Source organism: Pezoporus occidentalis, unplaced genomic scaffold (genome assembly GCF_034315485.1).
Source record: "Pezoporus occidentalis ecotype Australia unplaced genomic scaffold, CSIRO_AGI_Poc_V1 ctg38, whole genome shotgun sequence".
Lineage (NCBI taxonomy): Eukaryota > Metazoa > Chordata > Aves > Psittaciformes > Psittacidae > Pezoporus > Pezoporus occidentalis.
In genome coordinates, this window is record NW_026915702.1 from 4876505 (window position 1) to 4948593 (window position 72089).

Below are 72089 nucleotides of genomic sequence, written 5' to 3' on the forward strand. Positions count from 1 at the left end.
AATGACTGCTGCAGTTCAAAACTGAAAAATGAGCTTCTCCTGGGCAGCAAAGGGTTTCTGAACAGGGAGAAGGATACTGAAGTTTCTGTTCTGTGACAGAAGATCTCCTAGAAAACTAGTTCAGCACATACATAACAGAAAAAAGACTTGAGTGTTCATTTCTTCATTGGCTGTGTTATTTTAAGCATTCCTCATCTGTCACCGGGTAGTTGCTCTCAACCCTTGATCTGTCCCTTCCTCTCGGTCATTACAACCAAAACCTTTTTATCCTGGGTTAGTTTCCAGCTAGATATGTTCTCTAATGCAGTGCACTCAAAGCAGTGCAAATACAGAGAACACATCGAATGGTAAGCATGTAAGAGCTGCTTAATTAGTTTAAATGCATATCTAATATTTATGCCTAATATCTAACCATGGCCTCCAACAGCTGGTTAGGCAAGTTAACCCCATTCTCATAGTTAGGTTTGTAACATAATATAAAATAATTGTAGAGCTTCTTCAGAGTCAAACAGAATCAATAAGGAACTACTAAGCATCTCCTGGAAGGATACCCATGTTCTGACAATTGGTTTCAAATATGACTTCATCATCCACTATTGATTAAACTGCAGTTTTATCACAGCTCAGATAAATAGCAACATTTTTTGTAGAGCTAAGGATCAGATCTAGAAAGAGATCCAGAGTATCACCATCTGTTTCCTATCTCTACCCAGGGAACAAAAAAAAGCCATACCTGTAAATGTAGGAGATTGTCTAAAGGATCATTTTCACACGGCCATACTGCTGCTTATGCTGATATGCTGCATCTACCAGCTCAGATTGCTCATCCCAAGTATGTTGGAATTCAGGATTGAACTGATTTAGCAATAATTTCTGTCAACTGGAATACAGCTGCATGACCCAGAGTCTGTTTCAAATAGTAAAAACTAAAGTCCCCAAAACTGTTATCTGCACAGCAAAAGTATTAATAGTTATATATAAATAAACAAATTAAATTAAATTAATTAAATATAAGTATAAATCAGAGGAATTTACAAGAGTGCTCAAAATAACAAAGGCTAGAGGATAAGATTGAGTTGCTAATAGTATATTAGCAGGTCGAGAAAGCTAATTCTCCCCCTTTATTCTACCCTCCTCCCATGAGACCCCACTAGTAGTACTGCATTTAGTTCTGGAGTCTTCAGCACAAGAATGTGGATCTGCTCAAGCACATCTAGAGAAGGGCTACAGAGATGACCAGAAGGCTGGAGCATCTCTTTCACAGGCTGCGAGAGATGGGATTGTTCAGCCTGGAGAAGGCTCAGGGGAGACCTTATAACAGTCTTCCAATACCTAAAGAAGGGACTACAAGAAATCTGGAGAGTGACTTTTTACAAGGACATGTAGATGTCCATGGAGTTGTTTTTTTCTTCTTTCACTCATCCATGACACCAATAATGGGAGGGTTTCACAGAGGCATTGAAGGGGCTGGTGTTATTTAGACTGGTTTTAAGATTCCAGGAAATACAGGTCCTTATCTTCAGCATGAAGGCTGCTCTCCTCCTTGCAATGAGCTGGAGCCCTTTAGTTATGCTGACTTAATCATAACTACACAGTATTCAGTGTAAACAATATATCTCTCAAGAAAAATAATACAATTTCATATTGTTAAGAAAGTTCATAAAATTTCAAACTAGAAAGACTAATTGGTACAATTATTAGGGAATGAGATTTTCCTGACATAGATCTGTCTGGCTTCTATAACTTTTATACACCAAAGGAATCTAAAGATTTCTTGTATTGTTTGCACAGAGCTATCTTCCTCTCCCACGGAGGGCCTCCCATGGGGACATGAGTTTGTGATGAGGACTTCTGTACTAATTTTCATGACATTTTACCCACATTTCAATTCAGACTTTGAAGCCTATGGGGACTTTCAGTTTAGGTACATCTGATTCTGTCAGGACTGTGTTAGGAATTATGCTGACAGGCTAAAAAATTGCAACCTGATGTTTCCCCAACAGAGGCTCTTGATGGCAAGCACCCAGCGTACCCAGTCAGTGCTACTGTCCATGACAAAAGTCATGAAAACAGTCAGAGGTCTGTGGAATCAGATTTCCTGTTTCTAATACTCTTCCTTTTTCTTAGGGATTCAAGAAGAGTGCCACTGTTTTACAACATATTCTCCACTCTGTGGGTAGTGCAGTACAGCACAGCTGCACATTTAGTTCATCTGAGTGGCATATAGTTGCTAGCTAAATTTGCCTCCATATGTTTTCATAATTTCATTGTCAGTCATTCCTCTCTGCTTAATGTGCATGCCTTGTATAATGTATCACCTCAGTCTTTAGCTGTAAACCAAGCCCTATCTCAAAGTCAATCCTCAGCTAAAAAACTGGCTATCCTTCACTGGTGCCCTTGCACTGGATCGCTTCAAAGTTGGCTTCTAGCCAAAAACATGTCTATTCCACATACCACTGGATTTTCACTTCTGCTCTAATCTGGCAACCCGCATTTAAAGATATATACATAGAATCACAGAATCATAGAATCGTTAGGGTTGGAAAGGACCTTAAGATCATCAAGTTTCAACCCCTCTGCCACGGGCAGGGACACCTCACACTAAACCATATCACCCAAGGCCTCGTCCAACCTGGTCTTGAACACTGCCAGGGATGGAGCATTCACAACCTCCCTGGGCAGCCTATTCCAGTGCCTCACCACCCTAACAGGAAAGAATTTCCTCCTTATATCCAACCTAAACTTCCCCTGTTTAAGTTTTAACCCATTACCCCTTGTCCTGTCACTACAGTCTCTAATGAAGAGTCCCTCTCCAGCATCCCTATAGGCCCCCTTCAGATACTGGAATTTTAGTGAAAACCAAATATGTTCTAGTGAAGCCCAAATTACTCTCCTGACTTCGAGAGTAATCACATTAAATTCTGCAGCTTGCAATGAGAAAGGGGTCCATTGGTTGGCTAATCACACCTCAGGCTCACCAGATTCAGCCAGGACCTCTTTCTTGGTCCAAAGACCAAACAGCTGCTACCAGAATTGAAAGCAAATCTGCAAACGCCTTCCCTTTGCCATGACACTGGTGCACTCCCATCTTTTTGACTGATTAAATGTACTGCTACATAAGGAAAAACAGGTAGCTTTAAATCTTACAGTGGCACAGAGAACATGACAGTTGTCCCTGTGTTTTATCTCATTTCAGAAAAAATAATCTAGCAAGGAGAGTTTCAAGTGAAACTTTTGTAATATTTAACTAAACTTATCAGAAATAGGGGAACTGACAAACAATAAGGTGCACTTTGAATATTGCTTGTTATTTTTACATGACCTTTGTTACTTAATCATATAAATGACATTTCAGTCTTGGATAAGAAAAGATATGTGAGACCTTTTATGTGGAAAATGGTTATTACATTCTATTATTAATTATTTTATGGCAGTCTTATATATATATGTGTGTGTATCTCTTATGTAACAGATGTGAATTATGGTTTATGTTCTCCAAGAACAAAAAAGAAATATAATTGGTTTATTATTGTTTGTCAACAGCTGCATATATGATACGGAATTCTGAGATTTGTTTGACAAGATACTCTAAAGAGTGTGCATGCAATACTTCTGAGCAAAATCATATATTTAGAAGTACAAACTTATAAGACATTTTCATTATTGAAGTTAACGATTAAATATATGCATAATTCAACCATATGTATAGTAAATTTCTGACAAATATACTGTGGAAGAAATTGTGCTGCAAGAAAAAGTTGGGCTGAGAACAAGGCAGCCAGCAAGCCAGGCAGTCTGAAGGCAATCCCAGATGCTCACCTACTTGATAGGTAACTGGAGAGCATTTCATTCTATAATAGCAGCATTTTCCCAGCATTCTGTTACAGGAGAAAATTATCAGATGCTATGAACAGTTCCTTTAAATTATTAATCCAGTGCACTGTTTGCTTTGCAAAGTGACATGTATAGATTACTCAAAAGTTACCTTTAGATATTGTTCGTGGTAGCAGAACATGGCCAGAAAGATCCCTTTGCATTGAAAAAGACAGAGTTGATTATGTGCTACTACATGGACTGAAGTACTCTAAATCAAAGTTTCCTAAGTGAATTATTTAATACCCAATGTGTGAGGATAAAGAACTCATTTTTTTTTTTCAGTTCCCCAAGCATGGTAATCTTCTTCTGTGACTTTCTGCAATTAGCAGAGACTGTTCACAGACCCAGTGATTTGCTCATGAATTGCCCACTGGCTGTGGTAGTTCATAGCCAGTAAGAACTATTTGCATGAGAAACTGCAGAGAATGTAACATGAACTTACTGTGATCGAGAGGTTTCAAAATGTGTAATCCAGCAGTTGCATAAGTGGCCTTTATTATATAGTAGGAACTATTTAAAAAAAACTCTGGACTGAAATTCTGTTCACAAAATGGGACTATTCTTACTACCTTTAAAGAAAACATGATAGGTGGCTGCTGTGGCCGTTAAAGCAGCTTGCTTTCTCTAATGCTTGGTAGAATCAGGTTGTCATTGTTAAGCCTCCAGCTGTGCCTCTGGGAGCAGCACGGAACTGCCAGCTGCGTTTCATGTAGTGCTGTCCAGAGCAGTGTGCCAATATCTGGGTAAACAGTTTGTCCCTGTTGTTTTGCTGGGGGAAAAAGAAGAAAAAGTCATGCGGTTTCCAACTGTATCTAAATTTAAGCCTTCCTGCATCTTGAAGGATAATCACATTTTTGAGTTAAGTAAGCAGGAAGTAGAATCTAATCACAGAGCAATCAGGGGGGAAGGAACTGTGCTCTACTAACATGCCTGAGTTTTGCTGAGCTATAGTTGTGGGAAATGCAGGGATACCAGAATAACTGCTGCCCTGAAACACTATCTGTGAGACCACGTGACAGCAAGAATTTACTACAAAAAACTATCTGCTCACCATGCTGTAGTAAAGTAATAACTACCCAAGCTTACACTCTCTTGTACCCACCTATAGGATATTAAATTTCTTGGATTCACTCTTACAGTTTCAAAGCATGAGGGAGAAAATAGAAACAACGAAGTATTCTATGACTGTGTTCATTACATACAAGTAGACATGTTAAGGTTAATTAAACAACCTATGTTGCTCTTGCAGCTTTGATACTGCAGACCCCTGGCAACCCCACTGATGTTCTTGTTCCATAACAGTTAACTACACAGAAGGATATCCTACACTGATGCAGAGCAGATTTGGAATAAATTCCCAAGAGCCAGTAGAATAACACCATTATAACAGTAATTCAGGGGTCAGGACCAGGGTCCCATTTTTCACATTTATGAAAGCGCTGCTAAGTTTTCCTTATGTATCTTTTCCGAATTTGCTTTCCTGACTTCACAGACACAGCAATGAATATTCATTCAGTTAAGCTTGGCAAATTGATGGATAAAAATCATAACCTTACACCCTCCAGTATCTGTTACTGCAGTAAGGGAGGTTTCAGAACTTCAGCCTAGGAAGCATTAAAAGATTAAATTCAGGAATTGTGACATGATACATCAAAATGAAAATGTTCCTAAACAATTTGTTCAGAAGAAGACATTATAAGGACTCTGGTTTTGCCTGACATCAAAGTTTCAAAATTGTTTTGTAGACAAGCACCCATCTACATTGTTTATTAAAAAAAGCTCCTAAAGTCAGATTGCTAAGAAATGAGATTCTTACACAAAGTATGTAAGGTCTACAAGAAGAAATTATTTCACTGTTTTTTACGGTACAAATCTATGCAAATAAATCAAAGATAAACGAACACTAATTACCCTTTACTAGTTTATATCCAGTTGCTATACAACTAGAACATTAAAGGTTACTAAAAATCATACATATATGTCATTTCAGCATAGTTAATGATAATTTTTTTTGTAATTTTTATACTCTTTATACGAAATATAAAACAGATGTAAAATAAGAAATTTATTTATATGAAAAATGAAGTAACAAAATATAGAACTTACTCAAACTAAAAGCACCAGAGAAATGGTGTTTTTCTAAGTAAAATCCGTTTGCCTTCTTTCAAAAGAGGTTAAATATGCCACCATGAAATTGCGCTACTAATAAACACAGCCACTCCTCAGGTGAAAGAGTTGAATGGTGGTTTCAGACAAGGAGCATTTCAAATTGCTGCTTTCACAAAGCATGTCAGGAAATACCTAAAGTTATTCATTATGTCAACAAGAAAATCCTAACAAGAAGGAGCAGCCAGAGAGATTCAGTCCATTATAGGGAATTCCCCATACACTTTCCTTCGAGAAAGCAATATCCAGCAGTTGTTCAGAACATGCAAGAAAATTTCAGAAGCAGCATTCACTGTTTGAGAGGATAACAAAAAAGGCAACAGAAAATCATCGCTGAGAAGTGGAAGCCCTTGACCCTGTTTACAGCCTCCAAGAACCAAGGCACAGTATGTAAAGCGTATTCAATATCAGGAAATGTACTATTAAAAGAGGTTGCTAAGCATTCTTGGATGAATGCCAGCCATGAATGGGTGCCTATGGATGCCAGCTGTGCCCATGACAATAGCCATGACTACATTACCAAGTCTTACTAAAATCCATTTAAGTTTTAAAAGAGCGGGGGAAAGGTACATTCTGGTTTTAAAAAATGTGCAGTGGTGTGTTATCTCAGTGACAGCAATGAGCTGTCAACACAGGACATAAATTTATCTACTTCTACTAGGAAAGGGAAAGAGGGACCTTCTGACCATTCCAGGGTAACAGCTACTCCCGTTAGTGGCATGTCCCTATGCTGATGAGCAAATTTCAATAAACCTTATATGTTAACTCTGTGAACCCTTAGAGCCCTTTCTTATAATACACACAAATCTCAAACTCCTGAGCTTGAACCTGAAGGCCAGAAGAAGAGAACTTGTGAATCCAAACAAGGAAGAAAGGTATCTTGGCATTTTGGGAGACAGTTGTTGAAAAGAGGTGTAGCAGGAACAGGTTCTAGACATGGACTCCACAGTACTAAATGTTCCAAATGAAGCAGCACAATGGTTTGCAGTTTTTATGGAAATACATGATGAATTTCCCAAAAGGAAACTCTCATCAGATTGGACTAATACCAATAAACATGTTACTGACTTAAAGAAAGGTAAATTGGGTCATGCTGATCTTTGCCTTGCCAGAAATAGATTGTGCTTAAGATGTATCAGTGATAGCTTGAGTAGCTGCCCACAGCCATTTCTGTCAACACTGCTCTGAGAAACTAGATTGACATATTGCTCCCTCCAACAGAAAGACTTAGCAATCACAGTTGAGGAGCAAAGCAATATTAACTCGTTCCTATAGATGGTTGATTTAGTCATAGGCAGTTACTTTGGAAAGCAGATATAGAATAGAAAACAGCTTTCCTTCTCTCCTACCCTGGTTTTATGATGCTAGAGCTTTACAAAGATGGTGTGTGGGCTGGTGTGTAGTGCTGCAGAAAGGAGGAAGAGGAGCTCCTCCCAGGCACCAGGCACCATCCTCTTTTTCCCCTGGGAGGTAGCAGAATCAGCAAGCCCAGCTCCACACATTTTCCCACCAGCTTCCTCTTCCCTCCTTGTAGTGGGAGTTTCTAAGATCCAACAAACCTCCACAATCCCCATTCTTACCCCAGTCTATTTCTTGGATTAGCAAAAGTCAGTGTTAGCTCCAAGGTTTGACCTGTCCCTGTTGCCTATATGCACAGTGGCAAACCACTGTGGTAGGTAAGACCGGGGTCCAGGAAGTCACTGTGAGAAAACCCTAAGGAAAAATATACAATAAGGAAACATGGATCTTGTGATTCAAAGTTTAATGCCAGAACTCTTCCTATGAAATGCTTTGCATAACATGTAAAAGGGAAGATACAGCATAGCATGAAGTGAAGGACAATGTAACCTGCCCTTCTCTGAAATCTCCCCTAGGTTACATTACCCTTATCTATCTAAGAGTAACTTTAGGCTTTTCATTTAATTTCATGTTTCCATTACCGGACATAGCACTTCTCTTCCTTAGAACACTAGTTCTAAAACTGACCCTAACAGAAAACTTTCTTTATAAATATATTCAATATAGATGTGCTTGTTTGGCTGGTCCAGTATTTTTCCAAACAAATGAAGCAACTAGGTTTGGGCATTTCAAAGCAGCCTTCTCAGTCTGCATACAGAAATTTCTTTCCCATCTCTTTCTTACTGTGAAGTGTGTGGTTTTATTTCAACAGTGTTTTTACTTTATAACAATGATGTATTTGTTTTTTCCTTTAAAAAAAAATATGATTTCAGGTTTAAAACAAAAAAAAAAAGTTTTTTGTTTCTAAACTCATGTCTAAGCAAAACCTTCAGATGCAAAATGAGAGAATAAAAAGGTTTTTCAGAGGAGAGGAAAAGAGACGGAACACATTTATCAGTTTGGGCCTCGGTGTATGGTGGTGGCCTGTGGCTTGAGCTATGGGCATAGATGCTCTTCATGTTATTCAAACATAAAACTGGAAGGTCTTTGGAGGACCTGCACAGTGTATCTTGCTAAGAGTTTTGTCATATATAACCTTTGTCTTCTTCACTGTCCCTGACTGGGAGGGCCCCATACTGAGTTCACTTGAACAAGCCACTAAGGAGCATGTGGAGAGCTCATAACCAAGGTGACAGTAGCATCCCAAATTCTGCTGCTGCATTGGAGCTCTCTAGTGGAATACTTGATGCAGGGCAGCTTAGTCCTATTTTGGCTGCCTGAAAAACTACACCAAAATATTGGGCTTGATTGTTATTCTGAGCCCCTGTGAACATATGTGATGTACAAAGAAAGCTGGCATGTTCTACAGAACTCTTTTTTCAAAACCTATTATTAGTTTAACCTAACTGTCCCGAAACACTCAACGGCATAATCTGGCAGAAGAGCAAGGGGAAAGTTTTCTGTTGGGATTGAAGGTAGGGCTTCTAGAAGAGCAGCACATCATGTAATGTGACTTACACTTTTAGAATTTGGTCCAGCTGGGCACAGACAACCCATAGGATCAGTCTGAACTTGAAGAAGATTCAGAATTTTCTGTTTATCACATATTTTTGCTGGTTACTTCAGTGTTAAAATCACTTAAATGGGCACCACTAACGGTCCAGACAGAAATGAGATGGCGCTGCTGTGTTTTGGAGATAAACTGTAGGTGGTTAATACTCTGTCAGACATGGAAGGGTACTGTAGGCCGAAACTCCTCTACCTTTCCTGCTGTACCTTCTTCATAATAAGAGAAACACATTTTAAAGGGATTAGAGGCAGAAGGATTCAAAGGGTGGACTGTCGCATTTTCCATCTTACTCCCTTTTTCTACTTTCTACTTTTTTTTCATCCAGTGTTACCTGGATGCTCATAAGCACCAAGTCCCCATTTCAGACACAGCACCAGTACAGGGCTCCAGGAAGCCCCCTGTCCAGTGGGGGTGGTTTAGCTTTGGACCCCTCCACTTCCTGGGTAATGCCATGAAATGAAGGAAGAGAAGCTGAGGAAAAGATACAGGAAAAGAAGGAAAACATTAAAAATTAGAACAAAATGGTATGTGCATTTCTACTGCATGTATATGCTTGAGAAGAAACAAGACGGCAAAAGTTCTGTTCAAAAAGTTCAAAATTTCAAAAAAATTCTGATTCATGAGATCATGCAAGGCTGGATACATGAGATGTACAGCAATATGCTTCATGAGCACTCTCAACAGCACTTCTGAAAGCTTTTTTGGTAGCAAAGTATGTATTTAATGCTTAGTTTTTCCTGGTTAGTTAGTTGCCATCCATATAAGAAACCAGCTTCTACTTTCCATGAGCTGCTAGGAATCTTGACATACATCACTAACGCTGCTTTTGAACCTGCTGCTACCATACGTAGCTCTTAAATGCACCAAGTGGGCATCAGGTCATTTTCTGTTTAGAGCTGAGCAGAAATGCAATAAAACCAGCCCAAAACTGACAAAGTTAGTGCTATTCTGCGATTATGTTTTCTGACTCTCTGCATAACATGAGACATAAAACTTCCCTGAAATCTGACTTGAACAGCTCCACTCATGCAAAACTCTCTCCAAGCTCTTAGAAATTGTCATCAGTTAATGAAACAATTGGAGATGGGATGGAAGGAAGAACAGGAACAATAGAGTGGATACAATGCCATAAATACAAGGAGGTTTAAGCCCAATCAACCTTCAATTTTTTATTAAAGGCTCAACAAAAGAAGGAAGCAGGCAGAAAGCAGCTAAACAATTTCCTTACCTTAATAACTGTTTTGCAGCTTGGAGACATAATTAAAAAGCAAAACAGCCTGGGAATTTCTGAAGTAAAGCTGCATTCATAGGTAATAAGGCTCACCCAAATTTATTTGCTCTTTTTGTGAAAAACACACAGAATAAGATTCAGATTCACCTACTTTGGTGAACCTGAACAGCAATTAAGAAGCTTGAGGTGAGTAAAGAGAATTTTAACATTCACTCCCCAGCATGATACAAACCTGAATGCAGTCAGGTTTAAATGATATTTGTATTTTATGCCATAAGGTCTTTTAATTATCTTGACCAGAGCAGCCATGGAAGTTCCCATGTAACTCTCATCCCAATTCAGACCTGAAAAGGCAAGCATAACTTTCAAAAAGGAAGGGGAAAAATCCTTCTTCTGCTGTTTTTACTAAGTGGTAAGTACTAGATATAAAGAAAAATATATATATATTCTTGAGTGCCTATTCACTACTGAGTACTGAACCTTACAGTGCTTACAGAGCCATCTTACTTTATGATCTCCTTGTTACCATCTTCTGGTGGAAAATTCTAAGCTAAATTTCACACTGAGCACCTCTTTGGAAAGTTCAGCATCCCTCACGGAGGTGATGGCCTCCTACCATTGATTGTACCATGAAAATTGAAGCCCAGCTTCAGAGCTCTGACTCACCTCACAGGTCCAGGCAAGCCCTTCTACACACTAAGGTGGCTAATTCAGATGGCTGGAGTCTGCATTTTGAATCTGGATCAAATCGACAACTGCATACTGAGGTAACTGGGCAGTCCTCTGCTGTTCTGAATTAATTTCATACACAGCTTTCTATTTCTTTGATACTGTTCTGTTCACCCTGAACTCTCCTTTGAGCCCTGGAGTCCTGTTTAAAGCAATGCATGACCACATGATTGGAGGCTGTAGGAAAAACCCTCAACCTAAAATAAGTTTCTGAAATCCTTGTAATTTTCTTTAAAGGCAGTAAAGAGCTATGTTTTTAATTTGGCATACATCATTATGGCATGTGGTATATTTCAGTGTAACATTCAGAAAGAAAAGGGAAACTATTGTTAGCATGCTTGCAAGTAGCCAAAAAGACTTTGAGGAAAGAGGTCACTGAGCAAGCTAAATATGCGTAAAGGCACACTAGGAGTCACTTGAATAAGGAGCGAAATCATGATGTTGAAACAAAATCTTCAGATTTCCCCTTATTCTTCTAAAGACACTAAAAGTTATGAAATGTAGGAGTACAGGGGTCATCAAAATCAGTTCCACTCTTTCTCCCTGGGTTAAATATGGCTGTATTTAGCGTGCCATAACAGTCCCAATGGAAGATAATCCCATTTGTTACTATAAAACAAAGGGATTTCCATAATCTTGCCCCAGTGTTTAACTGCCAGTACACTTAAAAGGCTTTCATAAGATCTGATAGAAAAATTCTTTGTTATAAATTATGGTGATCATTTTTTTACTGACTTGAGCATCTGATCTCCATTCTTCTCAAAATGCATATTTGTTATTCTTAGGTTACCATGACCGCTTCCATACTTCATTTGCTTAGTGGTCTATTTTCCAAATTTAAAAAGAAATCTGACTTTTTTTCCCCTGTGACCACTTATTTCCATAACCTCATTGTTTTCTCTAACGCTTAATACAACTTATCCTTGCTTTGTTAGTTAAACACCATAAGTCCCTTATATATTACCTATTAATTAATAGTGGAAAAATGCATGCAAGCTGTCAGAACTATTATAAAGAAAATAATTTTCACATTTGATATTAGATAAATACATCAAAACAATTTTGCTGTGTATTTCTTGTAAAATTTGGAGCATAGTAAAGTTTTGTTGCCCATTACGTATACATGGTATTTACTTGCAAAGTGGAAAGGGGAATGCATACAACATTTTTCTCTAGAATGCCCCTGACATTTTCAATGAGAAAATGTGCAACAAGGAGAAAGAAAGCTATTTCTAGAATTTTGGTTTCCCAATGAGCTTCTGTACTTGGCTCTAAGAGGCTTCTCTAAGGAGACAATGGAACTGAGCAGTCTCATGTAAAACTCCTCTTGTATTTCAACAGTGTAAAGTTATCTTCAGGAAGAACTCTCCTTGATTATGTTGACTTGGATATTATCAGCTACAATTCGTTTTGGGTAGGCCTGTTATGACAAATCTGCAACTCTAAGACAGGCATCATATTCATAAGACTGTCTGCATATACCCACTTTCTTCTTTCCCTTACTATTTATTCAGAACTGAGGCTTTCAGAACTTTCCTGCCCCTAGAACTATGCTTTTATTTTTTTTTTCCCATACAATTTCCATCTAAACTCACACAGACTAAAAACAATTCAAAACTTGGCCTGTAGAAAAATGTTTTTCTATAGTAGACTATAAGTCACTGTAGAAATCAGACACACAGTAGCCTATTTTGTTTGCCTGTAAAGTTCATTTCTGTTTCTTCCTCTGCTCGAGAATACGGTTCTGTATTATTTATGGTGGCTTTGTTTGAGTTTTTTCCATTTTGAACGTTGTGAGTTCTGAAAAAATATTTTAATATTCAGACTACAGCCAGTGAAGCATGCAGAAATTACTCCAGAGATGGATTTCATTCTTAGCTATTAATTAGATTTAACCTCTGACATTAAAATGTTCTTTCAAAAGTGAGACTTAGATGGATATTTCGACTATACAATTAACCTGGTAAAGTAAAATTAAATGTGGTATATTGCATGCAGAACAGGAGAAAAACCCAACCATCCTTCCCCCCTCCCTCCCCCCCCTCCCCCCCAAGAGCTCTTATCAACACAAAGATGCATGTTGATCTCATCACAAAGACACTGCCTCCCATTGTTCTTGATCACTATTTCTTCATTTTGTGTTCATAAACCACTGGACTATACCAATGAAATAAGTGTTTCTACCAGCAGAATTGTTTCATCTTGTCACTCCTATTCCGGTGTGTTGGAAATTATCACTAGTTTTGGACATTTTCCAAATTTCTGTCAGTTTTCCAAATGTTTTTGGAGCCATTCAGGAGATCTACATGGACTTTTCGCTCAGCAGGTCTTGGAGTCTCTCAGGATTTCTCCAAAGTTATTGCCACTAGCCTCTGCAAGTAAACTCCAGTAACAAGTCAAACATGTTCATGCACTGAAGTCTAGAAGGGGTCTTTACACAGTGTTTTCCTAAAATGAGAAACTGAACTTTGGCTCTTGGAGACTCTCTGGATAGTGATGACATTGTGATTAGTCCAATGACTGAGAAAAACAGTTCATCCTTAGATTCTGTAGTTAAGAAAGAAATCTGTCACCAGATACATGCATGGAAGAAGAACATGATTCAAATTCTCCCTGGAGAATTGCTGAATTTGGAGCAATGAAAAAATGCATGACAGTTATGAGTAAAGTTATGTACTTCTAACGAGAACCATGCTTGGAAGAACCTTTGTGAGAATAAAAGTGAGAGCACTGCAGATGGAGATGAAAAAGATTTTAGCATTCTTGCTGAACATTTTTAACAGCAAAAGATAAGACCTATATACTATATGCTGCAAGTGTGAGAGGAAACTGAAGTCTGGAAATGCTTATTATTTTTCATTGTCAATAAAAAAGACAGAAGGTGACTAGTCCAGATATACACCTATACCTTGTAGGCATCAGCAGGCAGTTGCAACTAATGCCAACAAATACATATCAACGTTGTAACAGCAGTAACAGATTGTAGTTTGACTAAACTTTAATGATTCTAATCAATTATCAATGAAGAATACACAACATAAAAGTGAACAATAAATTATTACTTGTATATAATCATATTTATTTTTGTTGCCTCTAGGCAAATGTGCACTCTGAAAAGAACATTGTTTTGCTTTCATAGATACAAACTTGTGCAAACAGGATGCTCAGAATGGCATCTTGGGCTATCAAATAGTGATAAAGTGAAGGGAACTTTTAGTTCTTTTTCACATAGTGTCACATAATTATAAATGCCCCTGGAGAACATGATGAGCATTTCCCAAAGTACACAAATGTCAGGGAAATTGTCTTTTCTGTCTTTGGGTATGTCTTTGGGGAATCTTTCAAAATCATAGAACCATACAATCATTTATGCTGGAAAATACTTTTAAGATCAACCATGGTTTGAGTTCAACCATTAACCCAGCACTGTACAATCCACCACTGAAACAAGTCCTTAAGTGCCACATCTACATGTCTTTTAAACACCCCCAGAGGTAGTGACTCAACCAGTGACTTCCCTGGGCAGTCTGTTCCAGTGCTCGACAACCCTTGCAGTGAAGAAATTTTTCCCGATACTCAATCTAAACCTTCCCTGGTGCAGCTGGAGGCCAGTTTCTCTTGTCCTGTCACTTGTTACTTGGCAGAAGAGACCAATCCCCCCCTCACTACAACCTCCTTTCAGGTAGTTTTAGACCCTCATGTCCCTCAGCCATTCCTCATCACACTTGTGCTGCAGACCATTCATCACTTTGCTGCCCTTCTTAGGACAAATGAGAAGTTACATCCCTTCCTCCTGCTCTTGCAGTTCTCGTAGAACTCATGACATTTTTAGCTTTGAGCACTGCAACAATTTTCATACCAAAAAAAAAAAAAAAGGGAAAGGACAGTATTGGCCACACTGTAGGTGTCTTCACAACTACTTATCATCTCTTTTCCCTTGAAACTCTCTGTGTTCTTTTCCCAGAAACTCTCTGTAGGATGTGGAAGCGTCAAGACATTTTCACAGTTTTACCCTTTCCATATAGGAGTGTATGTTCCAAGAGGATGATACAGGGAGGATGTCAGCCGTGATCAGCTGATTGCTGATCAGCACCTTGACCAGAAAATGCTAGTTGTGGATTCTGATGCAATCACAGACCAGAGGTAGACTAATTTCAACAGAGTAGCAGGGACCTTGTCACTGCTTGCTCACTTCTGAAGGCAGCACTTTTCCAGATGTTAAACTTGAGTATTCCCCAAAAATCAGAGAAGAGTATAGTGAAATAAACTGGTGGTCAAATTGGAAAATAGGATGCTCTGCTTCTCACTTAATAGTGCTTAGGGTTGCAGTAGGAGTGTAAGGGAGCTGCAAGGTACCTGGACAGCACCGAAAGGATTGCTTTATTCAATAGTCTCTGTGTTCCTATGGGACACAGACACTGGCAGCCTCATGCACACAAATCAGCATAGATTGTGCTGTACAATAAATAGGATGCTGCAGCCATCTGAAAAGAAGTGCATTGTTGAAAGTGCTTGTCTGCCATTGATTGATTTCCTCTAACAGTTGAAGGTATTAATGAAGCCACAAGACAAATAATAGAATCAATCACAGAATACTTAGGGTTGGAAAGGACCTTAAGATCATCTAGTTCCAACCACCTGCCATGGGCAGGGACACCTCACGCTAAACCATACCACCCAAGGCTTCGTCCAACCCGGCCTTGAACACTGCCAGGGATGGAACGTTCACAACTTCCTTGGGCAACACTTTTTCCAGTCTTTGGGAACTTCACCTGACTTTTGTGATTTTTCAAATATGATGGATAGTGGCTTAGCAACTTCATTCACCAGCTCCTTCAGGACCCACAGATGGATTTCATCAGGTCCCATGCACTTGGGTACATTCAGGTTCTTAAGACGGTCTCAAACCAGATCCTCTCCTACAGTGGGCCCAAGGTCTTCATTCTCACAGTCCCTGTGTCTGCCTTCCAAGACTTGGGTGGTGTGGTCAGAGCATTTCCCAGAAGACCCAGAAAGTCTTATCATGGGACAGCTTGACTTTGTCCTTTACATCATGTCAGCTTCAGAATGTATGGCTTATACCTACAGTAACTGAGACCAATTACCACAGTCTGCCTCAAGTCTATTAATAAACTTTCACAGCCTTCAAACCAAACAGGTTGTAAGCAATCTGTCTTTAGCTGTGCCAGTATCCTTTGGCAAGCCATGTCATAAACACACCAGATTCTTTACCAGGACTGTCCTAAGCACAGACAATCCAATTCCAGGATAATTGCCAGGCATTCTTGAATTTACTAACACAGATGCTGCCTATAAATTCAACAGATAACTGAGGTTAGGGAGCAAATATTGAGTTAGAACACCTTTTTCTTTCTGTCACATGCCACGAGGTAATTCAGAAGAGCTGGTCATCTGGAAAAGTAGCATGCATTGCTAAGCCTCAAGGGTTTAAATATGAAATGGAAATCAGAACAAATTATGGGTGTATATATACATATATATATATATATGGATCACAGATGCTGGAGTCCAGCCATGCAGTGTCTGTGGTTCAGAGGAACTTAAAAACTGAGCAAGCACAAATGAAATGTAAGACTTCAGCAGAGTACCATTCTGAAGCATGAGGGCTGACTGCTCAGCCAGCAGGACCATGTCAGGTATGTGAGCCCTGCTCCACGCAGCTGGAATCACATGGAGTGATGGCATCCAGCCAACACTTCAACCCAGACATGACTTTCCATCAGGGTGACTCTGGAGCAGCAGAGGGCACACAGATAAATAAAGAAGAGCCTGACAGAGTTGTGTGATATATCAGTAACACAGCTTGCCGGTTACACAACGTTTACAAATAAGGGATGGGCACTACAGTGACTTCTGGAGGAAATCTCACCCTGAACCTCACAAATGTACTGCCACAGGAGGTTTAATTATAAATATAAAACAACAAAATCAATTACCAGAACAAACAAACCATTTTTGACACAGGACACTATAACATGGGATAACTCAAGATATCTCACAGAGTATCTCAAATAGCTACAGCCCTGCCTTGCAAAATCAATAACGAGAAAAATACTCAATTAGCAAATGGGAAAATTCAGTCACTGTTTAAAAAACTGTTCTGTGCTTCACTTAGTGGCAGACTAAGACAAAGGCAACCTTAAGACATGACAAATGCTGGAAAGAGAAGAAACAAATCATCTGTAGATGCCAAGAGAACAAGACCTCAGGAGACTAGAAAGTAATACTACACAATGTTACAGCTTTGAGACTAAAACTGGAAGGATATTTAATTCTGGAAATTATCATGTGGTTTTGAAGAACAAACACAACACTCTTGAAGGCATAAAATAATGTGCTGAAGGTACAGAGGAGTTCCCCATCTCAACATGCTGTTCTATAGTTACCAAATGAGGTTCATGCTTCTTTTTAGGAGTTGAAGTTAAACACCTTCGAAGATGGAGACACACTCCCAGCTGTGATCTGTTATAGAACAATACTTGACACTTTTGGCATTCAGAAAATGTCTGGCTAGTCTTGTAGGCTCTTCCATTTCCTTTGCACCTAAGCCCTGACTTCATTTCTTATGAGATCGGAAGTTTCAGAGGTTTACTTTTTTTCCCATCGACTTATTGTATGTGGGCAGAGTTCTTAACATATGTGCTTAGGATCTCCTCTCCCAAATACCTAGGGAGTCTGATCTATGCTCACTGCATTCAGGAGTAGTAAAAACACTTTGTTTTTGGTTTTCCTTCCCTTTCTAAGAACAGAACATTTTTGGGGTGGGGGTCAGCCTAGCTCAGGAAGAAATGCTCAGCTTCTAAGTTCCTCTTTATGGAGAATGGGAGCTGAGAAGAATGAGGTAATTTCCATTTTCCAAAATACCCAGGGAGCCTGATCTATGCTCACTGCATTCAGGAGTAGTAAAAACATTTTTTTTTGGTTTTCCTTCCCTTTCTAAGAACAGAACATCTTGGGGGTGGAGGCTAACTTAGTTCAGGAAGAAATGCTCATCTTTTCAGTTCCTCTTTATGGAGTATGGGAGCTGAGAAGAATGAGAGAATTTCAATTTTCCCTTGAATTCTTGCAAGGACAATGTATATTTTTCTAATGGAAGTGTCAGCTAGAGTTGTATTAATCAGAACACTATAAGCAGCATGGAAGAATCCTAAAAAAATCATTAATTCATACAATCCCAGAAGAGTGAAAATCCAGTATCTTCCCCACATGCTGCATGAGTCAGGATTAGACATGTCATGATGCTATCTCACAGTATTTCAGGATACCATCAAACCTGAAAGCTCTTAGGTAACTTGGTTGAAGACATTTGAATATTAAGCAGATCTAACAGCAGAAGAAGACAATGTATAAGGCTCAATCAGAAGCTAAAATAATTACCTCAATCAGAAGCTAAAAAAATTACAAGACACAAATATAATGAAAGACTATTTTGCTCCTCTGGAGAAATAGCTTGCCTTCCAGAAGTTATATTAAGCAGAAGACAAATTTCTCCCAGATTAATGTCAGTATCATTGTCATGGTTTAAACCCAGCCAGACAGCTCATTCATTCACTCCCCCCCCCTCTTCTTTCCCTCCCCCTACTCCCAGAGGGATGGAGAGGAGAACTGAAAAGAATGCAACTCCCATGGGTTGAGATAAGGACGGTTTAGTAACTAAGGTATAACACAAATCACTGCTGCTACCACCAACAATAATAATGATAAAGGAAATAACAAGGGAAGAGAATACAACACCTCACCACCTGCTGACCAATAACTCGCCCCCCCCCCCAGCCTCACCAAGCACCCACCAATACCTCCTCCAACCCCGCAGTCTCCCAGCCCTTCCGGGTAACTCTCAATTACATCCTGGGCATGCCATGCTGTGGTATGGAATACCTCTTTGTCTAGCTTGGGTCAAGTGTCCTGTCTCTGCTTCCTCCCGGCTCCCCCTCCTCCCTGGCAGAGCATGGGGCTCACAAAGTCCTTGGCCAAACCAAAACATCATTGTTATCAGCTCTGTTCCCAGGCCGAAAGTCAAAATGCTGCACTGCACCAGCTACCAGGAAGGAGAAAAATGACTGCTACTGCTGAACCCAGGACAATCATAGACATATTTCTCAAGGAAAGTTCTCTTTTGCCTTGACATTTTTTACTGCCAAGCTTTGTTCAAATCCATCATATTTGAAAAATCATGGCAGTCAGGTGAAGTTCCCAACAACTGGAAAAAGGGAAATATAAGCCCCATTTCAAGAAGGGGAAAGTAGAAGACCCAGGGAACTACAGACCAGTCAGTCTCACCTCTGTGCCTGGCAAAATCTTGGAGCAGATTCTCCTGGAAGGCATGCTAAGGCACATGAAAATCAACAAGGTACTTGGTGACAGCCAGAATGGCTTCACTAAGGGGAAGTCCTGCCTCACCAATTTGGTGGCCTTCTATGATGGGGCTACAGAACTGATGGACAGGGGTAGAGCAGTGGATGTCATCTACCTGGACTTGTGCAAAGCGTTCGACACTGTCCCACACAACATCCTTGTCTCTAAATTGGAGAGACATCAATTTGATGGATGGACCACTCGGTGGATAAAGAACTGGCTGGATGGACGCATGCAAAGAGTTGTGGTCAATGGCTCAATGTCCGACTGGAGACCAGTAACGAGTGGTGTCCCTCAGGGATCAGTGTTGGGACCGGTCTTGATCAACATCTTTGTCACTGACATGGACAGTGGGATTGAGTGCGCCCTCAGCAAGTTTGCCGATGACACCAAGCTGCGTGGTTCAGTTGCTACGCTGGAGGGAAGGAATGCCATCCAGAGGGACCTTGACACGCTTGTGAGGTGGGCTGATGCCAACCTCATGAGGTTTAACCATGCCAAGTGCAAGGTCCTACACCTGGGTGGGAGCAATCCCAGGCACAGCTACAGGTTGGGCAGAGAAAAGATTCAGAGCAGCCCTGCAGAGAAGGACTTGGGGGTGTTGGTCGATGAGAAAATGAACATGAGCCGGCTTCAGTGTGTGCTCACAAACCAGAAAGCCAACCATATCCTGGGCTGCATCAAAAGGAGCGTGACCAGCAGGTCGAAGGAGGTGATCCTGCCCCTCTACTCTGCTCTCGTGAGACCCCACTTGGAGTATTGTGTGCAGTTCTGGTGTCCTCAAGATAAAAAGGACATGGAACTGTTGGAACAAGCCCAGAGGAGGCCACGAGGATGATCAGGGGACTGGAGCACCTCCTGTATGAAGACAGGCTGAGAAAGTTGGGGCTGTTGAGCCTGGAGAAGAGAAGGCTGCATGGAGACCTCATAGCAGCCCTTCAGTATCTGAAGGGGGCTTATAAGGATGCTGAGGAGGGACTTTTTATTAGGGACTGTAATGAAAGGACAAGGGGTAACGAGTTAAAACTTAAACAGGGTAAGTTTAGATTGGATATAAGAAAGAAGTTCTCTACTGTGAGGGTGGTGAGACACTGGAATGGGTTGCCCAAGGGAGATGTGAATGTTCCATCCCTGTTGGTGTTAAAGGCCAGGGTGGACAGAGCCTTAGGTGACATGGTTTAGTGTGAGGAGTCCCTGTGCAAGGCAAGGGGGGTGGAATTTGATGATCTTAAGGTCCCTTCCAACAGTAAATATTCTTTGATTTTATGATTCTGTGATTATTGGAATTAACCAGGTATAACAGAGTTACAGTGAAACATATCACTAAAAAACTAGCCCCACCATCCTATTTAAAAACCTACCAAAATAAGGATTGTGTTTAGTTATTATTATGGCCTGGAGTGTGAATGAAAGAAGAAATATCATGCAGCAGATGTTAGCCAGCTTCCTTTAGAAGCTTTCTTTAGATATGGTGTATTATCTCAGCAGTGCAACAATCTCTTCTACAGTCTTTTCTATAGGGATTATTACAATACAGCAACAGCTCTTATGGAAAATAAATTTTGTGGACACACTCCACTTGGAAATCGCTCCAAGCTCTGAAGCTACCTACTTACACCCTTTTCAGTATTCAGAAATCAGATTTTACCCAGCCACTGCACAGCTGTGCTACTCTTCAGAGTTGCTCACGTTCCCATGCTGGCTTAGCTGGAACAAGTCTGCCAGATAAAAGGGGAGGAAAGTTGGTCTGCTTGGAAAAACATCTTTTTGTCCTTCACATATTTTTCCCTGCATTTTAGTTTCAGACCAAAATGAATGTTTAAAATACTTGTTATTCAAGGAGTTCTACAAGTCAAATTAGAATTGTGTTTGCTTTTACACTATGTTCATTTCTGGCTTTGCAAGGCTCACCTTTTGCAGGAGTCAACAGGAGAGAATGTCAGGCACTTCAATGAGAAACAGATGCAAATCAGTTCAAAGACCTCAAAACATTTACTAATTACAGTGCATTGCATTCTGACTGTTCTTTAATGCGCAACAAACTAAAAGAAAATTTAAACCCACACCGGCAGAGAGAGCAATTTTTAATCTTTGTGGAAAGGTCAGACCCTGATATATTTGCTGTCTGCATGTGAGAAATCAGTGGAAACCAGCAGTGCTCAGTGCAGTTCATATATATATTACAGATGTCCCATAAACATGGAGTCAGTGTTGGTTCAGGAGAGGCTCAGGGGTTTGGGCTTCTTCTATAGCTTTGCACTAGATGTTGCTTTTTTCACTGGTAAGTTTCAGACTTTTGGAGTGACCAGTGCTTAATCTGAACATAGTAGCTCAGCCACACATCTACTATCACAACATTGGCACAGGATCACTGAGAACACAGCCTGCGTTCAGCTGCAGTACTGGTAAACTTGCCAGAATTATGTGAGTCTTATCTGGACCTATACTCAGCCAGCAAGCCCCCACCCAAAGCTGAGTGTCACATATTCCATTGCATCAGCATGTGTTGTAATTATAGAACCAAGGATAATGAGTGTACTCAAGTTAGGACAGTTCGCATATCTCATAGCAGGTCTGAGATTTTCACAAAAAGGGAAACAAATTATTGCATATGTCAGTATTTTCAAGGGGAAAAAAGATCTGTTTGACAGGATTAAAAATGTAACAACTCTTTATTATTTTAAAAATATTCCCTCTTGACATTCATAGCATTGTTTCTTCCCTTCTGTTTCTTTTTAACCTCTGTTAGCAGGAGAAATTAATGACTACACCATACCTGTTCTCTTATATAACTACATGGCTTTGCAAATGTTACAGTATCATCACAGAGATACTACTATAGAGCTAAAAGACAAGAGTTCCTTTTTATTTCTGCTCTCTAGCAATGTTTCCTGAGAGGAGATGACAAATGGAGGAGGGGAGACACACCCTAAAACTCTTAGATTTCACTCACTTGTTTATATCCAGTGATGAAAAAGGAAACAGAAAGATTAGGAAGGAGAAAAGCAAATAAAAAGAATCCAAATTTTGTATTTTTTTCATTATTTCGGAAAAAAAAAAAGGAAAAAAAATCAACTTAATTAAGCTATCAGTGTATTCTTTGCTTTTGAATGTTTGTCATAGAAACAGTATTTTCTTCCCCATGAAAAACTTGAATGCATTTTTTTGTTTTCAGTTTCAGGAACTTGATGTTTAGGAATAATACTACTCGTAAAGGAAGACACAGAGATGAAGACCCCACAATCATACAGATTTTTCACAAGAATACAGATATTAAATCTGCAAAACACTCTTCTTCTGTCAAAATGTGGTGGTACTATCAAAAAAGCAGAAAAATGTAAAGTATTGATAAACAGGCATAGAAGTGTCTCAGCTGATATTAACCACATTTTTTTTTCCTACCAGTTATCAGCATACTAGTTATTCTTACTTTAATAAGGCTTTTTTTCCATAGCATGGAAAATACAGATGAGAGTTCACCACACAAGCATCCAGGGCAATATCTAGAACACTAAGTTCAGTTATGTGACCTTTCTGAACCAGCTATGTTGGAGTTATTTTCATTTCTGAAAAATCATGAGGATAAACAGCAGGGTTCATCAGTAAATGGAATTTGAAGTAAACACAGATGATTACAGGCACCAGAACTACAAGAAGCTTACATTTCATATAACATAATATTTAAATCACTATGGAAACATGCAGTGCATTCAGAAAAGTCTTCACAGTGGGTACATAAGAGGAATAATAGTAAGGAATTACTAGGTCACATAGTTGAGGTGCTCTGAGTTAAATCCATGTCTTTAAATGAGGATATGCTTTCAATAGTGCTTGGAAAGCCTCAAGCAACTTAACTTTTTTCAGTAGCAAATAGTGTTATTGCCCAAACACAGAATATCAAGTCTGCTTGCATACTGCTCTTGATTCATTTTTTTACAATTAACTTTGAACAGTGCTTATTAATGATTGGTAAGCTACAGGGCAGGGCAGTCTTTCACAGCGATCTTGGTAAGCTAGAGGAATGGGCCAACCTGAACCTCATGAAGCTCAAGGGCAAATGCAAACTCATGCATCAGGAACAGAGTAACTCCATGAAACAGTATGGGCTGGGAGCTGCCTAGAGAGGAAAGTGGCTTTGCAGAAAAGGATCTGAATTGTGGACAGTAAGTTGAGTATGAATAGCAAAATGTCTTCACACAAGGCCAGCCACATACTAGGCTGCCTTAAGAATACAGCCATCATGTCAAGCAAATGCCTCCACTGAGCTCTCGAGAGCACATCCACAGAAATATTTCTAGGCTTTTGACCACTAATAAAAAAAAAAGAACCAACAGATGGTAATGTATCAATGAAGAAGATTTGAAGGCTGGATCATATGGGAAATATGGTGCTGGGTTTGCTCAGCCTAACTAAGGAGGGGATCTAACTGTAGTCTTCCATTAAGAAAAATAGGAGTTGACAGAGCCAAACCCTCCTGAGAGAAGAGGCAACAGGCATGTGCTCCAGCAAAGGAGATTTCAACCAGAGAAATTCTCCACACTGAGTGTTTAAGTGCTGGAACAGACTACCTGAGAGGCTAGGAAATTTTTGTGTTTGGATACTTCATAATTTAACAATGCAAAGCCTTGAGAACCTTTCTCTTTGAACTAGCCTCTGCTCTGAGCTGAGGTTTGGACTGGAGACCTCTGGAGATCCCTTTCAACATGAATTGTTCTATTAATTTATTAGAGAAATCTCAACCCATTTTACCATAACTTTAAGTTAAGAAACTGGTCTATGAGCTTCTAAGGCTTTAAGGAGTTTGACATAAATTCTGCAATGCCTCTTTCTTAAGGAACCTCTTTATTTTAATATAAAATAATTTCAGCAAAAGGCCACTTACCTGTGTGTCTGGAGAAAGAGGGATTAGGAAAAGATGAGCCATCCTTGCTGGTGAATGATATGTCAGGTATCACCTGGCTTTCATGTCAGTGTATTCTGTTTTGACTCCTCCAGCACAGGTATCTGAAGTATAAAAGGATGTCTATCCATAACATATCAACCTTCTCTGTCAATAAACTCAACAAACCCCACTTTTTAATTGTGCACATTCACAAATAGACATGCTCATCCAGAACAGAACACAGAGAACCAACCCGTGAACTTGATCTATAACCATGAATTTCAATGTATTCCCCTGCAGAGGGGACAGACAGTCCAGAGAAGATTTTCTGGTTATGTCACCTTATCTCTTATACATGTAAGATAACTCAACAGAGGGTAGTAGCATAATAAGATCTAAACATTCATCTCTCCACTGGATCTTGTGGCCAAATTCTTAAAGGTAGTATGCCAAAGAAGTGTCTGTATTCCCCAGAAGCAAATGGTAGAAGCCCAAGCTCTGACTACCCTTGAGTCAAAAAGGTTGAGAATGTCATATATGTGCACTGGCAGAAAGGTACTACAGGCAACCTCAGAACAGTGGACCTGGAGAACCTCTCACCCGAAACGCTGGAACATCTGCTTCTATGATGGAGTCAGAATTATGAAACCAGAAGTAATTCAGTCTCCTACTGTCATTTCTATAAACGTTTACATTTACAGTAGTACGAAGCTGGCTGATAACACCAGTTTGATGATTGTCACGTTTTCTTGGTCTATGTCAGATATCTCAGTGCAGTAGTACAGTTGGTGTTGAGATTCATGCGTTTTCTTTTTGGCTTGAGATGTCCAGATATGATTCTTGAGAGAAGATACATACTTATGTAGACATTCTTTTCTGGGTTTCAAGTCACATTCAAGCTTCAACAGTTTCAGTTTTGTGACAGAGTCACAATATCTTGGAAGATCAACAGAGCGGCAAGAGGAGATGATAGGTTGAGAAGCCTTCCATTGCCAATCTACTACCCAAAGATTCTCCACCTATTATACTTCACTGCTAGGCTAGCTGGCCAATTCTGAAGTCAACCCTACCAGCTTCTTCCAGATCCGTCTTACATGCTTGCAAGTTTAAGACATGAAAAACTCACAGAAGGATTAACATCCATCTGGTATATGACTTCTAGCAGTCAAACAATATTGGTAGGTTTACACTGTATGAGGCAGATGGCAATCCAAACAGTAAACATCGCATAGTGAAACATAGGCCTATGTGAAGGTACTACCTCAGATTCACAAACATTTCAGCCCCATGATTGTGGCTGAGTGCCAGAGGTCATAATCCTTGAATCTTAACAGATTTCAAAAGCTCTGGCTCTGTCTCATGTTAATGCAACTTGCCATGGATCCAAGCTAATACCAGAGCTGACTGGGAGCCTATGAGGGGTCTCTGTACCTGCTTTGTTATGTGTTTAGGATATTTGCCATTCAGTAGTTATCTCCACACATCAGTAGTTACAGAAGTCTAGATGGGCTTGTCAATGTTCAGGGTGCAAGGGAAACTTTCCCCACTAAAATGTTGCCAATGCCCAACAGAGTAATTCCAAGATGTTTTGTTTCTTCCTGTGTATTGGAAGATATTCAATAGCCAACTGATAAAGCTGAAGGGTTTCCTTTGATTTTAACAGTCATTGTATTGAAGATATTTCACACTTCCTTTATTTAGGAGCTTACTGAAGGAATTGAATTGAAAGTTCCTAAATTTAGAGAATTCTATTCTTACAAAAACTTCCTCCATTTTCATCAGTGTCATTCCTCCAGATTTTATCAGGGAGAGGAAAACATTACTTACGATGAAACACGGAGAAGATTAATAGACTCCAGTCTGATTAGTTTGTAAATGCAAAGGTCTAGAAAGAAAATAAGGGAAAAAAACTCAGAAGGTGTGAATTTCCTAAGCTATCCCTCTGATGGGGAAGAGCACAGTACTTTCAGAAGAAACTGAAACGGAAAACCTAAATTAATCAGAAGACTCTATTAACAGAACAATCTATGTAATTTGCCAAAAAAATACCCCAGACCAGTACACTTTTAAGTTCCAAAATAAAAATTTGTAGTTGGAATCCAGGATCCCAAATCCGTGACTTCTGAACAGACCACTGGAAACAGCCTGTCAGAAAGTCTCTTAGAACTGAAGTACAGAATGCCTTCAGCGCACACTCTACATTATCAGCGCCACCTTGAGTGCATCACTAGAAACAACTCCAGCAGCGTAAAACTAATCCTCTCTACAGCACGATTGCATTTCAAAGAAGCATTTTCCAGACTTATTCTCTTTCAAAGATTTCCATATCAAATACACATGGATGATGCAACAGAAGAGAGGCAGGGAGAGACCTGCCTTTCACTTTTATTGCACCTAGAAGAGGTGGAGAAAAGGTATCACAAAACAATTTAGATTCAGCTGAATCCTGCAAGGCAGTGCCTACCACTTCTGGCTTAATCATCAGCAGAAATTTCCTCAATCAAAATATAGTTAGGGGTGATGATGATGATGACGATGTCCAAAGCAAAACAGAATCCTGTTCAGTCTCCAGAGAAATAGAAACAGGTTGCTATGCTTTTTCCATAAACTCTTTAGTTAAGGGTTTGAAGGCAGAAGTGAGCAAATCAAATGTATAAGATGTCATAGATATTGCATGTTGATTAAATAATTGGTTTTATCTCTATTTCTATACACATTCTGTTTACAGCCTGCTTGTATCAGACCCCTACACATTTAAAGCAAATTCCTGTATGTAGTCCTAATAGCAACAGAGAATGTCAGGAAATTTGTTATGGGATTCGCTCCTGATTTTCCATTGCTTTCCATCTAGGAAGAATTGAATTATTTACTCTAATTTTCTTCTGGTAGAGCTGAATAGGACCTAACTTACCATTACACTATTTCAGTTCAATACTGTAAAAATTAAATGCAAACCAATAGAGTTATACTAGTATATGCCTGGAAAAAAAATCAGTAGTGAATTGGGCCTTTAATCTGGAGATGATGCTCCTCATCATGATTTGTGTCTGTATCAGTAAATTTGTAAATGCTGTTAGTGTTCAGAGCTGCTCAGACTTACTTTTCAAACCCACTGACATCCATAGGAACACTGACTTGTCTATGGTTCTGATAGACACCTGGCATTGATACCACACTTCTAAAGCTGCTTATTTCCATTTTTTAAACAAACCAGTTGTCACTGTTGTTGCATATTTTTTTATTATGACCTATTTTAAAGAATAAACAAAGTAGGAATATAGGCTTAACAAAACAGCATTTTCTTGCATTGTAAATGTATATGCAAAAATTCAGCTGTTAACAAGCACTGGTTACTCCTTTCTGGCAAAGCAGTGCAAAGAGGCTGAAAACAGGGCATCCTGCTCTGCTGACTGAGAAGCATAAGCTGAAAAAGCAAAGCTTGAGATCCTTATTACTGTATGTGGTCTTAATTTTAAGTCTGAGAAGACACTCACTATTGAATGGGACAATCACAGCTCCTGTCTTTTATCAGAAGACAGCTCTCTCCACCTCTAATGGCACAGAACTCGTTACCACCACTGGTGATCTTTGTTCCTTTCACTCCCATCTTCCACATCCAGTACCATCTGCCTTTCTGTTACATCTGGGGTCCACCTGCTTCTGCTGTGGGAAAGTTTCTTTTCAGTAGCACGTAATAAATTGAATGCTTTGCCTCTGGGCCTCTTCCTTATTTATCTTCTGTCTTAAAAATGTGTCTAATGTTACCCAAACTGACCTGCATGCTTATATATCCCTTAAACACTGAACACTGTTTCCAGGCTAAGCATTGTAAGCTTCTAGACTGTAAAGTCAGAGTGTCATTGACTACTATCAGTCAATAATTGTAGAATTGTAGAATAATTTCATATTTGTATGTTTTATATAATTGAAATACTTTATTAGGTGAATAAGTATAATATTAAAATTAATATAGTGTTGCACACTAGTGAGATTTACAAATGGCAGTAAAGTACCCATTACCATTACAAGAAAATAAACGTACTTGTCATAATGTGAAAATGTATCAAACATTCTGCATGCTAATAACTCAAAATGTGCCTTAGATATACAAATACAAATTCTGTCATTTTAAAACAAAGATTGTACATATTTAGAGCCATGACCACTAAGAATGATAAAAAAGTAATTTATGCAAATTCTTCAAAGATAATTTTCTTTCCTTGAGCAGAGTTATTCCCAATTTTATTGCTTCAAGACATTCTGCACAGTTCTTTGATGCATGTGAAGCTGGAACCCGTCCAGACAAGGACAGAGATCTATCCATACCTTGGTTTTGCTATTGAATGGATCATTTTAATTATATGACGTCATAACAATACATTTCTATGTCCTTATATAAAGCCTTGACTATAGCATCTCCAGATGATGAGAGAGATGAAAACGGACCATTTTATTTGGAGGCTGAACACAGAGTTTGAACGGGATATTTAGATTTCTTTAAACACAGGCTGTTGTTCTTCTTCTGAATTAAAGCAACTCACCTGACAAGAAGTAAATCATCTGGACAAACAGAGGACCTTTAACGTCTGAAGATGGGCAGTGGAGCCAGTTCTGAGAGCAAGGAACTGGCCAGGAGATCCAGAGAACTAGAAAAGAAACTCCAGGCAGATGCAGAGAGGGAAGCCAGGACTGTCAAACTGCTACTGCTGGGTAAATAGAATAAGAATTGCTTATAATGCTTTTCCATTGGTTATTTTGCTCTGGAATTACATTTCAATACAGTGAATTTCTCACCTCTCACTGTTTTATTTGAAGATAGCCCTGTAATGCACAAAATGTCTTCTTGTGGACACTCATGTAGTCACAAGGAACAGGCTGGAAATGGTCACATTACTGTATGTATTCCATTTTAAATATTATAAATCCTTGACTTTGAAAAGATTTGAAAATAGAATGTTCTGATGCTTATTTATAGAGAATGTAGCACAGGCTTATCTCCTTATATTTTCAATGGACCTGTATGCATTAATTTGCAGGAGGATTAAATGAGATAACTGGTTTCAGAGAAAATCCGCAGGTGTCATAGATATTGATATTGTTTATTTCCTAAACTGTTGCACTTAATTTTTTACAGAAGCAAAAGGTGACACAGAAACAGGGTTTTTGATGCCTAAAAATGATATTGTGGAGGGTGTAATGGAAGGTAATGAAATGAGCTGAATACATATGAATATTCTCACAGATTACCACTTCTAATCCACGCTATAATTAAATTATTAACAGGCAGCAGGTGCAATGGCAAAAAATATCCTTTTTCTTGATGCAGCTTTAGACTTCTCTTATTTTCCCCATGGTACTGAGTAACCTACAAGAAATATCCAAGAACATAATTAATACTGCCACTGTCTTAATATTTTTCTAATAGTATGATGCCTGCTATGAGAGTTTACATTGGTTTCTCAAAATGAATAAGAAAACAATCTGTGATCATTAAAACATATCTGTTTTTTTCCTGCATTGTAACCGCAATGCTTACAAGGGTTTTTAAACTGATATTTATTCAGACTTAGTGACATCCTTTAGATAAAGCAAATCAGTTTAACTCTGTTGTTTGCATCTTATGAAAAAGGTCTATTTATACCTGTTGAGAATCTAACTACTATTATTAATGAAGAAATAAGAGAAAAGCAAAACCATGTTGACCTCTCAAATAATAATGGGAAAGCAGCAGTTTGATTCACTTTATGTACCATCAACATTCAGATTGCGGTTTACAAAGCTTTTCATTCCAGTGGAGAATATAAAGATCTTCTCTGCCACATTAAAACAAAATATTCCTCCTACTGAGGCAAGCTTGGGTTGGTCAAACAACAGAATCATATTTTCATTTAAACTTTCATAAAGTTTTGATATTTTCAACCTATTCTTATGAAAAGGAATTGGCATACCAAATTAGAACCAGGGTCCATCTACCTCAGCATCTTTTCTCTGGCCTTATCGAACACTGATCCATGAGGAAGAGGTAAGAATTCCTTTAAGAGGAATTTATAGGATAAAGAGGACTTTATAAGATGAACATATATTTATAAGGAAGAATTTTAATGATATATTTTTATCTTCAAGATTTTATGCCTTGGCAATAACACTGGAGGTTGTCTTCCACCAGGACACAGACTAAATTACCCCTCCTAGAACTTGTGTATGTATTTAGTATTAAGGATTTTAATTTTAAATGCTTCCTAATGCATATAACTAGTCTGCTTCTGACACTATTCATATCAGTCTCAACATACCTTTAGTAAAATACTGGGAGATAAATAGCAAGGTTTGTGAAAAACACTTCTACTTCATTCATTTCAAATCTGAACATATTCCAGTTTCATCACCTATACAAGCACTTTTCATGAGACAAGATGGCTATTAGAATCTGAAATACCTTCACTGAAGTTTTCTTCATAGAATGTATTTCTGCAGTATCTTCTTTTACTTATGTCACACATGACCAAAATTCAAATTTCTCAGTAGTTAACAGTTCAAAAAGGTTTTTCTCCTGGAAAAATGTTACAACAGATCATAAGGATTTAGTAAAAAATACGTTGAACAGAGAGAGAAAAAAAGATTACATACTTAACAGCTTGAATTTTCTTGTTCTTAAAAATTAAAAGGGTGGATAAAATGTGAGCGTTTTGAGCCAATTGAACATCTAGAGTGAAAGTGCCTCTTGAACACCTGGAATCACAGCTGCTGAAGCAATGTGTATAAAGGGCACCATATAACCTCTTACAGCCAACCAGTGAAGAGGCCAGTTAGGAGAGGATTAAATCTGCTGTGTTCAGATCTGTACCTTTCCAAACCTCTGAGGTGATCTCAGAAATAATTAAAATTTTACACTTCTTAAATCAAGGTCAGCTCTATTCTGAGCCAATCAGTCTTGTCTTAGATTACTGATCATTCAGACTATATGTCAACTCTGTATTTCAGATGAGATGTCACCAGTATTTCTCTTGCAGTAGGCAGATATTGGTAGAAAATACTCAGAAAAAAAATCAGTGTGATCATTATGCTCTTACCTTTTTGAATACAAAAAATACGTATTCTGACCTGAGAGGTTTATTTAATATATAGTCTGGTCTCTCTGCATTCTCCAATAGGTCATTTTGCAAAGAAGAAATTTTATGCAGAAAAATAAGACACCATGTTTGTTTACATTAAGTCCCGTGACCTGGGCAAACACTTGAACTTATGTCTGTTTTGAGGTGGTAATTTACAGTTTATATGGCATGCAATAAAAGCTCTCATGTAAACTGGGGAGGGGTAAAATTATGCCACTTTCTGAGGTTCCTTACAAGTTGCCCAAGAGCCAGGAGAGTTAAGTCCTCTGAGGTAGGTGTTCCTATGCTGTCGAGGCCATCCCCATGCCCACACCTTGTCCACAAATCTGGCCTTAGACTTTAAAAAAATGAGATTGCTTCATGAGTCTGGAAAAAACTTCAGGGTGAAAGTTTAATTTCCTCTGAATCAGAGCCATATCTTGCTTACCACATCACCCACAGTTTATGTTCTTCATGGGGGGCAGCTTGTGATTTGTTTGTGTGCAAAGTACAGCACACATTCCAAACATGGCCAGAACAGCCTGATGCTCACAGTGATGTCTCACAGAAACAGGAACATAGCTTCATCTTACATAATCATTAATACTTTGAACTTATTTATTTTCAAAACATTACTCCATGGCCTCATTTTCTACAGTTTTCAGTGGCAGGACAAAACTCAGCCTCATTTAAGCTGTTCATCTTCAGCTCACTTTACTGAGAAATACTCATTTTTGGGGCACAACTTACCCATTTTAATTTGAATATCTGCTTCTGGGTGAGGAAAAAAATGAAGCTGTTTTTTCATTTGTTTTAGTAGCAAATAATATTCTTCTCCACTGACTATAAGAGGTCTCTGATAAGTAGTCTGGATGTAGAAGTTTACAGTATAGGTATTTAAAATCAGTTAAATAAATCAGTTACCGAAGTCAGGTTAAGTTCCTGTTATTAATACCTGCACTGGAAACAAAGACTGAGCACTAAGATGGTCCAATAGTCCTATTGATCGGAATACACATTTTCCTTTTTTGGGGGGAGTATGAGGCAGCATTTAAGGAACTTATTCCCTCAAGAGAGCTAGACCTTAGATCTTTTATCTAGTTGTTTTCTCTCTTGGGGAAAATTTGTTGAGTTTGGTAAGAGGACCGGGAAGATACAATTTCCAGTCTAGTTCGGTTTCCAGAGCTTTGAATGGCATAGACAAAGCTCAGCAGGCGGTTTGGAACCTTTTCTTATTTCAGCTTGAAGATTTTATTTTCCTGCCTTTTGCTGGTTTATGTCATTGACAGCACCTTTTGTGAGGTTTCAAACAAAATATTCAGGCAGTAGGTTTTGGTTTTTTTTCTTACCTTTACTTCTGGAAACATTTCTAAACCAAAGCTATACTTCCACATAAATAACAACTGTAAGAAGACAATAGCTTTTGATCTGAGACACAAAAGCAGCTTAATATAAAAGAAAACCCTTCTTCAATGGCTCAACAGATGCTAATCTTGAAAAGGGCTTAAACCCTCCCCAGTTTCCACAACTATTCAAACAAATTCTTAGAAAAACTGTAACATCAAGTTACAGCTGAGGCCCTGGGCTCTGTTCTTTGAATCTGAGAGAGTCTCAGCAGCTTTCAGGCACCTCCAGTTTTTTGTCTATTTCTGCTCTGTCTATATACCTTGGTGGCCTGCAGGAAAGAGGTTAGGCACTCCCAGAGCAACGAGGCAATTAATGTTAGACTGTTGGGTAAGGTTCCCTTGCAGCTCGGTTCCTGCTGCCACACTTCATGGTTCTTTTTGAGTCTCCTCTGGAGCTCCAGTGTACCCTGAGATATAGCGGGCTTGGGACATGATGAGGTGCAGTCTGAAATACCCAAAGCAAGAAGAGAGACAAGTTATAGCTTGCTGGAGCACTGCCTGTGCAGAACCTCACTGAAGATGGATGTGACATGTCCTGGGGCACGGTGAATGTGATCTCTGGGAGAAAGTGTGGGAGCAAACACCCATTGACCTTACTGGAGTCGGGACATCTTTCAATTCCCAGGAGTGGTGCCAGAGTTTCAGGCATTGACTGAGATTTCTATGCCTTCATTTTCTGTGCTTTTATCCTGGCATCCACACAGAGACAGAGAAATCAGAAGTAAATTAGAAAAAGCTAGAAGATCTTAAATCTGTTAAATGCAAAATATTGGCTGTGGCATTTTATTGCTGGTTTCTATCAGGCTGAGCTATAAATCTTCACAGAGATAGAGTTTTTCAAAAGCCAGTTAAATTTTCCAAGCTCCAGGACAGGATGGAATTTGGCCTAAGTTCTTGGTTTTTCTTCAGAAAATCTGGACTTGATTATAATTGCCCTTTTTACTGCTTACCAAAGAGAAGCTGCCTTCAGTTCTCCACAGAGTCATGTAAGAGCTGTCGTGATGCACTTTTGCTGCTGTTTCTGCAAGAGGATGGCTACCGTGGGGGGTGGAAACACCCTTGTCCCTGCTGTCTCACCATGAAGGCCTGGCTCGAAGAGCAGGATGCACAGGATGGGGAAGGAAGAAAGGAAGCAGGTGCAAAGTAAATTGTTTCTGACCTATTTCCTGGCATGCAAATGCTGCTGCAACTAACACGACACTCCGGAGTGATGCCAGTGTGTAGATAAAGACATTACTGGATCATAAATTAAAGAAGATCAGAGGTAGAAAACTGTAGCCAAAACATATAAATTATGCCTCCTGCTCTATTTTAATTTTTCCTTTCAGATCTGGAAGAGAACTTTATTTCTATATTAGGTTTCCTGGCATCTTCCTGTGGGGTGAATGCCTTCATTCTCAGCACAGCCTGCTCTCTTTCCTACAAAAACTGTAGCAAATGCCACCTTGCTGACAGGGCTGTACAAAGTTCTTCAGATGGGCATTGAAGGGATAATAAATGATCTACATCAAATTTGCATTTTTTCCAAACTGTGGCAGATGGCAGCATCATCCCATTTTACATAGGCTCGTTTTTCTCTCGTACTTTCTGCTGCTCACATCAGAAAATGCTTTGCTTATGGTTTGCTCTCTGCTGCGATTCATTTGGGTAAATTAATCCCTGTCATATAAATTATATTAGTTTTTCAAAATCTGTTTATGAAGTCTGTAATCAGTTTGTTCCATTCACTGAGAAGCCCTCAGTTAAAATACCTATGCTTCAGATTTCCTTTTTTTGTCAAAAGTATCTGACACCATCCAGAGAGGTAAATCATAGAATGCAAAGAGAAAAGCAGAGCAGTGATGAATGCTGTCCAATGGTTTCATAGCTAAAGCTAAATCCTCTCTTCAGGTGCTTTCAAAATCCAGTTCTTGTCTGGCTGCTTTTGCTAAGACTCTACTCTGACTGACATATGATGATAGTCACTCGCACTGATTTCCAATGAAGGCTTTTGTTATGATTATTCACATTCCATGAGATAAGAAGGGCAAATTAACCATACATAACCTGACCAGACTTACGCACTAGTTTTGCAACTGGCTGATAAAGCAAATGCCTGTGCCTCCCTGCCCATTCTGGAGACTTCCTGTAGAACCATTCCCAAGCAGGATCTACTGCACTGTTCTATAGGTTTCCCACTTCCAGCCACATTACTTCCTAGCATACCAGTGTCAAGACATTTGCTCATTTGCTGCAACTGCATCATGAGATAGTCCACATGCAAGTCTCCATACTCTTGTTTTTCTAGTTGCTCATAAAGTCTGGATAGAGAGCTTGGACCTGTCTGGTTTGGCTTCCAAAAGGTCATGATACATATTAAATGAGCAGCTACAAATCACCTAATGTCAGAAGCTGTAGTTTATTCATGCTTTTATGATGCCTATCTGGAAGAGATGAAATCAAAATATGACCCATATTTTATTTCCTTGCTAATTAAAGAATCTGTATTTTTACCTTATTGACTGAATGTTCCTTTCTTTTCAGACATCTCTTTCCTTTTTAGAATTAACATTTTTACCAAGATTTCAGTAAGTCTGAGTAGACACTAACAAGGGTTCTAATTAGTACAATGGGGATCTAAAACATCCACGTTTCTTCATAGATACAAAATCTGTTTCAGAGAGTTATTTTTAATACTTGCTACTTAACTATCAATCACATCTTCTCAACGTTCCCCCCCTGCAGGTGCTGGAGAGTCAGGAAAGAGCACTATTGTAAAGCAAATGAAGTAAGTACATGAATATTCATGCCAGTTTTCGAATTTCACATTTGTAGTATAAGCTATGTAGCTAATGTCTTATTACAATATTTATGATCATTTGAATAAAATGCAAAGAAACGTCATTCAAATCAAGTTCTCATTCAACCACATAAAGGAAAACACAAAGTGACTATGAGACATGGCAGGACTGGTAATCAGATCTGTCTGACCAAATCATGCACTGGTCCAACTTCTTGCTGAAGATCAGGGAAGCTTCCTTCTTGGCTTTGGTATGAGTTACAGTACTGTAGTGAGAACATGAATGCATGAGACAACCAGGCGCAGCAGATCCACCTAGCCTAGTGTCCTGTCTCTTGCAGTAGCTAATGAAGGGTGCTTACAGAAGATCATCAGACCAGACAAGCAAACACACAGTAATACTTGCATTGGATAATCTGATAGTATCTGCTGATCTGTGGCTCAGGTACCACCCTGAACCAGACAGCATCATTGTGTTCTGTAGCCCTCAGCCTCAGCACTCATGACTACATTTCTCCTGAATCTTTTCTGAACTAGTGTAAACTAATAACATCCGCAATATTCTATGGCAGGTAGCTCCACAATTTAATTACATATGATGTGATTCATCTTTCTTTGTTAAATTTTAATTTGTTCCTTATTAATTTCATTTGATTTCACTGTATTGCAAGAGAAAATACTGAAGCATTCACATTTTATTATAGGGCAAATTCTGTTTGTTGAGGGTTTTTTTTTCAAACTGGTCTCTGTAGATCATTCTTGGTCACAACAGTGTTATTCCAGCTCCTGCCAGAGGTTACAAAGGTTGTTCTCAGGCTCCCATAGGCAACGTGTGAACATATTTAGCTACCAGCCTACACAGTGAGCAGCTGTCACCCACCATCTAGCATGAGAAGCGACAGTCACAAGAACTGCTTTTAGCAAGGAAAGCATCACCCTAAAAAGTTTTCATACAATCATCAATCAGGGGAAAACCAGGTTGTACAAGCTGAAATGCAGAAATCCCTGTTCAAATTCGGACTGAGTACCTGGTTACAAAGAGCTTGTGACTGCACCATAAACCTACTGCAAGAATACTTGTAGATGTTCTCCCAAAGTGCACACGGTGCCACACAGATTGACGCTAGTAGCTTTATTTGCCTGGCTTCTAAGGGAGGTCAAATATGCCTTTTTACAATTGTCTTTTTACAATTTACTATCACAATATTTTCACATATAGTCAAACAGGCTAAAACTAAATTAATTCATGTTATTCTTTCAAGGGTAGCCGAAATACTACTCATGTACCTGGTTTAAGCAGGTAATCCACCTGAGTTCAAGAGATTATACTTAGGCAGTAAAGATCCTCTCCTCCTTTACTGTGTAACCTGCTGAAATATTGCTGTTGTATCTAGCCCTGTTTTCATATACAGTGTCCAGGTCTGTTTCCTATACCTGTCCAAGTAGACTGTTTTATGAAATCAGTAATACTATTCCAAATTTAAGCTCTCTTAACTTTCTTATGTCTTCACCAATGCATTTTAAAGAGTAAATTAAAAGATGTTATAAGACCAATTTTTTATATAAGCAGTTCAATTTGTAATAAGACAGATTCAGAAACATCCATCAAATTCTTTACTAACATCTGTTCCAGTTCAATGGTGCGTTATTTTGTCTCTGATTGTGTTCCAATCAGGAGACATTCCCTATTCAGACAACCATTGAAATGCATTGTGTTCAAAGCTTCCACACGGAGGAGCAGATTAAAGATGTTCCTCTGAATTATACACTCTAAGAAGGCTTATAATGTTAACAGCAGTGAGGGAGGGGCAGAAAACTGCAAAGCTGAGTGTTATCTTTAAATCCCTGTGCATTTAAGAGCTGTCAACCTGATCACAAATATGAATTATTTTACTGGAAAACTGTTAATGAAAATTAAAATTTTTCATATAAAATGTCATCTTCTGTCACAACCAGGGACTTTTTTTCCAAAAAAAAAAAAGGAGATTTTCAATAAAAAAAAATTTCAGTTATTAATTTTTCATTAAAATATAACATTTTCTAGAGAAGACTGATAGCTGCTTACAGAAGCAATAATTTTGCTGAAAATAAACTTAACTTTCTGCCAAAATCAGGATAATTTTACTCCTATTAATATAATTTTCTAATTCATAAACCTCATTCTTTCCAGACTGAAGACTTCAATCAAAGTTAAATCCTTCCACTTAGCTTTGCACACTATTTTCTGATGCTCAAAATATAGACATGCTGGAGGCCCTAAAAAAGTTTGGATGGCTACAAGACATACCTGAAAAGGGAAAAAAAGAAAAGCTTCTCTGGAGCTTTGTGCCTCTGACTAGATAATTTCCAATGTGCTATGTAACTGTTTTGAAGCCGAGTATTTCTATGCTATGCTCTAAGATAGCACCTCAAACCTACCACAAATAATTCAGCTAATGAAGAGTAGGACCCAAAATATATGACAATTCATCATGCCTGTTGTGACTGAATCATCTCTACTTATCTGGAGAGAAGTCCTCCCTTCATGAAAGACAAGACAAAACAAAATAGGAGGCTGCTGTCCAGTAGAAACACAATTTAGCTATTATGACCTGTAGCCTATCACCTCATGCCTTCAGCATCCTGCATTAACTTTTTTAAGTTGTTCATTTTTTCAAGGAGCATCAAGGAACAAAATTTTCCATCTGCTAAAATGCTCTTTCTGGCCTTAAAAGGTGTCAGCCTGCTTTACAATCCTTCCTTAAGAATGACAGATCTTTAATAAAAGCAGTAAAATTCCCTGCTGATTTAAAAGGCTGGTGAGCATATCTTCCTCCAGAATACGTAAATACAGTATTTAAAAGAAATACTTAAAAGCAAAAAGCCCCTACCATACAAAACAAAAGCAATACTCAAGCAAAACCAAGTTTTCTGTCTGCAATTACCAAATCTAGCTTTATTTCGGGATCTTATATTTTCTTCCTTTGTTCTTCACAGGGAAAGCATGAAGATATAAACCAGCCATTTGTGTACTCTTTCAGGGCCTTTCCTTCTCTTGCATTCCAGATTTTTGCAGCCAAAGGCAAAAAACCCGTCTTCCCCAGAAATCGTTTTATGGCCACCAGTGTGAGACACACAAAGTAGTTAAAACAAGTTCAAATAATTCCTGGGGTTTGAGTTTCTATATATTTCATTCCATTATTTATAGAAAAACTGCTTCATTTACAGGTAGTAAGGGGAAGAGTGACAAGAATATGCTGAAGTACCAGTGCAAAGGTAGCAGACTGCATAACATGGGTCCCCTTTTTCTTTCTGTCAAGTTCAATCGGATTCCTTTGAATCTTGCCATTTCATTTGAAATTGTGCTGAAAACAACATTCAAAAAATCAAAGCTTCAAAGCCTGGTCTAAAAGTGAATGGGGAAACATGAAGGGAACCCTTTTTTCCTACAGATGCTATTCCTACAGACACAAGAATGAAACTTTTGGGTTTTCTGACATTCATAAGTTATAAAGATGTTAAGACACACTGAGTTTGATCTGGGTTTTAGATGTGTGCGTGGGAACAACTTCTTTTCTGACAGGGCTGACTTCTCCCCCTGAAGGGAATGTCTCCCCAAGACACACACCTATACTTATTCTGGGCTAACCTGTTAGATCCTTTCACATCAACCTTTTATGCTTGTATAGCTCTGTCCAGACTCTATCCCTGGCAAGAGACAGGGAAAAAACCCAAACTCCAAACCCCAGAAATTATTTATGCAATTACCTGGCCTTCATCTCTGAATAACTGAAGTGAGGAAGAACAGACCCATGGTTCCAGCAGCAGCCAAAGCACTTCAGGTAGAATTTCATTCGTAGAATCATAGAATGGTTTGGGTTGGAAAGGACCTTAAGATCATCTATTTCAAACCCCCCCTGCCATGGGCAGGGACACCACACACACAAAACATGCAACCAATTTGTCACTGAGAGTATGCTTCTCCAAAATGGGTAACGTTTTCATCCTTTTTCACAAGTTAAGGAAAAAGATATCTTTCAGTCATGATATATTCTGCACACAGATCTTGGAGAACTTTAACCACATGCCCTTTTCCAGTCAAGGAGGATTATGAAATTATAATTCCTCTGTCAGATGAATTTGCTATGACTGCTAAGGCTCTTTGTCCTCTGGAATACAGGCTATACTCTCTGGAGTAACATGCATGTCCCCAAAGCCTGTAGATAACAGTAACACCTTTCAGTAACTAGAAATAGTAGCCCATACACAAAGAAATATTAAAGATTTTTTGGTTTGTTTCCTTGAGGAGCTACCTCACAGTTCTTTGTAATAAGATTTTACTCTATGTAAGATTCTGGATAAAAAGGATTAAATAAGCAATGTGACAGCCCATGACTAACATTGTAGATTCCAATAACAACCTCATGAATTTAACCTGACATAACTGCAGAAACTGCTGTTTACCTGTTCCAGCAAAATAGGCAGATCAGCCACTGATAAAAGCTTTTTCAAAGGCCAGACAGATTCAGTTCTTTCTCACGCTGACCACAAAAGCAATTGAACCAAGTTTTCATTATTGTTTTTAATACATCTCTTAAACCTCATGTTTTCTATTTTTGCACCAGGATCATCCATAAACATGGTTTCACCCATGAGGAACGCATGGAGTTCAGACCTGTCGTTTACAGTAACACAGTGCAGTCTATCCTGACTATTGTGAAAGCAATGACCAAGTTAGGAATCAGTTATGAAAACCCAGCTAGACTTGTGAGTATGACACCCTTTCTCTTGAAATTGGCATTAGAATGTAGTTTCTGTAATATAATAGTAGAGACTATAGAGCAAAGAGGGTTCATATTTGCTTTATGACAGCAGAAACTAAGTATTGTTTGAATTATATGTGACAAGAGGCCCTAACTGATTTTTATTCTCTCAAGGCTGATGCCTGAGGTCAAACCTTTGCATGAACTGCTGTTTTGTTTGTTATAAAAGAAATATTCAACTTGCAAAGACATAAGAAAGAATAAAAAAGAACCTTTTCTTAGCTCCTTAGTCACTTATTTATTGCTATTGGGAAATATAATAAATATTTCCATTTTATGAACAAGCCTTGGGGCTCAGCCATGTAAGGAAGGGTCATCCAGACATGTTGGGAATATTTCAGTTTGGCACTGCTCCTGGAGCAGATACCTCCCTGTTATATGGATGCAGCACTAGCCCATTGCAATAATGTGGAGTCTGACCTTCCTAATAGAGTTAGCAAGTCTATGCACAAGCACATAGAGGAAAGGCCATAGTCAGAAGACCTGCTATTCTCTGACAATTACACTGAATTTTCAGGGACAGAAGTAAAGGAAAAGCACATACTTCTCAGTGTAATGGTTTAATCTATTACTTGTAATTCAAACCTTGCTGAGAATTTCTCAGAATATCATCCAGTTCCAGTTTTGGTAAATTCTGCCTGTTCCCTAGAGGTTTACCTTAGAGGGAATTATATCTGCTTAACTGAAAGAGATTTTTCTGTTCCAGAAGTCTGCATTTCATTACAATGACATGTGGTACTTTGACCTAAACAATTATAAAGGAATGTTTCAGACGTTACTAAAGCTCTTACAGTCATTCCACAAAATAGAAACTGAGTATTTTCTCCCTGTATTCTCTTAAGTGTCCATGAATGCAAGTCATTCAAACAAGTGTAACAGTGGTCAAAAGCAGCATACAGAAAATATGCCCGTGTGAATGTACTGCACCTTGGCCCCTCTCCTCAATTGCGGTAGACTGATATATAGCACAAGGTCCCATCCGCCAGTCTACATGGCCTAAGGCAGCTGAACCTTGAAGCACCTAGCTGCAGCTCTTGGCTCATCCTCTAATATCCACTGTGTAGTCCAGACTGTTTGCCATCTGTAATTGAGATATTCTGCCTGTGCTCCAGTACTTCAGCCTCTTTTCTCAGCCCTGCTAAACTTTTTAAGAGGCTTATACATGTTCACACACTATCATCTACACCTGTTTCATAGACATTATTTTCAAGGGATTTCACAGCCTTAGGAACTGGGAATTGGAATTGTTTGGGTTTTTTTTTGTTAAATAGCTCAGTTCATTTCTTAGCATAAGAAATACATAAGCACCGAAATTCCATAAGCACCAGAATCCACGGTTGTTGCCTTTTGCACAGCAATCGATGAACATTTTCTGTGTACCTGGAGGCTCTGAGCTCAAGGTTTCTTGTTGTAGGCTATTCAACCAACAAATCCAACATTGTAGGACAATAGCTATAATCATTAAGTGATATGCGATATCTAGAAGGAGAGAATGTTCCAACCCTTATCTTCAAGAAGCATGTGCCATTGCGAGCAGCCCTTGAGACAGATGTGGGGTGCGCAGGAGAAACCAAGACTCAGTTCTGCTGATCTTGCCACTCAGTGAGCTGATAGGGTGTAAATACAGCCAGTGTTGTTTAATGTAGAAGGGCAACTGTATGGTTGATCGCCTTCCTTTTTCAAGTAAAGGCAACGCCTTAGTGATTATTGCCCTCCCCCTTTTTCTTTTTATCCATGACGACTCAATTTCCCCAGTATTTTAGAAAACCTGAAGCATTTCAGTTTTGATCAGTCTCTGGGTTTTACAAAGTTTCCATAAACTGCAATTTCCACGGAAAGATAAAGATACAGAACATTCGCAAAATAAATTTCTTACAAATTATTTTGAAGATGTTGCCTATTTTTGTATAAAACATACTCCCTGCCAAAACAGCGTCTGTCAGAATCCATCTATACTTTTGCAGCTATTGACTGCAAGTCACTTCAGTTGTCTACTTATACAGCTAGGAAGGAATTACATTCTATAATTATCCACTGCTGTGACAGTGTATCAAATGACCTTATTTTAATAGTGCTTTTAATTTACAGTAAATTCTTAAACTATTAACCACCAAAAGACATATTTTAATGTAATAGGTTGCTTGAAGTCTTTTTGGATTACTGTAAAAGGAAAAAAAAATACAGAAAAAAACATTAAAATTATTTGGGATTTTATACAGTTACGTGTTTCTTCAATCCCAAATAAAAGAACATATGGGAAATGCATTCATTATTTATATTCACTTTGCAACATTTTTCACTGTGGCCAGAAGCTATAAATTTTATCTTCTAAATATATTAATTAGCTATATTTAATTATATATTTCTGCTTTGATGTACTTATAACAGGTTTAACTTTTAAATATCCTTTTTAATTTAGTTTTTGATATCCATCTGCTTTCTCTCACAACAAATGCATTCCATCCAAGTTGGACTTTCTGTGAGCTCATGGGAAGGTAAAACTAATCCCTTGTATGAACAAAAACAAGAGCTAAACTCTCTGTATCACGATTTAAGTGTAATCCTGACACTAACTAAAAGGAAGTGAGCTTGTAAAAGGATGTTTATACTCACAGGCAAGTATAGGTACCTAGAAGAATTAGTGAAAACAAGAAATTTTGCCCCTGCAACTCACTGTAAACCATGCACATCTTCAAGGAGGTGGAGGAGCACAGTCTGCTTACACGATACTTACTGAAATTTCCCTTTAGGAAGATGAAAGGAAGCTGTGTACCATGGCAACAACTCTGGAGGATGGTGACATGTCTTCTGAATTGGTTGAACTCATCAGACAACTGTGGAGTGATGGTGGGATCCAGGCCTGCTTCGCAAGGGCAGCGGAGTACCAGCTCAATGACTCGGCAGCCTAGTAGGTGACAACAGCTGAGGTGGCCACTACCATGACAACATAGGAAGCTTGTGATGTTTCTCACATGCAGAATAGCCTATGGAAATTATCGTTCATTAACCTGAAAAAGAATGAGGGTTTTTTTGGCTAATGTTTATAATAGAAATGTTTAACTGAAGGAAACCAGTTGAAAAAAGGAAATTATTTTTCAGTCAGTTTGCTTAAACTGTAAAAAAGAAAAAAAAACAACCCAAAAACCTGTTATTATAAGTTTGACAAAATGAGGCAAAAAGTGAATTAAAACAGCTTAGGTTTTACCTAGAGTTGTCTTGTGAATGTATGAATTTCAAGCTGCTAAACATGCATCTGGAGAAAACTAAAAACTTTCTTCTAAACTAATTTGGTTGCATGGGTGGGTATCCCCTGGGCTGTTACCATCTCAGCATTCAGCTGGTGTTGGCCAGCCATGCTGCAGCCACTCTCCAACCTGACAGCCCTCTTTCTGCAGCCTGGGAGGTGGCAGGCAGACAAACAGGGGACTAAGGCTGCTCAGCTTTGGCTTCACTAAAGGTCACCATTCAGCTGGGGTACATATCCTAGTTTACGTGGAGTCAGTTAGATTTTTCAGGATTTCCTGGTTTGGTTTCTTCTACAGCTGTTCTTGCAGGCTACAGCAGTCCTGCTCTGGTGTTCTCTCCCTCAGCTCATACAGGACAGAACAGGGAGGTGTCACCTACATCAGAGTTTTCCTTGTGTACCCAACAGTGAGTCAACCTGGGGCAGAAGTTGTTCCAGCTCAGGACCATATTCCAAGGTCTGCAGTTGGGAGTTTTCCCTGCTCCTGCAGCTCCTCCTACAGGCTGAGGGCACCACACCAGATGCTGGGCGTCCTGTTCAGCAGTGAAAGGCATAGTCGAAGGCTGGGCCAGGAGCCCTGGGTGCTGAAGGCAGCGATAGCTCACTAACAGCAGATACTAGAAGAGCTTCTATGAAAAAATGGGCTATATTATTATTATATGGGCTATTATATTAATATTATATATTAATATTATACAGGCTATATGAAAATATGAGCTACATAGCTAGAAGGGCTATACCATGAAAATATTAAAAATTTGACATCTCTTTATATCTTCAAAACAAGAATGGAGACCTTTAAGGAAGATAGCTGAACAAAGGAAATTGACTGTGTTGACTTGTGCCTGACTTGGCTGTATTTCTATAGGAATGGCACAGAGCAATCTTTTGTTTCCTTTCTGACAGGCCACACTGCTGCTCCCAGCACTAAAATCCTCCAACAAGTCAATCATCATAATTAAAAGGAAAAATACTTATTGAAATTAAAAAAAAAAACTAACACAAACAACAACAAAAAACCCCTAATATAGCAAAAAAATATATATTACCTGCATATATATACATCTATATATACATATGTGAATATATATATACATTCTAGTACACTATGCCTTGCAGATTAGGTTTTGTTGCCTAAAAAAGAAAATAAGGTAGTTTAAGGTAATTCCTTCTCAGTGTTATGGGTGTGTCTTTTAACCTGCAGTGGTTTTCAGAACTTAAGGGAGCTCATATAGACTGCAAAGTTGACAATAATCATTATTTATTGCTGATCACATTAGAAACAACAGTTACATGTTTTTCATCTGCCTGAACTCTTCAAAAAATCCTGCTAATCCTTTGTCTTCATTTCATACCTAATGCTTCTGAAAATCTTGCCTTGGGTTCTGAACCATTAAAATCAACTTAATTTATGCTCTTGCTGCTACGCTTCTAATGATCAGTGCAAAACCAGCTGCAGTCAGTCAAGAATCCAGTGCTATAGTTCCATTTCTTTTAAAACCAGACTCCTTTTTCTCAGTCCTGTGAATCAGCTCCTACACAGAGTACTGAATTATACTGTATAAACTCTGATTTTCTGAGATTATCTTCTCTGAGTCTTTTCATTATTAATTCATGCTAATGAAGTTGTATCATTGCCTTTCCTCTGGGTGTTTTAATTGGAAATAATGAGATCTTCTGAATAGAAAATCCCCTTTATGTCAACTTTAGTTGGGATTTCTTCCTTAGACTCACATAGAATTAATCATCTTCTAAAATGGAGTGATGGGTAAGGAAGGGGAAAAATCAGGATTATAAACCATGTCATTGTATAGTTACCAGTAGTACTTCTGCTGTCTTGCTTGCTCTCTTCTTGCTTGCTCAGTCATTTGCCTCTCTCAGAGCAAGAGTCTTATCACCTGAATCAAACCAAGGAAACCATTTAAAGTAACCCACTAGTTTGTGTTCCCTCTTTTGTCAGTGGAGAGCCAGATTGCAGATCATTCCCTTAGAGCTGCCCACAGCTCTAAGAAGAATCTGAAGACGACTCTCTTGCTCCGTCAACTAGAAAATTAACTTGGTCTAATTTTTTTTATACTATTACAATTGGCTGTGTTGAACTGAACTCAGGTATTTGTGACTAAGAACTATCAGATCTTTATAGTGAATTTTATATTCCAGTGTTTATTTTAGTGCTTACAGGTTTTATAACTTGCAAAATTACTTCTGTGACTTCCCACAAAGGTGAGATGAGTTTGCCTTAGACCCCATTCACAGAATCAGAGATATATTGCATTTTTAAAATAAACCAGATTGTTTCCTGGCCTTAAATAATGGGCAAACATTGGATTACTCAGATCAGCTGCAGCACTCCTTGCTCCAGTCTATTCAAATTAAAATGGAAGAAAATCCCATTTCCAGGTATTACTCAGAAATCTCCATATGGAAGAGTCTATTTTAAAAAAGAAAAAAAAAAATTATTCTACTCTTTTTTTTTTTTTTAACCTAAAATCTATTAAATATTGCAGACAAGGATGATGAGCTCTGAGGCTTGTTTTGGTAGTTGTCTGGTTAAACTGAACAGCAGAAACTTCATGCTGGGCAGACATTGTGTTAGAGAATTAAGAAAAAAAGGTGTGAAGCTTAATAAACATTAGCAAGACTGTCTTTTGCTTGTCAAATGGGAAGGTGCCAACTGGGACACCAAAACCTTGTAAATGCTTCAGCCATTGTATGTGGATTCTTGCTTTTGGCTTTGTTCTTTGTTTGAATATTAATAGTTAAAAGGTAGGAAGCCACCCAGACAACACCTCTTCTTTTCCTTTTATCAATTCATAACCTCTTGATGCTGATTCCTAGACCAGCTAGTAGGATTCATAGGCTCTCTCCAGCCATTTTGAGAGAGCTGCAGGGCCCTGGAAGAGACAGGAGAAATGTCTCTTGACAGGACAAGGATAGGTTTTAAAGATCTGGTCTGGATTCTCATTTCAGGCAGACTTTATCTCTGTATGCCAGACAAGGAAACCTGATAATCTACTCTTTTCCAGGGTGTTGTGAGAGTGCTAAGGGGGTCCTCAGCTTCATTGAAGCTTCTGGTTTTGATTGAAAAATATACATTTTTTAACTACCATTTACCTTCCTCTTGTAAACTGATAGATCTGCAGAGAAAACATCCCTCTAATGTGAATTCCTTCAAAATATTATGCCCTCCCTTTCACTTAGGAAGGAAGATACTGTTACAACAGGTCTGATAGCAGGCTGTGACTGCTTCTGGTCAATCTACTTCTGAAAAGTGTTTGTGGTTCTTCCCCTCTGGTGGCAGTTCCTGCTTGCTGAAAGCAAATGGACAAAAGCTCATTCTGACAAGGTAGTTTTTCAGCATCCCTGGGAAAATAAGGATTTTCCTGAACTGAAATTCTCAGAAAGATGTTTATTATAAACAACTAAATTACACTTGTATATAAAAGGAAAAAAAAAAAGAAACAAAGAAAGGCTCTGAATTGTGGATCTCGGTTGTAAAAAAACAATATACTGTATTTAAATGTGTAATTTACATAAATACTTAAAAGCAGCTCAATATGAAGTGATTTTTCTGATCTTCATTTCACCTTTTGAATTCAGCAATCACAATTTCTTTTCTCCTTAGTTACCTCAATGACTTGGACAGGTTAGCAATGCCAGATTATGTGCCTAGTGAGCAAGACGTTTTGCACTCCCGAGTGAAAACTACTGGGATTATAGAGACTCAGTTTTCTTTCAAGGATTTGAACTTCAGGTATGAAAGCCATATTTGACAGTTTTCTGTGATTTTATCTTTCTTGTGTATTTGCAAATGTATTGACCTATTATAATATTGGTAATCCCATTGTGACAGCTTTGAATCCACTCTGAATATCTTGCAATAGCCAAAAAAGCAAGCTATTTTAGTACCAGTACCAGTACTCTGAACTTAATTATATAATGGACTGTTATAAAATATCTCAGAATATCAGGTCCTAAGAGGACATTTTTGCATATGTATGTGTCTAAAAAGCATTATTTGTATCCTGCCATTTGAATAATTGTTTGTGCATTTAGGAAATTTGCCTACCTAAACGCCCTTGCCAGCATGCAAAACATTTGATGACTACTAATTTGCATGCACTCTCCACCTTTCACTCTCTTCTTTTGAGAGGGAAATAACTGCTCTTAACACCGGAATGCATTACATTTGGCAAAAAAATTAACAATTTCTGTCCCATGGGAAATTTCAGTATTAGCATTAGAAAAAAATCTTTAAGGTGATGTCTATGAGAAATTTGACTGAAAGTAATTGACACTTTGAGATACTCAAGATTTTGTTATGCTTGGTGAACCAATTAAAAACATCTAACTCCACATGAAAATGTATTTGAATAAATTATGACGGTTTAGCGTTCTGTAGTGGTTTTCTTTACGGACTGAGTTCTTAATTTAAAGTCTCAGGTACATGTTACTGGAATGCTGTCTAGATAAGATAACTGTAGCGATAGACACATGTATAAAGCACCAGGATAATAACTTTTACATTTTTCATTTAGCTTGGGTTTTTTTCTCTCATGTGGCAATTAAATATTTCCTAAACCATCTACGGTACCACACAAATGTTTGACACAATGCAGTTTATATATACAAAATAAGAAATGAATTCTTGTCACCTCAAGACACTGATCACTCTGAAAATTCAGCACTTACCCACAAGCACTACTGTGCAATGTCATAGACATCATCTTCTTACTCTCTGATTAACGTATTTCCAGACAGCTTTGTGAAATGGAAATCTGAGCACCTTCAGTTACAATCATAGTTTATGTAAGAACTAAAATCAGGATGCAGAAAGAAATCATTGGAGTCTGACATGAACACTGTGAGTCCTGAGGTTAGATCAGTATTAGAGTCTAGGTCCAACTGAAACGCAGCACAACTGAGAATTGAGTTACCCAGGTGTCTTTAAACAAGAGGAAAGCTCTTAATGCCACCACAAACACAAAAAACCCTAGTGTGTTTAGACCCTCTGCTATGTGTCACAGTAGTGTTATATGAGTAAATCCGTTGGTGGTTTTAGGCACTTTAGTAATATGGGGCAGAATCACTACAAAAGTCCGAGGGGTTTTAGCTGCTGTAGGGATGTAGAGTGGCTATAAATCCATCCTAACCAGCCAGTTACTGCTACTTTGCTTTGCCAGAGCAATACAAAACAGCTGGCAATCCTGATGACTCTGCACTTAGTTTGATAAGTACCATAGAAACATTCATAAAGAGAGGAACACTTCCACATTCAGAGTGAGTTTTGGTTGATGTGCTCAACTGAGGCTTTGGGTCACAAGCTGTCCATGGATAAAAGGAAAACATGAACAGATGCCTCATTCACTAAACGCTTGTCCTCTTCTGAACTGAATGAGGCAGAAAACGTTTTGTATCTGTGCAATAAAAGTCTAAATCCCAATACTGTAATTCAGGGAACTGAATTACTGTTGCACAGATAACGTCTCTTGTTATTTGCTGTCTTCTTAGTGGTTACTTTGCTGGTTTAGTGTAATTTAGCTTTCATGTGCTCTTTAATTTATTTCAATAATGTTGGCTTTGATTTACAGATCTCAAAACATACTTAGATAATTTTAAAAGAAAATCTGATCTTCATAGGTCATCTCCTGCTGTCATTTCCATTTACATGCTAGGAACAGTTTGAAATCTGGCAAGCTTTATTTTAGTCTTTAGGTCTCACTACATGTACCATTAGGACAAATGAATATACAGCTATTCCCAGGTCTGCAGCTAAGTTTTCCAAGAACAGTGCTGGGAAAATATAGAGACTGTTTTGGTTAAAGAAGAAGATCATCTCAGATAAACATCTTCTACTACTCACAGAGGCACTTCAACTTTACAAGTGCTTATGTTAAACTCTGAGCTGACAGGAGCAAACTAAGGTTAGTATAACAGAAAATGCCCATCAACATTGCCTCTGGACTTGACTTGATCTTCTCCTATTTTAACTGACTTATCATGAATATTCACAGGGCCATATGCTAAAAGCTTGCAGGAATGAATACAGATTCATACAATTCTGTATGCTTGTGAAACTGTACTGCAGACTAACTTTTGAAGGTTTTTTTCCCCCATAATCTTTATTTCAGAGTTACATGCCACAAATCAAGGACAGCTCCACTTCAGTTGAGCCGTAACTAACTAGGTCCCAGCTAGGTGCACTCAGTTGGCTTTGGACCCCATAGAAAGAGTCCATAAAAAGCTCATATGACTCTACACAAAGATAGTAATTTCTGGCAGATACTGAAGGAATAATGCAGAGGAGGACAGACATACATTTTCCTGTCTATACACAAAGGGATTCACTGCTGTGAATTGCTGCTTAAACAGCAACTAATGAGATTGACAGAACAGAGACCCCCACACAGCTAGCCAAGTGACTATGCTAGGGCAATGAGTAGGTGACTTAATATTGATCTAGACCAGGGGCAACCTGTGACCAGCTTCCAGATATATGTTTTATTGATCAATGTGCCAGTTCACTGCAAGTAAAAGAATGAACAAATAACTGAGGATTTCAGGGTTTTTTGTCAATGTTTGATGTATGAATTCTGTCCTGAATAAATCCTTGCTTGAATGGCTAGGTCTTTTACTGAGCTCTTATGCAGAGCCCCACTTCCTCAGCGTGGAGTGTTACCTGAAAGTATTTCCTATATGCAGGTATTTAAGCCATTATGTTTCATTTTATGTCCACTACAAAGCTGTACATTTTATATAGTACTGCTTGACCTTTTGGAATAGAAACAGACAATAAACTGGGTGTTTGGTTGCAGTTCATCTCTAGTTGCACTCTGCTTATTAACAGCATGACTATGTCCTTACAAGTTAGTGCTTTACATTGTACACATGCTATTTTTCTGCAAAGGATGTTTGATGTGGGTGGACAACGATCGGAGAGAAAAAAGTGGATTCATTGCTTTGAGGGAGTTACTTGCATCATATTCTGCGCTGCACTCAGTGCCTATGACATGGTTCTGGTGGAAGATAAAGAAGTGGTGAGTCAGAAGATACAAGTAACCATTTTTGCTGCTAAGTTTTAATGTACTCTCTGATGGAATATCAGAACTATTCCTGTTCCCTCATAACCATTTAAAGGCTATTATGCTATATGGGTTCTTATCTGTAAAGAACATTACAGTAAAATCTGACATATGGGGATGAGATTCGTCAGTCTCTCATGTTTACCTTTTGCATCTCAACAGAACAGAATGCATGAGAGTCTTCAGCTGTTCAACAGCATCTGCAACCACAAGTGTTTCGCAGCCACTTCCATTGTGCTGTTTCTAAACAAAAAAGACCTCTTTCAAGAGAAAATAGCGAAAGTTCATCTGAGTATCTGCTTTCCTGAGTACGATGGTAAGTTTGGAATTTTCAGAAGAAAATAAATTCAGATGATGAATGTAGGCCACTCATTAAAGGTTTAGACTTTGATTCAGGTCACTTATATTAAACCATTTAAATACTAAGCATCTTACCTAAGCACCTGGCCTTTCTCTCAAAAGAATGGTAGGTGTCACATGCAGAGAATCCAATTCATCTCACCCACCCATCATGCTTATCCTAGGAAGGGGTCATCTGTCTCTCTGGAGATGCTTATTTCTCTCCATCGGCAGTAGAGGAAACTGAAAGAACTAGAAGTTTCAGATAACTGAAGCTAGCCCACATTTCAGTACAAATCGGTGCTTATGACCCTCAAACCATAACTGAATCCAAGTTTTTTGTTCCTTTTCTGAAAACCCATTCCATAAAGGAAGTCTGCCTCTTTCTGTATATCACAGTAGTGTCTACTGGAAACAAAATCCAGCAGCTGTTCCCAGATTATGTAAGAGAATATATGAAGCCATGTCAATAAGTGCCAGAGAAAATCCAAAACCTGTCAGTATTTTAGTACTGACCTAATGTGTTTGGGACAGGGAGTGTCCAGAATGAAGCATACTTAAAGCAATATTATTAGAAGATGGATTCTTCTCACTTCCCAGAAACCAGCTCCCTCACTCACTTTCTCAGGACGTATCAGCACAGCAGCCTAAATTCCTCAGTGCTTCACTGAGGCATTCAAACATTACGTCCTAAACTCAGTGGAGCTCACCATTTTGCACTGCCTGAGGCTTCAGGCAGGACGGGATCCAACAAGGGCTTTCAGCAGCAGCCTGCCACCAGGAGTCAAATCCTGCTCCAGCCCTGCAGTGATACCAGTGTCCATACCTGCTGCTGTTGTAAAGCAGGGCTACCAACAAGCAGAAAAACTGCATGAGGGAATTGGGACTGAATATACAAACATGATTTTTTTCCCTTTCTCCTTCATTTATCTCTTCATTTTTGTACCTCCACCAATTTTGTCTGCTATCTGATTCCCTTTGAATTTATGCTCTTTTTAGTTCTTTTTCTCTCACTTTCTGTTCTCTCTCTAAGGTCTTCAACTGTTTCACACTGAATGACTCAGGAGCATTTCACTTCAGAAATAAGGACTTCTGGTTAGGCATTGATATTTAAATTTAGGTGGCCAGTTTAAATACTAAATTTTTATAGTTACTGTATGAAGTTAATTCTCTTTAGGAAAAAATAATAAAGAAAAGAGAGGGAAAGAAAAAAGAAAAACATCAGAAAAAAGCATTCTTGTTTCCTAGCAGCTGTGAGGAAATTCCAATCAAAATGTGTTTTCTCTTTCTTTTACTGTTCTCTCCACTAGGACTAAATACATTTGAAGATGCTGGAAATTACATCAAGAAACAATTTCTAGACCTGAACATAAGGAAAGAAGATAAAGAGATATATTCTCACATGACATGTGCCACGGACACCCAAAATGTCAAGTTTGTGTTTGATGCAGTCACAGACATAATAATCAAAGAAAATCTGAAAGACTGTGGGCTTTACTAGCCATTCATTCCCTTGCTTATAGCCTAACTTCATCTCAGTCCACTTTCCTTTCTTCGTCCTGTGTGCTGACTGAAATAAAACATTCTAGGGAAGAAACAATATCAATTAAGCTTTCGTTAGCTGTCAGTTGAAGCCTTGGGTATAGCCTGATCATTGCAATCAACACTGACTTTCTGTATCTCAGAAGATTGAAAAACTGTTTCTGCTCCACAGAGGTCCCAGCCACTGATAAATCCTGCCGGAATCAAAGGGAAATTTGTATGTTAACCAATGTGATCTTTAAGTAATCAGCACTTCTCAGGAAATGGTAGACACTTCAGTATCCTGTATTTTCTAGTGATGGGAGAAGAAAGATAATATATAAAAGAAACATTACTAGAAACATTACTTTTATTTACGTTTGAAACCTTAAGAGAGCTATAGCATTAAACAGTATCAATGCATCATTTCCATTAAGTACTCTTTTGTTTTCATGTTACATACACAACTAAAAATTACATACCATTAATTCAACAAAGGCATCCCCCCCCGACTTAACTGGTGTACAACAAAAAGCAGTGCAAATCTGAATGTTTAATCATACTGTTTTGTTAGAAGAGCTGAGGAACATGTACATAAAATCTGCACACGGGTAAAGCTGTCAAAGGGGGTTACCCACTTTGGAGAAAACACAGTAAGATGTAGGCAAGTTATCTGAATCCCTAAGGGAAAAACATGTCATAGTAACTGTCATTTCCTGCACAGGCCATAAAGGCAAGTTGAAACATTATTTTTTAACAAATAAATATAATACTTTTTTTTTTGTTTTGGCAATAATTAGCAGCCTTCTTACTGGACAGCTTCTCCAGTGCCCTATGACTGCAACAGTGATTTCTACCAGGCAGAGCAGGTATAAACCCACCAGTCCTCATGGCAAAAAAACATTGTTGGGCCCAAATGGCTCCTAGAGAAAGGGGGAAGCAGCCATCAACAGCAACATCATGATCCTCCCAGCAAAGAGGAGACTAAAACCCTACCATGAATGTTATATTTCTCCCACCAAGTATCTCAGGAGGACAACTTGCTGTCACATCTCTCTCTAAGACAAAAACCATCAGCATTAACAGCTGGAGGAGCAGTGGAGAGGTAAAAGTAGCACCAGAGAAAATGCATTAGAGACTTAGAGGGAGGTTTTATTAAAACTTTTAATTATAATATTGTTGATTATATATATTTTTTTAATCTGGTATTTAAACTGCATTTAAACTAACTAACATCAAGTGTTTTCTGTATTTTGGTTATACAGTCAAATCTTTAAATTACATAAACAATACAATTTTGGCTTCTTGCACAAGAAGTGGTCCCTCTTTTGCCTATAACAAGATGCTTAAGAACAGTTTGTGTGGCATATATAAATACCCTGGTATAGTAGTGGTATCAAAATGGCAATCTCATTGCTGCCCTTCTACTCCAGAAATGTACACATTCCAGTGGGATAAGGTGACAAAAGATTTGCTATGTTTGATATCACACCTCTTTGTAACTCTCTGAGCTTCTCATTTCAAGAACTACAATTCCGATTCCATAAATTGCATTTCACAAGGTTTTTTCTGGCATTTATTGTGGGTATGGATTCTTACAGGAAGCACAAGAGAAAGGAACAGATTTATCACAAAGACCACTATTGCTTTTGCTTACTTTGCAAACTCTTCAACAGGAAGGAATGTTCAAAAGCTGGCAGCTGCCAACTGCAATTAAGTTGGTTTTAGTTTGCACCATCGTTACAACATTGTACATGTGGTTTTGATAGTCCATGAATGTTTGAATGACCCATCTTTAATTTGAAACTGGCATCCAAAACCTTGCAGAGTGCTGGCTTTACTTCCTATAGCACTGTAAATCCAGTTCAATGGGCTGTGTGAGATCATTCTGTTCATGCGTTGAGCTTGTACTGATGGTGTGTCCCTCTGTTAGGTAGAGGGCATGAAACACTGTGTATCAACCTGAAACACTGCTAAGAGGGCTTCTATATAGGCAAGAACACTAAGGCTTATTTTTTTTATGTCTGATTGATTACTAATATTATGATACCTGCAATTTCAAGAAATGGGGTAGACCTTGACTACTTTCACCTTTCCTGAAATTCAGAAGTTACAAGTGAAAGATTCATGAGGTCTTATATGGGATGGAATGCTTCAGCATCTAGATATAAGCATTCTAGAGTTCCCTTTTCTAGATTTCTTTCAGCTACTTCCTCTTCTCTTTTCACTAAATGTTTCCTTTTAATGCATTCCTATACATGTTTTCCTGCATCTAATACCAGGAAGCATTCAGAGACATTAAGGATCATAGAGTCATAGAATGGTTTGGGTTGGAAGGGACCTTTAAAGATCAGCTAATTCAACCCTTCCTGATATGGGCAGGGACACCTTCCACTTGATCAGATTGTTCAGAGCTCCATCCAACCTGGCCTTGAATCCTGGTCTCAGAGTTCGGGTATCCACAACCTCTCTGAGCAACTTGCTTCAGCATTTGATTCCTTTTATCATAAGAGGGGCAAAACATACCTTAACTCTACCCTCGGGAACTGATGATAAGCAAAGTCTTAGGGAAGGAAACAAGTAATCCTGCAACGTACTTACTTTTGCGCTGCTTTATCTTTGAAGATGAAACATTTCCCAAGGGCCTGATTTAGAAAAACATCATGCATTGGAAAGAACCATTTAAGCAACTGAAACTGCTTAAACTGTGCTGTAAAGCCTCTGCACTGGGGCCAAAATGACTAGAAAGGCCACTCAAGAAACACCCAAGGAATATTTCTCTCCCTGGTGAGTACAAGTTTTTCTACATTGGTGCTCAGAGCAAACGACTGATGTGGAAGGGTCATGCTTCTTCTCAACTCTGAGTCAGCCACTCATTCTAATAAATTAAATTAAAGACTCTGCAGTCCATTATTTCACCCACTGGGACATGTAAATCTTATTAGTGTCAATGAAGGTCACAAGACACTCAGAAAAGATAATATACCCTCCTTATGATGTCTACCTGTAAGATACATTGCATGTCCTAAACCCACTTTCTATAACATTGTAGAAAACCTGCCATAAATATAGCCCCTTTCTGTAACATTTTAAAAACATAGGATGACATATAAATCACAGCATGATGAGCATTGTGAAAGCCTCTTATCTTTGGTACAGTCCATTAAAAACAAAATATAAATCCTGAAGAAGCACATAGGAGGATCCCCCGAGACCTAAGATTCAAGGGCATTTATGTGCTGAACATGCATTGACCAAATCCACTAACTGCGTTTATCCATGGGTGTAAATCCTGTCCGTGTAGGAGCAAGCAGCTGTAAAATGACATTATATAGCCAGAAGATGCATTCCTATGGGATCTTGCTCAAAAGACACAAAACTACAAATTGCTACCTAGCAGCACTGTTCAGTGGCTGGTTTTGTGATAGCAGGCTGTCACAGAGAGGAATGAGATGGACTGATAACTCTGTTCGATTTATGAGGGAAAGAACATAGTAGAGCTGAGGATACTTTTACAAGTACTGTGCATTGATTGAAGCTGTGCTAAAGAGCTGCAGCTTAAAGGGACATGATGCTCATTCATATAACAAATAGAGATTTATAGAAAGGAAACCTTAATGTCTCCTTAAGCGTTTCCTTTCCCCTGTAAAATAGATTGTTATGTAGTTTGTGAGCTATACCGTCTGTACATACAGGTGCATCGCGTCATGCCACTGAGTTTTGATCAGAGCTCACCATGAATTAGAAGCTAGTGGATTGTTCTGCTTAACATCAATAACATGATGTACTATAGGATATATTTTTTCCCTGTGTTTACTTTGATATGACAACTTTTTTTTTCCCTTATTGTGCTATTTCCAAAAAGCCAATACAAACCTTGTTTAGGAGTTCTGCTTAAAATTGATGTTCACTTTATTTTGTATTGGCAATAGAACAGCAATTAGCAATTAGCTTGTAGGTTGGCTTGGTGAGAATTTCCACTAAATTTTTATGCATTTGTGAGTGTCACATTTTCTTCTCTCTTTTTTTGTCTTTATTTTACGTGGGATCAATAATGACCCTTTTGGATAATGTCTTGTTTAGTCTAAGGTGCTTTAATTCAGTGCTTAGAATAAAGAAGTTAGAAAAAAACAGGGTTTCTTCCATTAAGAAAAAAAAAAAAGAAAACATTAGTTAAAGACCATAAGTAGATCTCACATGAAACTAAAATGACAGGTAGGTCTTTATAAAGTACATTGCACCTCATCTTTGGAATAAACAATCATTTACTTTAAAGCTCATTTACAGCCAGTGTTTTTCAAATTAGAATTAATCTGAAATTCTAAATAAGTCTTTCTCTGAAAAGCTGGATGGGGCACAGAAAACACTTGTTTAACAATTTTGGAGCTTCACAGAACAGGAGTTAGAGAAACAAGGTGAAGGTGTCCATGCCCAAAGAAAAGAGAATTAAATGAAGGACAGGAACATTTTTCAGACAAAATAACACCCATTTTCTCCCTTTTTAACCCTTTTTTTATTTGTCTTTCTTTTTTTTTTTAATTTTACATGTTATAAATGAAAATCTTCAAGGCTGAGCCTAACCAGTTTTGTTGAAATAAAATATTTTGATAGGTCCCAACTATTTCTCTCTTCTTGTGTGAAGAACGACCAGTATCTGTTAAAAACAAAACGACAGACAAATGTTGAAAATCTCAGATTCTTCCCTGATGGCGAATGCCCATTCTCTGAGTAGCTCTAGTCAGCAATATTCATTTTCCCATAGTTGATGTGCTTTCAAGCAACGTCTGACTGCACCAGCAGAGAGCAGTAGTCCCCCCATCATGAAGGGTTAGACCCTGCAGGAACTTTGTGGCTTTAGTTTATGTATGCGATAGGGCCTATGGTCAGGGTCTGCGCAGGTGATAGTGCTCAGTATTTCACTGTTCTTGTCTATATATTTCTTAGGTTGACAGGAACAGTGAGGAATTCTGCCCACAATATTAGTTTAGGCTTATCATCTCTGAGCCCATGAGTATGAAAGGGCTGCTGCTTTCCCCTTTCAGTATTTTATACGGAGTTGCTTTTAACTTCTGTTTACTGAATTTAAGTAAGTTTATTAAATTTGCTTCCATAAAACGATGTTTATATACATATACCTCAATGTTTATATTGTAACAAGGTTTTTACCTCTCAAAAAGTTCATGCAAGCAGAAACCTTCTGCTTCCACCAGGCCCTAGTAAATGCTTGTTTACATTATCCCTATCTGTAACAACCAAGCACCCAACTGAGCCCCTGCAGATTTACAAGTCCAATGAATCCCTGATGTTGAGATATCAAACATCCACTTGCTAATTGTGACATTAATCTCACACTGTCTGCTGCTGAGATGTTAATGCTGTACTAGTGCCACGTTGCCATTTAAAGTCATTTCATCCTGTAGTGCAAGTCATGTGGTTCTGACTGCTGGTACAGATCCAACAGATGGATGGTGAAGCAGTAGGAGGCAGAAAGCAAAATGCAAACAGACTTGCTGCTTTTAAAGTACAGCATATTCAAAGGTTGCCTTTGCTTTTAGATTTCTCTGTTCTTAAGCACCTGAAATAAGGTGGCAGCTCTCACTGCAGCATAGTCAGGTAACTCAGACACACACCCAGACCTGGGTGCTGAGGAAATGCTTCTGCCCTGCAGTTTACACAGGGCAAAGGGATTTAGACACAAACAAGCAGCTCTTGAAGCAAAATTAACTCCCCTGAGTACAGTGGTGAAGTTCCTTACAAAGTGAGATGGGAACGTTCAGCAAGTCAGGGTGAGGTAGCAAGAGCCAGCATGCTGCAGGAGCTCAGTGTGGTCAATAGGAAATCCTGCAGAGGAGGTTTTGCTGCAGGGACATTGACTTTTCTAAACATAAGTAAGTGGGAACACAGACACCTCTTTGAAGGAGAATCTAATGCCAAAGTCAACCTTGCTACCTAGGTGACTTTGTGAAGGGACTTGAGCGCTTTGCTAGAAGTACTCAGAACTTGGTAGAATAGGGCCCTGATAGGATACTTGCTTCATAAATGGGTTCTGCAACGAGAACAGTGTATAGGATTTGTGAAAATAAGCAAAATTGCCGAAAGTTTAAACGTGCCTCAGTATTTCCATTTACTTTATGTTAATTGGATGCTAAAACCAAATAACATTCATCTAATGACAAAGAATAGCAACATATCATGGAATTTACTTATACAATCAAAATTAGTTAAAAAGCCACACACTGAGTAGCTACAAACAGAATACTGAATAAAGGTATTATAGAGAACACATTTCTGAGGCAATGGAACATGCGGTAGCTTTAAAGATTATTGCAAGAATATTTTCATAACCAAAAAGAAAAAAAAAAATGGCTTGCATACGCTTTTTAGTGAGAGTTTGTATAGCAAATTCTGACAGACATGATGGCAAGAGGGAGAAGTCAGGAAAGCTGCAGCCCATTCTAGGGAAACAGCTGCTTTCATCTGGAATTGACTGAGAGCTGTCATGACTCAAAAAAGGCTAGCCAAGAAAACACTTGCTCTTCGCATCTTGTAAAAGGTTCAGCCTGTTCTGCCTTTCTTTCTCCCTGTCTCTGAATAGTTTATTAGGAGGTGGATCTTTCCTGCTCAAGTTGCAGGCAGCCACAGGTCAGACTTTTTTGGCTTGTGGAGTAATGGATTCTTCTTGTTAGCCTCACTCTTCAGCTTCTGTCTCCTCGAGGTTTCAGCATTATATAGTATTTTACAATACAAAAGAATAATGTTAATGTAATCAGTGCTGTGAAATGAGATTAATAATGACTGTTCCATCTGGCAGGCTGAAACTGAGAGTTTCTCATGCATAGGAGGGACTCTGTATTGCTAACACTGGCTTTTCCTTTCCCAGGTTCATTAGCTTTGCTTTCTTCCTTTGAGGAAAGGGATTTGCAGTGAAACATTCTGCACTTCGGCAACGCTGTTTGATGAGAGGAAAAACATGCAGCGTAACAAAGGCAGATCTTGCCTTCAGTTTCTCCCAGACAAGCCTGCAGCCTTCAGCAGGACTGTATGAAATCTCCATTTCATGTTTCCAAAGCCCTGTACAAACATTTGCCAGGTAACTCTGTGTTGTCTGAGGAGTGCTCCAGGTCAGCAGCACCAGTTGACCACCAACAAAAAGAAGCTCAAGCAGAGCATTAGAATAGTGTTTTCCTGCAAGCATTGTAACAAGCAATCCAAAGGCTTTTGAACCTTCTGGAAAGGATGGGTTTTAGTTTGTTTGGGGTTTTTTTTGCCTTTTCCAAATTTCCTGGGTGCAAGATGACCTGGAAAATTTTGCTGAAGGTAACTATACTTTGGCACTTATTATACAGACAGTCTCTGCAAACTATACTTCTAACTTTGACCTCTCCACGGGCTAGCTGAATACAAGAGAGGTGAAGATGTTAGGCCAGCTCTGTCTGGAAAAGAAATGGCTAAAGCCAACTTGGCCCCCCAAGATGAAGTGCTGTCACTAGGCATAAGTCAGAGCAAAGCAGTGTGCCAAAATGTGCATGTGTGCATACATGCAAGCATCTTTATGAGAATATGAAAAGTTTATGGGTTGCTTTTGATATATTCCATTTCACAGAGCCCTCCTGGGGGTAAAAAATCCTAACCCCTCCATCTGTATGCAATAGATATTTTCTCCCAAACAGTTCTGAATTGTAGCGTGCCATTTTCTGCAGCTACAGAAATTACAGCACAGTCAGGAGGCTGCTAACCCAGCAGTGTGCGCAACACTAGGCTTTAAACTCATAAGGATTTGAAGGCTTTTCTTAGCTGTAGCAAGGTGTTTCTTGTGCCTCTAGTAACCTATAATAAAGACTCAAATTTTATCCCCTAGAATTGTGGGACAGGCATTTAAAGAGACAAAGCCATCATTTGCTGTAGAACTTTCTATTTAAGGCTCTGCCCTTCAGCATTTGCAAAGAACTGCACAGATTAATGTGCACATCCTCCAGCTCCCTGAAGACCAGGATTTTGTATGAACTTGGGCTGTTATGAGAGGTATTGTTTATGAGTTTCTCTAGCAGCCATTATAAACACAGGCCTGCCTTTGTGCACATCACATCTTTATGCAAAGACTATGAAGAATGTGGGGCTCTCCTTTCCACAGCATCTCCCTCATGGTAGATGGGTCTGGGAAGGTGAGACATGATGGTGGATGTGGAAAGAGGAAGAGTAATCTTTATTCCTTGAAATCAATAGGCTTTTGAGACATCAAGATGACATTGTCTTCCCTCCCTCCTCCCTTCCAGGCCCATCAAAGTTTTCCTGTCATTACACTGGCTGTCCACAGAAACTTCCACTGTGATACTTGGGCAATATGGTCTAGTGTGAGGCATCCCTGCCCATGAGAACTAGATAGAGAACTAGAAGATCTTAAGGTCTTTTCCAGCCCAAACCATTCTATGATTCTATAATTCAGCTTCCTTTTGGCTTCCAAGAAACAGCTCATGGCACAGGAGCATGGGGGATTTGTAAAGGTGGTGACTGAAGAAATAGCTCCCTTCAAAAGAAAGGGCAAACAGCTAGGAAAGACATTTCTCCTCCCTACCAATTCTCCTGAGCACACACACGTGCTGTAAGAGACAGTGGAAGCAGCACAGTGCCTCAGGGCCACTGTTACATACCGTCTCTTAAAAAATCCATCAAAGAAGGGGTGCCAGGAATTGAGCCTGTGGGGGTCACAGAAGCCATCAGAGGATGGCCGCTCGTGGGAGCTATGGATTGCAGAACAGTCCCTTAGCTGATCTTTACAGCCTGGCCCAGAAGAAGGCTTCTGTCCTGAGTTCAGCAGTAGCAGTCATTTTTCTCCTTCTTAGTAGTTGGTGCAGTGCTGTGTTTTTGACTTTTGTCCTGGGAACAGCGCTGCCAGGGAGGAGGGGAAGCCAGGAGGAAGCAGAGACAGGACACCGACCCAAACTGACCAAAGAGGTATTCCATACCACAGCATGTCATGCCTGGGTTGTAGAACTGGGGGCACTTATCCAGAAGGGCTAGATCACTGCTTGGGTCTGGGTGGGTATCGGTCGGTGGGTGGTGAGCAGTTCTGTTCTCTTCCCTTGTTATTTCCCTTATCATTATTATCATTGGTGGTAGCAGTAGTGGTTTGTGCTATACCTTAGTTACTGGACTGTTCTTATCTCAACACCTTGGGAGTTACATTCTTTTGATTCTCCCCCCCATCCCTCTGGGAGCTGGGGGGGGAGGAAGGGGGGGAGTGAGCGAGCAGGCTGCGTTGCTGAATTACCAGCTGGGCTTAAACCACAACAGCTTCCCACAGAATGGCTCCTCCACGTCAGCCTCTGGCCGCTAACTTTAAATGACTGATTCAGGTATGTTTATTCTTATCAGGGTTCCATAAAGCAACAGCAGTAGATAAAAGTTTTTACAGGGCTCCCCTTAGGTCTAGCACTGGGAAAAGGTTAGCCATGTTGAGAAATCCTTAGGAAATTTCCGTGACATAGAGTAGACTGTTGACAAAAGAGGAGAGAGGCATCCCCTGCTCACTCTCTCTCTGTGAAGCCCAGTAACTTTTGCCATTGCTACACTGAAGAACGGGAGACTGAGTTCACTGAGGTGTCTTTCTTTTAGTGACTGCTTTTTATCCTGCAGTGCTGGACTCAATGCCTCTCAGTGACACAAGGTTTTATTTTTAGACTTCAAGAACTACATTGGAGTTATGTCTTGGGTAACCTCTGTTCTGCCAGATGGTGCAACCCCTTATCACAGAGCACTGGCCAGTGCCTGTCCTTCTGCTGCAATAGCCATCACCGCTGAATCTCATCTCTTCAATCCAAGCAGAATTAACACTTCACATGTGGTTTTAGAGAAAGCACAGCACCTTTCATCTTCCCTGACAGTTGAGTCCAAAAATATTTGGTGCTGTGTGTGTGAGTCTAGATGGACAAGAATCAACAGCAGTACATCTGTGGCACTGCTCTGTAGCTCTGTGGAGCTGAGAGAAAATTATTTTTACAGCAAAACACTGGTACATCATTTGTCCAAAGGCAAGATTAAGTAATTCTGTGTTTTCACTTGAGCCTGGGGGGTTAAGATGCAGTGGATGAAGTTTTAACAGTGCACAATGATCCTGCCTGCTCATGGGAGGCTGGTGATAAACAACTCCTTCTGAAAAATAGCTTCCCTGAACCTACTTACAATTCCCTTAAGATCAGCATCCAATATGAGGAAGAAGTGAAAGTCCAGGTTAGTACATATGCCAGTAACCACGAACCCTGATACAGATCCCAGCAGTTCTGGAGGCACTACATAAAATATCAAGGGTATATAAGCTGGCTCTGAATGATAGACAGTCTGAGATGGAAGTGCTTTTCACTGATACCAGTAAATCAGTGCTATTCCTGTCAGTGATTATAGCCAGTGCTGCCATTACCAAATGCAGCATCTATAAAAAATATTTTTAAATTCCTGATTTAGACTATTGCAGCTGGAAACATTTTAAGCAGCCAATGCATTCCCTCTACAGATGAGCTGTGAGAATGGAAGTTGCATTTCAAAAGATTTCCAAGATTTCAGTGTTTGGCTTCATCCTGATAGGGATCAGTGTTCCAGATTTTTCCTTGAAGATAAGTCTCAAAAGACACAAACAAAAAAAGTTGGAGCTATTCTTGATGTTTACTTTTGTCAAAATTGAAATATTTTCACACTGACTTTTAAGAGATGATATTTGGGTAGTTAGAAATATAAAAAGAAAATCCTTAGGAACCAAGCAGGAATCAAAGTGTCTTGCTCTGAATCTGTCCAAATAAAGTGTCTAAACACTACTGGAATCTTTCATTGGAGAACCTCTGGAGAGATCAATCTGATTTTACAATGTACTTTACATCCAATTGAAAGCATATTCAAATGCAAAATCAGTCCATCAAAATTGCTCTCAGCAGTTCTACTTGAGATACAAAAGTTCATCTAATTGGCATCCTCCAGAATGGTTATTTCCTCATTCAAGATGAGAGACCAGTTTTCAAAGCAAAATTACATCCTCTTAATGGAATAGGAACCCTGACATGAGACTCAGCTTTTCAATAAGTATTTTCAATGCAAATAAGGTTTCAAAGGACTGTTCTGAGGAAAAAGAAAAAAAAGGAGAAATAAAGCCCCAACAACACACAAAGAAGTGAACGAGCTCCTTCCTGTCTCATTCTTGGAGTATACTGTATGATACTTTGAATTATTTATATGAAGGTAAAATAAATGTTCATATAAGGACCTTTGCACATTACTTCCTTGTCTATCCTCTGTACAATGAACACGCAAACAAAGCACTGTCAGTAGGTTCATTCATTTTGAAATGTGAATGGACATAAGAGGCCTCTACTCTGTTTCCTGGTCAGCAGCAGAACAGGAGCTGAGTGAGTTGAAACTTTAATTAAAGCCTTATCGAGACAGCATAACTTACTGTAAGCATCTTTTTTATGAGTTTTGCATCATATAAACCACAACTAACACATCTGTTACACAGTGACTTGTGATTGCTTTGTGACTTATAGTAGGTCTCTGTCTACAGGCTGTGTGAAACAAAACCACGTAGAAGGCAGACCTAGTACAGCAAGTGGAATGGCTAAGTATCTCACATTTAAGTGCCCTTTGTAATATAAATAAAGCAGATGATACCCTTCTGGGAGGAGTTACTCAGTTTATCAAAAGTACTTCTTGAGTTGCTACATCACACTTAATCTTGTAGCTATAAGAACTATTCCTTACATAAATATCCTATAAATACCGCAGACATCAGCTTGTTTTCGTTGTCACAGAGAGACCCAATGCAATGAATAAACAGAACAGAAAGCAGACTGGAGAATGAGGTGTTGCATCTATGATAAATCTCCATGCTCTCCATCTTGGCACACTGACATTTTTAGAAGACTCCATGCTAGCTGAGATAAAGTCCATATTTTGCTGATGGGGAGAAAAAAGAGGTAGTATTTCTTCTTGCTTGGAAGGCATTCAGATGCTGTGCTGACAGACATAATAGAAATGCCCACACAGATTAGAGCAAGAGAAAGAGAAAAAGACTGCAGAGCCAGAGCTCTGCAGATAGTCACAGCATAATAGGAATATTAGATCACTGCAAATTTTTCCCTCTGTTACTGTCTGCTGGACTCTTTCTCAGAGCAGAATATTTTAGGATGTGATCCTGGTTTTCTTTTCTTCAATCACAGAATGTGGTCTGAATCACTGGGATGATGACTTGGACAGGAAGATACCTGTCGTACCCTGGGGATCTTGTTTGTACCACACATACTGCACTGCCTTAGGGGAGTGTTCTGGACATGGTGACAAATGTACAGCTATACAGGCTGACCTGATTGCTGATGTCATTTCATAGCCAAACGGTAGAAAAAATAATGTGAAAACAACCTTGCACCAAAATATATCAAGTCTCTCCATGGTAGGATTTTCATGCAGTTTAGAGGGGGATTTTGCTGTTGTTTTCCTTAATCAGAAGGTGCTGTGTGCAGAGCCTGCTGCCTTTTCTCATCATGAGCAACCTGTGGGGTTGTGCTGAAGGCACAAAACTCATCCCAGGGACTTGCCACCTGGCTGACTGCCCATGCTTGCTCCTGTCTTTTCCCTGTGCTCATCGCAGTGCTGCATGTAGGCTCCTCTTGCCGTAGCTGCTAGTGAAGTGCTGCCATTCCCTGTACCCTCTGGTGTAAATCCTCTATGATTCCTGTGGATTTAGGAGATTTGTTTTCTATTGACACTAAATTTGCTGGCAGCAGGGCGCTTTCCTTAGCCTCTAGCATAAAAGAAGTGGTAAAGCAGATAGATTTCTGAAGTTCAAACAGGTGACAAACTTGACATATTCAGGAACTTTGCCATTGATTTTAATGTGATGACCCCCATATACAAACACGGATGAATATGAATTTAAAGGCATAAGCCATGATGTCTTAGCAACATAGCAGCATAGAGGTTATACTGCATAACTTTATGTTTGCAAGTTAGAAAGCAGCTGAGAATTTCATTTCCAATCAATAAAAGCAGGGCATGTAATAAAAAATAACTGTGTAAATGAAGAAAATATTTCATTTTAATTCCATGAAACTCTTGCATATTATTTTTATATATTGAATTTAAAAATATATGGCTTCCTAGCAACCAAATTCCTCCCAAGCTTCTGCAGATCTCAAGGTCTGGCCTTTGTCTTTCCACTTCAATTATCATAGTTTCAGTCATCTGCAGTCCCAAAGGCCTCTATTATTTTGGAGGAATCAAGGACTTTTTATAAATTATTTCCCACTTTCCTCAAGAAATTCAAAATCTTTTTTAGTGATAGAAGGAACTTTTCCTGTGTTCCTCTGTTTTGTTTAAATCTATTTGATATGTGAGAAAATAACAGTGAAAACAGAAAAAGTGACCCAACTTTACTTTTGTTCAGTGCACTTAAAAAGATACATCCTCTGTTAGGTGATTATTGCTGTCCTTAACACGTAAAAGTGTCAGAATTCAGGGAAAGTATTATTTCCAAAATAACTTGTGTATAAAGGGTGGTATATTGGCTACTGAAGGAACACAATGAATAAGAGAAAGTACATCATAACAGAATTTTTTCAGATTCAATTTTCCATGACCTCCAATCTGCACACACAAAGATATGCACACAGAAAAGTACAGGTTGTCGAGAGTAAAGAACAAACTTCTGCTCTGCCTATTTTATAAGGGGAAAGCAATCAGTTCTCAGAAGCACCCTTCAAACTAACAAGACATTAATCATACATAAAAGGCGGAACATTGAGTACTGTGTTCAGTACTCCAACGTAAGAAGGACATGGACCTGTTGGAGCAAGTTCAGAGGAGGCCACAAAGATAATCCAAGAGCTAGAGCTCCTCTGCTATGAAAAGAAGCTGAGAGAGCTGGGCTTGTTTAGCCTGGATTAAAAAAAAAGGCTCAGGGGAGACTTTAGAGCAGTTTCTGGTGCCTAAAGGGGACAAAAAGAAATCTGGAGAGGGGCTTTTTACAAGTCATGTAGTGGCAGCATAAGGGATAATGGCTTTACACTGAAAGGGGAAATTTAGATTAGATATCAGCAAGAAGTTCTTCACTATGAGGACGGTGAGACACTGACACATTGCCCAAAGAAGCTGCTGCTGCCCCATCCCTGTCAGTGGACCTGTCACCTGGCCAGTGTTCAAGGCCAGGTTGGACAGGGCTTGGAACAACCTAGTGTAGTGGAAGGTGTTGAAACTGGATGATCTTTAAGGTCCTTTCCAACATAAACCATTCTACAGTTCTCTGATTCAAATGATATAAATGAAGTAAAGACATACAGGGTGTTTCAGAGATCAGAAGTCACATAGCAGATATCTCTGTGGTTGGGTGCAGACAGGTGCAGCAAGAGGGAAGTGGGTCATCTGTATTCTGGTCTGTGATAATAAACACCATTCCTCAACTGGTAAAATTGCCCTTTAGCACGGCTAATTAGGTCACACTCTTCAGCAAATGAACTGCGTTCACACAGCCTCCAGATCTCAAATTGCCTTTTGCTTGTACGAATGTGGGGAGGACAGACAACTCAACTACATATAAGAATGCACCTAACAAGTCAAAACATTTATATGATTTTGTGAAAAACAATATCCTTAGATACAATTTTAAAAACCCTTCAAAACAATCTCAGAGAAGATCCAGTCTGTTAGGTGAGCTGCTTCAGTAGAAGAGCACTCCACCTCCAAGTACGAAATATTGGAAGAAATCATGCCGTGGGCTATATCGATCCTTCTTTGTCTTCTGTAGCTCTTCTTTGAGCTTGTCTCAAGGTTAAAATCACAATATTGGAGAAAAGATTCTAGTTTAGATACAGGCTCCTCTGACCCAGAATAGCCATTCTGCTTCCCAATGTGAAGCCTGGTAAAGTCAATTGAACCAATCTTAAGTTCAGCCCTTCTCAGAGCAGATGCTCCACAGGAATCAGTGTCTACTGCCCTATCTACCAGCCAAAAATCAATGAATGGGACTGTGGCTGTTAATTTCAAGCACTGAAATGTTCAATGCCCGAGGCTCTTCTGCTGTGCTGGTGGAGCCTCTGCTGCTTGATGTTGGTGCTGTTCTGTCATTGCCCTCCTTACCAGTATGAGACATGATGTTTCTGGACAAGGAACTGACCTAACGGCAAGTCAAAAAAGTCTTAGGAAAGGAGTCTAATGCAAAGTGATATCTGCCATATTTTCCAGTTGGTTCTATTATGCTTTTCATTAACTTGCACCTATATGCACACAATAAACTTTTCATATGTATCAATGTATATACATTAAACACTAATTACTTTATCTGAAAAGATATAAAATATGTTTTCAGACCTAGGCATCTGCTTGTCATATAGTTTTATAAGATAAACAACAGCTTTATGGAGTCTGTTTTCTGTTGTGGTGCATTTCCTAGAATCCAGTGCTCTTTTCTGACTCATTTGTGGAGTGCATCATAATGAATTTTTTTCATCTTTTCCATGACCTCCAAACTACAAAAATAAAAATAGAAAAAATAAAAACACTAACAAGGGGTAGTGTGAATATTCAGTTAATTTCCAAACTGTTTTCTGCTGGCAAAGAAAAAGGCAAGAAAGCTTTCTTTCTTTTATGACCAGTTTTCATTTGGAAAGTCTTCTATAACTTTTCACAGAGTGATTATTAGACTCCAATTGAAAACAAAGCTACTACTGCATATTAAAATAAATCATGACCTCAGTTAACATTTAAATTTGGTTTCCAAAAGTGAATTCATTTTGTAGTCTGATACATTTGGATGTCAGAGTGCAAGAGCCTTATTTCTTATTGACCAAACTGAGATTTTTAGTCAGTGGGGTTGGTTTTCTTTCCCCTTGTAGATTAAAAAAAAAGAAAAAAATGAGGTGAAGCACAGACTTCACTTGAATATCGACAATGACATGAATGATGCCACAGGAGACAGAAATCGTAGTTCTAGTGACATTTCACTTAACCTCTGTATCAATATTATATTCTTTTATTGAAAAAAGACTTTCATGAGTGTGACTTACTGATGTCTTCCTACCAGGTGTGGTTTTAACCAATGTATTTAACATTTAATCATTGAAGAGCTACTGCCATTAAATAGTTCCTGGCTTGTTATTTTGGCTCTTTCATACATCAATAGCAGGGCCTATGTGAGCATTTTTATCAAAGGCTCATTAACATGGTCTTTAGTCTCTTCCAGAATTTCAAGCTGTGGTATATGCACAATTAGAAGCAAGGTATACTAAAGCAGGATTTAGAGGCCATATGGAGAGCTGAATTCCTCTTCCAGGACAGGAATACAGTTGCTTTGTCATTCTTCATCTGTTTCAGCTGGGGAATCAAATGGCATATAATGCGTATTATTTCATTTTGCTCTAGTCCAGATGCAAAGTGACCCACTAGAAAAATCCTGCAAGAGCAGGATTTAAATTGTTTGTTACTTCCTGTCTCTCTGCAGAGGTATGGAGGTTTGTTATTCTTATCAGAAGATTAAAGTGAAGAAAACACCATCAAATTGTAGAGAGAGAGACGTCTAAAAGGTCAGTCTAAATGTTTTCATTGCATAAGCAAAATCATCTGGAGCAAAGCAATACGAAATCAGCAGGTATCCTGTAACATTTCCTGGATTTGAAAGATAACCTGTTTCAGCGCAATTCCTCATTGGAAAAGGCAAATCAGACACAATTGTATTTTTCACTCTGCCAGGAGCTATCAGCACAGCCACAGTTGCAAGGCAGCCATCCTAAAGATTCCTAAGCAAAACACGTAAGAGAAGATGGAAGGCAGCAGTGTAATATCCATCACGGGAGTTCCACTTTTTGTGCTAGTGGAAAATATTGCTCGGTCTACAGATGCCTCCACATTCCACTGAGTTTCTCAATAATATCATATACTTTATGGATAGAGATGCTAATTCTCAATTCTTTCTCAGATACACTCAAATGTTTAAAAATTGAAGAAGTTAATCCTTCGGGTGAGTTGCACTTTATGCTTTCTTAGGAATGAAAGAGCAAAAGATGCATATTAGATTTGAAAAAAGCAAGATAATCAGTTCTCAGTCTTCATGTGCTCAGCTATCCCTTCTAACACAAGAAAAGATGACAGTCCACTTAGTTTTTGTCTGTCAGCTTTCCAGCAGTAACTCTGTAAGTAGGTGCCTCCTTAATGCAACCCTAAGTGAGCAGTTTTTCACACATTCATGCTCCATGATTACAGTTCTGAGAAGAAAGGTGCATACTTCCTAACAAGATCTCTAGTATGGTCTAATTTTAGAAGGCAGCAATCTAGAGTATACCTACACCTTCATCAGCCTACTATCATGGAAAAGCCTTGTCCTGCATGTCTTTCTGACCTTCCTGACCATCCATTCAGTTATCACATAGCTTTTCTGGCTCTCTTTACTCTTGTCTTTCATCTAAGAAAAAACAGAACCTCTTTCATAAACACCTCAATAAAAGAGGATGTCACTCTGGTTGTGCCATTAGGCCATAAAAATATAGCTACTCACAACCAGCATAGTGTGCATCTGGTCCATCAAATGCACTGATTTGTTTTTATTTTGAATTGAAAAGGATTGGGTCACAGCTTGTGGATTATTCATGCACATTCTAATCGTGCCTGGAGGGGAAGCAACAGCTTTCCTGAAGGGGCTTAGTGTTATTACATGCATGCTGCAGGTAAGGAAACAGAAAAAGGTGACTAGGAAAACAAGGAGAGTGAGATTAATGAGAAGGTGAACTGTTACATGCAGAGCAAGTGAACTCATGGTGAGTAGCTCTCCCCTTGGAGCAGCTCACTGAGGTAAAATTGTGTTGCTTTTACCTGCCTTATCAAAACAATGCATCTTGAAAGCTGTACAGAAATAGGTGAAACACTGATCATAGAAGTTTTAAAATCCCCTTTGATTTTTGCTCCATTTCTTTTATTTCTCTATGAGAACTTGACAGTAACACAGAGGCAAAATAGGCCTTTAAAAGAACTTTTGTTTATAGGCCTGCTAATCAGCATGACTCATCCACAAATTCATCCCCCAGCTAACCTTTCTCCTTGGTGGTAAGCATGCTTACATTTCACAATAGCATCCCATTTTAATGCAGAGGGGTAGTGCTTCATTACATTTCCTGACAATGGTAATAACAGGCTTTTCTCCTCCATCTCCTCTAGGATTACCCTTGATTGCTGCTAGGGCTTCCAGTCTGCACTTAAAGAGGAATGTTCACACCTATAGGTCAACACAGACTTGCAGATTTTTAATTCGTTGAGGACAGGATGTTTCACTTCACAGCTTTCCCATACTCGCCTACCTTCCTTCTTTAACAAACCAGCTATATGCAACTCTTTCTGCACCATGCTTTATGAAATTACATATCTGCAGGCAGATCTGCCACATTTTTTTTTGGTATATCAGAAAACTGGAGAAGAGCAATCTATTTTCCATCAGCAGCTCAGATATATCTTTAATTCCTGTAGGCACATACAGAGTTTGTGAAAAATTTCAGATTCGATCATACCAAGTAAAAAATGTCAATAATTCAGATTTCTATCAAGCACCCTGCACACTCCAAATAAAGCTCTTTTTCCTTTCACATCCTTTTATTCAATACAGCCAATATTGCTAAAGTTTTCAGAAAGGAAAAAACACAGCATGAAAACACCTCTTTACACAACCCACTTCAAGTAGGTTTATCGTTGATGAAAACATAGATTTGAATACAACACAGAGTAGAGCTCAAAGCTCAGAGCTGAAGGACTACCTGATTTGATAGAAATTATAGAAGTCGGTGACAATGCTGGCCTTCACGCAGGTGCATTTCAGGCCTCCAAAATTAAGGAGATAAACCTGAAAGCTCCAGTTTACTGGTTGCTTGTATTGAACGCTCTGGTTTATACCTACTTTGCAAGACAGGGGAAGGCACATGAAGCTTTCTCTCCCTGTTACCCACAGAATCAGGCTCCTAATTATTTATACTACAAAATTGTTAATGTATCTGAATAAATAAAGTACTCCATAAAAAAGACTGAGAGTCTCTTACTCTAGAAAACTTGCAAGTAAGCCTGTAACACACAGTTTCACTTATGCTTATAACAAGCTACTTTTCTCCTCTCCCTCCTACCTCGTCTGATGGCATGGTCACTGTCAGGCGCAAAGAGAGGCAGAGAGGAAACGTGATTAGAGAACTGGGCACATAGCTAATCCACAGCTCTAGATTTCCTACTGGGGACTCTGGCCAACAGCTGTAGTGTCTAGGGTGCCCTAGCCAGCTCGCAAGTCAATGCTGGCCAAAGGACCAGGAAGCCATAACTTGCTGCTTATAGCTCTTGCTGATGATGTAGAAATTTGGCCTGTTATATTAAAAGATGAACTGTGTATAATTTTGGTATCATTATTGATTGGAAAAGTGACTGATGAAGCAAAAGAAGTCTTAAATAGCACCCTCCATTCCATCTATCTGTGCTGTTTTCCTGTGGGTTTTATCCTATGACATATTTTCTTGATTGCTAGTATTTTCTTTCCTGAACTAATACCAGTAACACTCATGTGCCTACCCAAAGTACATGCCCTTTCCCATAATTTCAGATAGAC

General features: G+C 38.9%; 1 protein-coding gene across 2 annotated transcripts; it reads left to right on the top strand.

Annotated features, from left to right (window-relative positions):
• Positions 1-4020: 4020 nt before the first annotated feature.
• LOC134170574 (guanine nucleotide-binding protein G(t) subunit alpha-3-like) lies at positions 4021-53851 on the top strand. Of its 2 annotated transcripts, none has more exons than XM_062632051.1 (8): positions 4021-4269; positions 35450-35492; positions 40109-40250; positions 43057-43214; positions 47176-47304; positions 50458-50587; positions 50795-50948; positions 52282-53851. In XM_062632051.1, exons 2-8 carry the CDS (start codon positions 35488-35490, stop codon positions 52470-52472), a joined length of 909 nt encoding a protein of 302 aa, XP_062488035.1. In that variant the 5' UTR covers positions 4021-4269; positions 35450-35487; the 3' UTR covers positions 52473-53851. The 2 variants fall into 2 exon arrangements, with proteins under 2 accessions (XP_062488035.1, XP_062488036.1); XM_062632052.1 differs by lacking the exon at positions 4021-4269 and adding an exon at positions 28571-28938.
• The last annotated feature ends 18238 nt before the right edge of the window (positions 53852-72089 follow it).

Excerpts from the sequence above, each read along its gene's own strand:
- LOC134170574 (XM_062632052.1), top strand. The coding sequence starts at position 28,821 with ATGGGCAGTGGAGCCAGTTCTGAGAGCAAGGAACTGGCCAGGAGATCC. Across the intron at positions 28,939-35,449 it reads TGTCAAACTGCTACTGCTGG|GTGCTGGAGAGTCAGGAAAG; the intron begins GTAAATAGAATA and ends CCCCCCCTGCAG. Across the intron at positions 40,251-43,056 it reads ATGAAAACCCAGCTAGACTT|GAAGATGAAAGGAAGCTGTG; the intron begins GTGAGTATGACA and ends ATTTCCCTTTAG.